At 37.4% G+C, this 72,089-nt stretch overlaps 5 protein-coding genes and 1 non-coding gene across 7 annotated transcripts in view; 1 reads left to right on the forward strand and 5 right to left on the reverse strand.

The window, feature by feature from the left end:
- Positions 1-11,232: 11,232 nt before the first annotated feature.
- On the reverse strand, positions 11,233-16,466 carry si:ch211-153b23.3. Its single transcript, XM_046848859.1, has 11 exons — positions 16,449-16,466; positions 15,403-15,571; positions 13,574-15,037; positions 13,366-13,458; positions 13,174-13,278; positions 12,966-13,075; positions 12,687-12,878; positions 12,389-12,551; positions 12,141-12,306; positions 11,746-11,840; positions 11,233-11,658 (listed from the first exon to the last, which is right to left on the reverse strand). The coding sequence occupies exons 2-11, from the start codon at positions 15,557-15,559 to the stop codon at positions 11,573-11,575; spliced, it is 2,631 nt and encodes an 876-aa protein (XP_046704815.1). The 5' UTR covers positions 15,560-15,571; positions 16,449-16,466; the 3' UTR covers positions 11,233-11,572.
- A 240-nt stretch (positions 16,467-16,706) lies between these two features.
- On the forward strand, positions 16,707-20,703 carry irg1l (immunoresponsive gene 1, like). The gene is made up of 6 exons (XM_046848860.1): positions 16,707-16,857; positions 17,288-17,351; positions 17,522-17,709; positions 18,179-18,271; positions 18,718-18,923; positions 19,511-20,703. The coding sequence occupies exons 1-6, from the start codon at positions 16,840-16,842 to the stop codon at positions 20,436-20,438; spliced, it is 1,497 nt and encodes a 498-aa protein (XP_046704816.1). The 5' UTR covers positions 16,707-16,839; the 3' UTR covers positions 20,439-20,703.
- An 8,915-nt stretch (positions 20,704-29,618) lies between these two features.
- Positions 29,619-32,090, reverse strand: glod5 (glyoxalase domain containing 5). Its single transcript, XM_046849862.1, has 4 exons — positions 31,936-32,090; positions 31,370-31,525; positions 30,019-30,174; positions 29,619-29,916 (listed from the first exon to the last, which is right to left on the reverse strand). Exons 1-4 carry the CDS (start codon positions 31,981-31,983, stop codon positions 29,794-29,796), a joined length of 483 nt encoding a protein of 160 aa, XP_046705818.1. The 5' UTR covers positions 31,984-32,090; the 3' UTR covers positions 29,619-29,793.
- A 14,066-nt stretch (positions 32,091-46,156) lies between these two features.
- Positions 46,157-52,792, reverse strand: rlim (ring finger protein, LIM domain interacting). 2 transcript variants are annotated; one of them, XM_046850149.1, is made up of 5 exons: positions 52,299-52,792; positions 51,092-51,291; positions 48,651-48,776; positions 47,712-48,524; positions 46,157-47,627 (listed from the first exon to the last, which is right to left on the reverse strand). In XM_046850149.1, exons 2-5 carry the CDS (start codon positions 51,258-51,260, stop codon positions 46,900-46,902), a joined length of 1,836 nt encoding a protein of 611 aa, XP_046706105.1. In that variant the 5' UTR covers positions 51,261-51,291; positions 52,299-52,792; the 3' UTR covers positions 46,157-46,899. The 2 variants fall into 2 exon arrangements, with proteins under 2 accessions (XP_046706105.1, XP_046706104.1); XM_046850148.1 differs by having other exon boundaries at positions 46,157-48,524; positions 52,299-52,791.
- On the reverse strand, positions 50,121-50,192 carry trnae-uuc. The gene has a single exon. It is a non-coding gene; the product is annotated as a tRNA-Glu (tRNA).
- Positions 52,793-68,419: 15,627 nt separating the features above from the next.
- The window catches only part of nexmifb (neurite extension and migration factor b), a 56,456-nt gene continuing 52,786 nt past the window's right edge, over positions 68,420-72,089 (reverse strand). The window contains exon 4 of the mRNA XM_046850105.1: positions 68,420-72,089. This exon is cut by the window's right edge and continues 569 nt beyond it. The gene's annotated coding sequence lies outside the window, so the exon portion shown is untranslated.

A 72,089-nucleotide genomic window follows, 5' to 3' on the forward strand; every position in this document is an offset into this window, starting at 1 on the left:
TGATTCACATTCAGGCCTTAGTGGCTGTGTGTAGCCTTCCTGCAAATATACTATTCACTAAAAAGCATTGGAAAGGCAGCATAGTGAAAACCAGTATTACATAATGTAAACTTTCTGATTAGCTGCTGCTTTTAAAATAAATGCAAATTCCCACATCGAGAATTTAGTTTTCCGTTTTAGGTAACAGAATCTACAGCATGTGTTGTTTTCTGGCCTTTTTTTAGAATTTAGGTCTTTGCTTCTAGAAGACTATGCAGCAGTTTCAGGGTGTGTCAGTGCAATAAGTTTTACTTAGCTGGAAACTCCAGGCTGTTATACAATAATAGGAACAGACTGCATGCTTTTGGAATTATAAAATAATATTACCAATAGCTCAAGTATCATGGGAGTGGCATATATAAATATACAGTATGAGGCTACAAAATGGTTCTGTTAACACCCTATTGTCATTGAGCACTGTTTGTTCATTATAAGTAAATTTGTGGGAATAAAAGGATAAATAAAAAAAATATATACTGAATTTATAGGTTTATATGCTTCCTGACAATATCTATAGTTAAAAACGACATGCAAATAAAAGTTTAATTAAATAGTGAACTAATAGTTGAAACTATCTCATACTTTAATAAATTACTTTAATGTGTGTGTGTGTGTGTGTGTGTGTGTGTGTGTGTGTGTGTGTGTGTGTGTGTGTTTGTGCATATGTGTGTGTGTGTGTGTCTCCACAGACAATCTCTAAAATGTCTTATATTTTCATAAAAATTGAAAATATTGAAAAGAGTAAGCCAACTTATTGCCCATGGTTTTGGAAGGTTAATTCAACAAGCACATATGTGTGATGGACAAGTATTGGGGCACCTGAGCATTGCACCAACAGGGACTGTAATGATTTTAAAATACATGGACAGAAATATGGAGTTGATCCCCACTTTGCATTTATAACATCCAATCTTCCGGGAAGACTTTCTGCAATATTTTAAATTTTTACCAGCACACTCCGTCTCCATTCCTCAGGCATCCTCTTACCTTCCAGAATCTTGTTAAACAATCTTGTTAAAAACTCCACTGCCATCTCTCCTAAACCTCGCCATGCTTCTACCGGTATGTCATCGGGTCCTACCGACTTTCCACTCTTCATCCTCTTAATCGGTGCTCTCACTTCCTCCTTAATAATCCTATTCACTTCCTGCTTCACAATCTCCACACCATCCAACCTTCTCTCTTGCTCTTACTCCCTCCATCTTCTCAACACACTCTCCTCACTAGTCAACACATTTCCATCTCCATCCTTTATTGCTCTAACTTGCAGCACATCCATCCCAGCTGGGTCCCTCTGCCTGGCCAATCGGTATAAATCATTTTCTTCTTCCTTAGTATCCAACTTCACATAAAGCTCCTCATATGCCTTTTCCTTTGTTTTTGCTACATCCCTCTTCACTTGCTCCCGCAAATTCTTGTACTCCTGCCTACTTTTCTCATCACTCTGTGGATCCCAATTCTGTTTTACCAAACTCTTTCTCCTTATGCTCTCCTGCACTTCCTAATTCCACCACCACGTCTCTTTGTCTCCCTTTCTATTTCCAGATGTCACACCAAGTACCTTTCTAGCTGTCTCCCTTATCACTTCTGCAGTAGTTGCCCAATCATTCCGCACCTCCTCAGCACCACAAGCACCTGTCTTCTTCCTTCAGTTTCCACCATCTTATTCTTTTTTCAGTCCTCACTCTCCTCCTCTTCTTCTTCACCTCCAAAACCATCCTACAGACCACCATCCGATGCTGTCTAGCTACACTGTCCCCTGCCAACACATTATAGTCTTCAATCTCCTTCAGGTTGCATCTCCTAGATAGAACATAGTCCACCTATGTGCACCTTCCTTCACTCTTTTACGTCACCCTATGCTCCTCCTTCTTTCACTGCCATTTCCATACTTTTAGCAAAGTCTACCACCATCTGCCCTTCTGCATTCCTCTCCTTAAGGCCATACCTACCCATCACCTCCTTATCACCTTTTTCCCTTCACCAACATGCCCATTGAAGTCTGTCCCAATCACCAATCGTTCTTTCCTAGGTACACCTTCTACCACTCCATGTAACTCACAACAGAATTTTTCCTTCTCCTTCATCACACAACCTGCTTGTGGAGCATAGGCACTGATGATATTTATCATCACCCCTTCAACTTCCAGCTTCATGCTCATCACCCTATCAGAAACTCTCTTCACCTCCACTACACTCTTACTAATCTCTTCCTTCAGAATCACCCCTACACCATTTCTCTTTCGATCTACACTGTGATTTAAAAGTTTAAACCCACCTCTAATGTTCCTGGTCTTACTCCCTTTCCACTTGGTCTCCTGAACACACAACATTTCTACCTTTCTCTGCCACATCATATCAGCTAACTCTTTCCCTTTACCAGGCATAGTACCAACATTAAAGTACCAACCCGAACCTCCACTCTCCTACACTTCTCCTTTTCCTGCATGTGGTCCTAGTAAAAGTACTTCCGTCTTATCTGAGTTGAGCAGAAGAACAAACCTGAGCGTATGTGTGAGGGGACGACAGCATACAAATATCCCAATTCACCAAACACTCTATATCCATATTCCCTCCAGATCTGCGCCTTTACCTAAGAAAAAAAATCTACTGATAAAAGGCTTGACTAAATAAATAAGTTTTCAACCTCAACTTGAAGACTGTGTCTGAGTCCCGAACACTGATTGGAAGGCTGTTCCATAACTGTGGGGCTTTATAAGAGAAAGATCTGCCCCCTGTTGTAGTTTTCATTATTTGAGGTACCAACAGATAGCCTGCACCTTTTGATCTAAGTAGGCGTGGAGGATCATACTGGTACAGAAGTTCACTCAGATGCTGCGGTGCGAGACCGTTAAGTGCTTTATACGTCAGTAGTAGTATTTTATATTTAATGCGAGATTTGATTGGAAACCAGTGTAGACTGATCAAAACAAGGGTGATGTGGTCATATTTTCTAGATCTAGTGAGGACTCTTGCTGCTGCATTCTGAACTAACTAAAGCTTATTTATGCACTTACTCACACACCCAGACAGTAAAGTGTTACAGTAGTCTAATCTAGATGTAACAAAAGCATAAACTAGTTTTTCTGCATCCTGTAACGACATCATATTTCTAATTTAAACAATATTACTAAGGTGAAAGAAGGCGATCCTGGTAATATTATTCACGTGAGCCTCAAAGGAAAGACTAGGGTCAATAATAACACCAAGGTCTTTGACAGTTGTACAGAAACACCATCCAGAGATGCTACGTAATCGGAAAGGTTGCTTCTAGCTGCATGTGGTCCTAGTAAAAGTACTTCCATCTTATCTGAGTTGAGCAGAAGAAAGTTATTAAGCATCCACTGTCTAATGTCCTTTACACACTCCTAAACATTGTTAAGCTGATCTCTCTCATCTGGCTTTGCTGAAATATACAGCTATGTATCATCAGCATAGCAGTGGAAGCAAATACCATGTTTATATATAATTTCTCCCAGAGACAGCATATATAAAGAGAAAAGCAGTGGGCCTAAGACAGATCCTTGTGGAACACCAAACTTTACCTCAGAGAGTGTGGAGAACTCACCATTTACATCAACAAACTGATAGCCAGTGTTGGGCAGTAACGCGTTACTTTTGACAGTAACTAATACTGTAAGGCGTTACTTTTAAAAATAAAGTAACTTCGTTACCGTTACTGTATGGTGCGTTACCCGTTACTTTTTTAAATGAATGAATTTCGGCTGAAGTGTAGCCTACAGTCTAACCTGTTTACAGCAGCGACGCATTGTAGGATTGGTGGGTGAACCACTGTAAACACGAAGAAGACGCACTGTGGGCGTGTCTCCATTTATTCAGGTCTGTGCGGCAGTAATGGCAAGTCGAGGCGAGAGCAAGACGAGTTTCTCAAAGTGAAAATATGCTCATTATTTCACTTGAGTTGAGCATAAAGACAAAAACTTTTAAGTCAAATGTAAAATGTGTCTTTCTGGTTTGAAGGTCTTATCTACTGCGATAAACAGCAACTCCAATCTGTTTAAGCTTCTCCAGGAACTCCATGCTAGAAGCTAGAAGCTAACCCGGTGTTCTGTTGTACATTGTTGATAGTTTTCATACTTCAGCTGTGAAAGGAACATTTTTAAGAGCTCAACACAACAGCAGAAGCCACTTTAGTTTTTGATTCTGAATATATTATTCAGCTTGTTTTGTTATTTATTTCAGAAATCCTTGTAATATATTCAGTTTGTGCTAGTCTGACTTAAATAAAATAGTGTTTAAAAATTACTTTGTGTTTAAGTCAGTTTTGTGTTTGTATAGACCATAACGCATAAAAGGGCATTAATGGGAACATTAAAGAACGTTCTTTAAAAAAGTAACTAAAAAGTTACTTTTAACAGTAACGCATTACTTTTTGGTGTAAGTAATCAACAAAGTAACTAAGGTACTTTTTGAATGAAGTAACGAGTAACTGTAACTAGTTACTATTTTTTTGTAACTAGCACAACACTGCTGATAGCGATCAGTCAAATAAGACCTAAGTCAAGAGAGAGCTGTTCCCTTTATTCAAACAACGTTCTCAAGTCTAGCAAGCATTATAGTGTGATCAATGGCATCGAAAGCTGCACTAAGCAAAACAAATAAAGAGACAAAACCCTGATCAGAGGCCAATAGCAGGTCATTTACCACCTTAACTAGCGCTGTCTCTGTGCTATGATGAGGCCTAAATCCTGACTGATACAAAAATGTTATTCATAAGTAGATGTGAGCATAACTGCTGTGCTGCAACCTTTTCTAAAATTTTGGATATAAAGGGGAGATTTGATATTGGCCTGCAGTTGGACAGCTGACATGGGTCAAGGTCAGGTTTCTTAATTAGGGGGTTGATAACTGCCAGTTTGAAGGATTTAGGTACGTAACCAGTGCTAATGGAAGGGTTTATTATTTTTAAAACAGGTTCACTTACATCTGGAATTATCTGTTTGAGGAAGCTTGTAGGCAAGGGATTGAGAACGCAGGTTGATGGTTTTGATGAGGAAATTAATGAAATTAAGTCATTCTCATGAATTGGAGTAAAGCTTTGTAATTGATTGTCTGTTATAATTACACTGCTGTCTACAGGGTTACTTGAAAAATAATTTGGATTTTATTAATCGTTTGGATTTCTTGCCTGATGTTTTAAACTTTTTTATTAAAAAAGTTCATGAAATCATTACTACCTAATGATGGTGTGCATGTTAGTGCAGAGCTTTTATTTGCTGTTAATTTTGCTACTGTGCTAAATAAAAATCTAGGATTATGCTTGTTATTTTCTATGAGGGTGGAGAAATATGCTGATCTAGCAGCACTAAGAGATTTTCTATAATTTAGGAGGCTCTCCTTCCATGCTATTTGAAATACTGTTAATTTTGTTTGACGCCATTTACGTTCTAATTTCCGAGTGGTCTGTTTTAAGGTGTGCGTATGTTCATTATACCACTGTGCTAATTTTTTTTCCCTGATCATTTTGGTCTTAAGGGGAGCTACATCATCTAGAGTATAACGTAACGTTGATTCTAGGTATTCAGTGGCCCAGTCGAGCTCTGCGGGGTCAGACGGAGATCTATTAAATATCGTAATTTCTGGAAGATTATTAATAAAATGTGCTGCTGTAGCTGACGTGAATGTACGCTTAACACGGTAATGTGGTGAGGTACCAATGCAATGACTGAGGCAGATTTTAAAAGAGATGAGATAATGGTCTAAAATAGCTTCAGACTGTGGAATTATGACAAAAAATTTTAATTCAAATGTTAACAACAAATCAAGAGTGTCCACCACGATGAGTGGGTTCTATAACATTCTGATTAATTACAACTAAATTTAGAATGGACACAACTGCTGCTCTTAAGAAGTCTTCCGGATTATCAAAATGAATATTAAAGTCACCAATTAACAATTAACTATTAATACTTTGTCTAAAGAAGTAGCTAAATTTGTGATGAAATCTGCAAATTCTATGAGAAAATCAGAGTAGGGCCCTGGGGATCTATAAATAATAATTAATGAAATTGACTGACTGGAGCTGCTTTTGGACACTGAATATTTTATGTTGGTGTAAAGAACTTCAAATGTTTTACATTTGTGTTTATTTTTTGTGTGACGCTTAGATTATTATTATAAATAGCTGCGACTTCGCCTCCTCTGCCATTTAGACAGGGTTGGTGTATGTAACAACACCCAGGAGGACTCGCTTCATTTAACGCTACAAATTATACGGTTTAATCCACATTTCTGTTAAACACATTATTTTAAACTCCTGATCGGTAATAATTTAGTTTATAGTAAGCGCTTTTGACGTGAGAGATCTAATATTCAACAATTCTATCTTTAGATCAGAGGTGTTGGCTGTGCGTTCAGTCCTATTTAATTTAATGTTAATCAGGTTACTTAAACAGACTTTCTGAGAATTCCTACATTTTGGTTTCACTTGGGGGACAGACACAGTCTCAATTTGGTGGATCCTGAGTGACGACGCTGTGCATCTAGCAGACGGTCTGTTTAGCCTGTCTGTCTGCTCCCTGGCCTTGGTTCTGGACAGTCACTTGTTAACTAGTGCTGTTATGAGACTACAAGAAATGAGAGCAGCACCTTCCCAAATGGGCCACCCTTGCCTTTAAAATTGCTCCAATTATTTATGAAGCCCACATTGTTTTTGGAGCACCACTTGGACATCCAGCAGTTTAGTGACCATAACCTGCTTTAGGCTACATCGCCACGTCGCATTGGGATGGCTGAGGTCCTTCATAATCTTCCTGGCTCTGGTCTGGCATCGCATGCTGTAGATGTCCTTCAGGTTGGGGAGTTCGTTGTGGATGATACGTGTGGATATGGTGCTGTTCCCGAACCAGAAATTGATGCTACCCATCAGAACGCTCTCAATGGTACAAATGTAAAAAGTCTTTAGCACCTGAGAGGGTAGTTTAAAGTCCCTTAAGCATCTTAGATGGTACAAATGCTGCCAGGCCTTCTTCACCAGGGTGTTGGTGTGACAGGACGAAGACAGGTCCTGTGTGATTTGAACACCTAGGTACCAGAAACTGTCCCCTCTCTCTCCTGGGGTCCCGTTGATGTTTAGCAGTTGGTATGACTGCTCCTGCTTCATGCTGAAATCCACTATCAACTCCTTAGTCTTGCTGACATTCAGGAGAAGGTTGTTCTCCTGGCACCATCTCTCCAGGTTTTTAACCTCCTGTAGGTAGGTCTTTGTTGAAGATCAGGCTCACCACAACAGTGTCATCAGCAAACTTGATGATGGTGGTGGAGTTGGAAGTGGCCACACAGTCGTATGTGTACAGTAAATACAGCAGGGAGTTAAGAACACAACCCAGTGCTGAGGGTGAGAGTGGATGAGGTGTGTTTTCCCACCTGTAGGGCTTGTGGTCTGTCTGTCAGAAAGTTAGAGATCTATTGGCACAGCAGCAGGCTGAGTCCCAGGACCTCCAACTTAGAGGTGAGTGTGGAGGGAATGATGATGTTAAATGCTGAACTGTAGTCCACAAACAGCATCTTTGTATAATTTCCTTTTCTGCAGTCCAGGTGACTCATTGTAGTGTGGAGGAGATGAGCAATGGCATCCTCAGTAGAATGGTTCTGTCAGTATGCGAACTTTAGAGAATCCAGTGTGTCTGGTAGTAAGGCAGCGATGAAGTCTCTGACCAGTCTCTCAAGCACTTCATCACTACTGAGGTCAAGGCTACAGGGCAATAGTCGTTAAATATCTCAGTGAACAATAAATCAGTAAATATCAGAACAGAATCTCAGAACAGAACAGTATCTTAGTAAATATCTAAATAGCTCAGTGAACACCGGTGTTAGCTGGTCAGCGCAGGCTTTCAGAACCCGACCTCTGATGCCATCTGGTCCTGCTGCCTTTCTAGTATTCACTCTCTTAAATGCCCTCCTCACGTCATGCTCCGAGATAATGAACGTGTTCACCTTTCTGGCTCTCTTGGCGTGCATGCTGGTTGTGCCGCTAGCACCACTAGCGTGGTTTGCTGCAGCGTCGAAACAAGCGTAAAAGATGTTTGGCTTGTCTGCCAGAGAAGCATCCGCATTCACCATTCTAGATGATGGTGTTCTGTAGTCCGTGATTGTTTTTAGTCCACCATGTTGGAACTGTGACTCTAGTTTCCTCCCATAGCGCCGCTTTGCATCCTTCACCGCTCTGAGAACACTGTAGGACACAGGCTTGTAATCGTCCATGTCCCCGGTGGCGAGCCCTGTGTTGTAGGCAGCGGAGTGGGATCTCAGAGCATCGCGAATGGTTTTATCCACCCACGGCTTCTGGTTGGGAAACGTTCTGATTGTGTTTTTTTGCACCATATCATCCGCAAGTTTGCCGATAAATCCCACAACCGCTTCCGTAAACATGTTGACGTCATCAGACCTGAACATGTCCCAGTCTGCATCATCCAAAGCGGCCTGCAGAGCAGCCACTGATTGATCCGTCCAGTGCGCAACCTCCCTCTGAACCGGAGCTTCCTGTTTCAGCCTTTGTTTGTAAACAGGTACGAGGAAGATGGTGGCATGGTCCGATTTCCCAAACGGTGGACGTGATTGTGCCTTGTAGCCGTTCTTGAATGGTGTGTAACAGTGGTCCAGGTCCTTTCACACCTGGTGGGGCAGGTGATGGGCTGCTGAAAGTCCGGTAGTGCGCGCTTGAGATTGCCACTGTTGAAATCTCCTACCACAAAAAGCGTAGCGTGGTGTGCAGGAGCGTGAAAGGGGGAACAATGGTGTAGCACCAGTAATTGTTTACCATCAGACACACTTCACCTTCTCTTGACTTCCCTGACTCCAGTGTTCTGTCCATGCGGTAAACCGAGAAAAAGTCGGCCGGCTGGATGGCATGGTCAGGTACCACTGGGTTCAGCCATGTCTCGGTGAAGCAGAGAAGGTTGCAGTCCCTAATGTCCCTATGGAACTTGACCCTTGCCCTGAGGTCGTCAAGCTTGTTTTCCAGAGACTGGACGTTGGCTAACAGGATACTAGGTAAGGTAGTCAGGAACAGGCCCTAAGCCTGTTCCTGACGCCGGTACGGGTCGCGTCCTTTGTTCTCCCTCAGAATCTTGCTCGGGCAGCATAGGTCTTAGTGTAAAAACGTAAAGGTGAGTGCATTGTACACCAATAGATATAAGAGTGTCTCTGTCATATCTAGTGATGTTCATCTTGTGTAGATGGAACGGTAAAGGAAGAGAAAACGTGGCCGGAGCAGTCGTGACGGCAGCCGACCTCACAGGCGCCATTTAGACGCCATCCGGTATGAATTTCTGATTCGTGGTCCGCTTATTTGATTTAGCACGTTTTACGCTGGATGCCCTTCCTAACGCAACCGTCCACATTTATCCAGACTTGGGACCGGCACTAAGAGTGCACTTGCTTGTGCAACCCTAATGGCTGGGTTCTGTTAAGTACTTAGTGTATGGTCCCTTATTTTAATAACTCATCTTGTGCAAAAAAACAGACGAAAAGACAGCCATGTCTTTATAGGACTTGCTTTGCGCATTCGCACACAGTCATGCTCGATTAAAAAAGGGCCTTCCCCTAGCTGTTTACCAAAATTGCAAGCAATGCATTTGGCAAAATGTCTTAGTATTCTGAAGCATTAAGTTTTCACTTCACTGGAAGTAAAAGGGTTAGTGGAATCCTTAGAAAAAGACCCATACCATTATCTCTCACTCCAACAAACTTCACACTTTGCACAAGGCAGGACTCTCCAAGCATCTAGCAAACCCAGATTCACCTATCAAGTTTGAATTGAATTGAATTTATACATCTGAGGCAATGAGTCTGATTGTTACACCTAATTCAAATAGGTTCATCCAATTACATTTAGCCATGTAGTGTATTAGAAAGTTGATCTTATTGTTGGATAAGACAACATATGCAAACTGTTTTTAATTGTTAATTATTTAAAATTATATATATATTTTTTTTTTTGCTAGTGTTTGAAGCAGCAGGTCATAATGTATTATGTGTATTATGATATTCTTTGGTCAGTGGTGGGCGGTCAGGGCCAGCAAAGCTTTCTCTGCTGGCCTAAACACTATCAGAAGCACTAACCTAAATTCTAATATTTGTTCCATAAAATTGTATTAATTTATTTCCAACAGTTTATTCTTTTCATTTCGTAGCGTGTCATTTTGGCTGCACTGCTTCTAGTATGTGTATGTAGATGTTAGATCAGATTTCAGCCTCTATGTGCTGCCATGTCAATCTAATCTGCCCAGGGCCTTCAAAGTCTGTCCTGCTAGCATTTTACTATTGAGAATATTACCAACAGGTCTGTTTCTTTAACCAGTCAGATTTCATATTCGCCTCGCAGGGCCAGCTAGCTGGCCCAGAATAGTGTTGGCATTTCTCCGTCCTCTGATTGGTTGGTCAGAGGGAAACGGTTACAACAAGTTCGACTAGCAAAAAACTTGTGTACCGTGCTGCACACATTAATACATTTGAGTTAGACTTTTTTATGCCTACAGAGGAAGAGAAATTGATTTGGTCTTAGACATACTTAAAAATACATTTTCAAGAAAAGCGTTGTGAGGAGAGACCGGCCAACCCCAAAGCTAGCTAGCTTGTCTCAGCCCGGGAAAGGGTTTGTTCACCACTTCCAGACTAGTGAATACGAGCGGTACCACTGGCTTACAGCCTCTGAGGAGCAGTGCAAATTATGAATATGCATCTCTGGTGAGTAGGTTGTATTTTATTTACATTTTAAAGTTTTTGTTATGTTATTTAACAAATATTGATTCTCAACTGCTCCAGATGATGTAGGTGCACAGTTGCGGTTGTAGTGTAGAGGTTTGGAGTTGTCTTAACTGGGTTTCTTGCTTAAGTAAAATGGTATTCACCCTTCATGTGAGATGTGAAATGCCTTTGTGAAATGCCTCTCTCTTTCTGTAATGCCATGCATTGTTATATTGCATTTTTGTATAGTATTCATGGTTTCTATAATTGCAACATGATATTGGTGGTATTAAGAGGAGTATTAAGTCGGGTAAGTACCCACTGAAGGCCCAGGTACCAAATGCATGGCCTGCCACTGTCTTTGATTTTAATTTTAAAAAATTTAGCTAAAAGAAAATTGGTGAAATAATACACAATACTATAATAATAATAATAATAATAATAATAATAATAATAATACCAACTAAAATAATCATGATGCTTTATTTTATGTCCATTAATCACTCAAAAACAAGACTGACTATTAATATACATGCCTGCATATAATTTATGTCAGTTATTAATTTTCCTTCACTTATAAATACAATGAGAAAAAACCCCACAAAGAACAATTGTGTTACAGCATATTTTTTTAAATAAAAAAAATACAAAATATTTTAACAAAAATTAAAATAAAAACTTTAAAAGATATACACACATATATAATTCTTCAGAGATTCTTGGCCATGTCTGACCCACAATGTAACAGTTCATATGGTTTTTACATCATATACAAACAGATGTTTTTATTTAATTAACTTTTTTTGTTTAATGACATTGCTGTTTATTATAGCATGCTGTTCTTCACCCTCTCAAAAATCTGCTCCACCTTTGTTGCAGGGACACAACCTTCACGTAGAATATTAATTTTACCTGCAATCCAAACAGAACTAGTAAGCACATTGAAAAAGTAAAACTTGGGCATATGAATATCTTGGGAGTATGATAGTTTCAGATTACCTTCATCAATTTTTAGACAGCTGACCACTGTTGACGCCACTAGCTCATTGGAATGCCCATCACACAGTACTCCTTGAATCTTATGTCCAAGGCGGCTGTCACAAAAACAAAAAGTGGTTCTGTCATGCCTTGATATCAGTCCCATCAATTACTGCCCAATAAAGCAAACATTGGCAACCATTGTACAATTGTTTACATTTTACAAAAAAACAGTAAAGGTAACTTTAGCGTTACAGTCTTAAACAATATGAGGGAACTGAAATTTCCAAATAATTGCAAAATTAGCAAGGGAAAATTAGCAAGACATTAGCATGTTCACACTATGTATTAAATAAATCAATAAGTATAAAAAAATATCAGATTTGGTTACAAACAGCTGTGTATTTTGAACTTACTTAATAACCATATCATGATGAGTGCTGTCAGGTTCACCACTAGGGTTTGCAGATGTGATAGCCAAAGGCCCAGTAATGTCACAGAGGTGGGCAGTAACCGTGTGGTCAGGGACACGAATCATTATGCTATCCTTGGTACCCACACGTTCATATGCAGCCCCCACACCTAGAGAAAACAATAATTACTTGTAGCATACTCAAAAGAAAAACAAGTAAGTTTGATAATATATTGCATGCTTCTCTCTTACCAAGTTTGAGAAGCCAGTCTCCTTTTGGTACAATACAACTGATGCCTCCTGGATAGACATTTCTCATAAACTCCCATAACAAAGGACTAAATGGTGGTTTGGTTGCAGCAAGCTGTTCCAGACTAGAGATGCAGATACAGATAGGCTTCTCTGCAGGACGATCCTGTGGAGTGCAGTTTCAGGCAATGATGTGCAATACTCATTTATTTATTTATTTATTTATTTATTTATTTATTCATTTATTCATTTATTTATTTATTTCAGCACATATATAAATTAAGAATCAGTCAGTACTTACTTTGATATTGTAGATTTTTTCAATCGCACTTGGATTCTTGCAAGAAGCAGCCAGAGCATAGACAGTATCTGTTGGAATGCCACATACTCCACTGCATTCCAGCAATTTGGCAATCTGTAGGAGGCCACTGGTCCCACGAGAGAATGGTGTTGGACATGGAGCTGTAGCAAGATTTTTTTTCTTGTTATTATTCTAGAAAGAAAGAACAAGATGTAATTGTCAAACATTTGATTACTCATAATAACTTTCTTGTTCCATACTGATCAAAGTGTAAAGTACCTTTATGAGTGCAGGCCCAACTGGTATTAGAGTCTTGGAGAATAAGCAGTTAACAAGTGATGACAGAGTCCCATATAAGCAAATGATGGCAAATATTGAAAGCATAGCAACTGCAAAATAATATGTATAAAATTATATTGGTTATTTAGTCATATTTAAAAGTTCATGAATATTAAAGATGCATTGTCAGCTATGGAAAAAACTGTACCTTCCAGCTGGTATGGTAGTCTGTCAAGAGTGGAAAGAAGAAGGCACACCACTATGACCTCCATGATAGTGGTTAATGCTAACAAAACTAGATTGCCATAAGCAGCTGGAAATTACAAAAGTAGCATACTCATGTAAATACTCAATAGTAATGCCCTGCATTGTACATATTAAAACCAGTACTAATACTTACCAACTAGTATAAGGAAAGCATTAATCACCAAGAATGCTATTGCTCCTGCTGTTACCGCATTAGCTGATTCGGTTGAAAATTGCAGACGATGTCCTGTAAAGAATCAATTGATTTTATTAAAAACAATTTAAACATATGTAAATCATATCAAATGTTCAGAAATTTAGTATACTTAATCTAGAAATATTTTCATATAATCTTAAAATACCTGCAAATCTGAACCAGGTCCAGGTAGCCCAAATGGCTAAATAGAAGGATGGGATAATGGATCCAAACCTCTGCCCTCCTTGAACCTGTAGTCGGCTTACATAACCTTGAATGATAGCCCCTGGAATGAACACCCAGGGTACAGTCAGGTCAAGAAAACTCTGCTGGGATTGACTGTTTTGAATAGCTGAGAGAGCTGCCACTCCATTGGTGAGGTAAAACAGAGCATCAGGTAGTTGGGTACCCTTTGCATAGTGCTGCTCCTTTTCAAATTTCCTATGACAACCAAGGCAACTCTGTAGTCTGTCAGTTGAGACAGGCTGTGGTCCAACTGGAATTAGTGATTTCTCAGCAATGGTGTTAATTAGGCGTGCAAAGGTGCCATATAGTGAAACAGCTGTGAAGATGGAGCAAGCCACACCATAAAAGATGTAGTATCCATTAAGAGGAATCTGTGAGATTGTTGAGATAGTCAGCAAAAAGAAGAAGCTATTGTGGACCAACTCCAGCATGTCCATGTTCAGACTGGCAACACAAAGGATTACAGCTGCAGCTAGGAAAAACCAGTTACCCACCATAGCTTGTCTTGCTGTAGCTGCTTCACTCCTTCCAGTTAACACAGATATCACATACTCTTCCCAGGTCTTCACAAGCCAGAAAGTGCAGTGCATGCCAAATTTGGTTGCATGATAGCAATCTTGTCGCAAATAAGCATAATAACTAGAGAGGAGCTGAGCAGCAGAGTTGATGGATATCCAAATTGCAGATACTTTGATTGATGGAAAGTACCCAAAGGCATAAAAGGCAAATATGAATGGTGATATTGTATCACAGAAGAACCCTAAGGCCATGGGTTCAGCATATTTGGTGTTCTTCTTTTTTTCCTGACCTAAACTCTTGGAGTTGCTGGCATTGGTTGTTCCAAGAAGCAACACATTAAAGAGAGGGTTACCAAAACCCTTGAGTACATAGCGCTGAGCCACTCCTTTGATGAGTAGTGCTGCTGAGCCATATATGGCGAAGAGCAGGATGAGAAGTTCTAGCACTCCTGATACCACAAGAGCCCAGTCAGCCACTAGTCCCACAGCTTCAAAAACCAGTGTGAGGGTAATTGACCCAAACACAAATGGCATAATGTAGTTAACTGTGGCTGAGCAAAATGCCAACAGTAAAGAGAGCAAGATGTATGGCACTAGTCCAGCTATTGCTGACTCCCTAATGTATGTAGAAATTAGGGTTTCATCATCAGAAGAAGCATTTAAGTGAAGGTTCCCCAATGTACTATTTAGCATAGTGCTGTTAATATTGTGCTGATTTGCTCCTAGGAATATTCTTGTTGCACCGTAACTTCCCCAAAGTGCTGCATAGCCAATGAACGAAGTGCCACTGAGATGATCATATTTACGGAAGGACAACAAACCAGCAATCAGTTGGCACACTCCACCAATTAGAACCAGATGAACACCTAAGCAAACATGCACAAAAAAAAGGCCATCAGCTATTTTGGTGTATAGACAGGTTTTATGATCAAATTTGTATATTGGCATGTTCAGATATGCGATACCTAATATGTATATATATCATAACTATTTATATTTCTCATAACATAACAAAATAATATAATTTCACAATTAAAATAATTAATTGTGGAGACAATTACTGTAGTAATTATTTACATTAGAGCAAATAGTTTATACAAAACTATTTATACTAAAATAGAATAACAGTGTTAAGTCTTTAAACTGCTGAATAGCAGGTCTTTAACTGGGGGTGGGGGGGGTTATTAGGGTTTGAGTGGATATATGAATAAAACCTAGAAAACAACAATACCTGCAAGGATGTTTTCTACCCCAAATGCTGGAATGCCAGTTCTGGCACCATGAAAGTTCTGCAGAAGAACTAAGAATGCACTTATGCCATTAGCCAAGAAGCCAAGCACACCAGGCTCACTGTAGAAGCTGGCAGGAAAGCCACTTGCTGACGCCATTTGATCTGTTCACTTTAGATGATAAGAGTATGGTCAGATTTCAAGTCTTTTGGTAAGACACTGAATATCCCTATCAATCATTTAATTTAATTCAGGTAATATTCAGGTAATTTAAAATTTTCATCAGCTGGTTATTTGTTTAAGAAATGTATTTACAACAATGTATTCTGTGAATTGATGTATAGTAAAAACGTAAAATACAGGTTTTGGAAAAATCAAATAGTTTAATAGTAAAAAATTTATATTTTTATAATGTACATGTATATATATTTATAAATTATGTACATATACACATACTGTAATGAAGTGGAATGTAGCTAATAGATCATTTAAACAAGATAGGTTTGCTTTCCTCTAAAATGCACGTCTCATTTAAAGGTTACATTTATTTTCTATTGGTTCTGTCTTTTTCTTCATGTCCCTACTCCGCCTTATACATGTAAAAGTTAGTCATAGGCACTCTGCAGAGCTATTTAATTTCATGTCCTGCCTCTGCTTTGAGTTTACACAGGTGCTCTGATGTGCTACCAGTCAAGAGAAACCTGTGGCAGCTCTTAGGTGGCGTAGAGATAATGATATGGCTATTGACCCTGTAGCTCCACACAGAGGCAGAGTATAACACTACTTGTTTAAAAAATCAAAAAAAACTCTGCTTTCTTCTCTGTGGACTGACAATGTTACAAGTCTTGTAAAGAACAGGGTTTGAAGAAAAAGCTTTGGCTCAATACTAGTTCAAGATGGAGATCAATGCAGGACCTAAATGGGTAAGATTTATTACATTTTCTTAGAAGTTAAGAGGCAATATTGATGATCAGTTATTAAGACATGCTCTACTACGCTGTTGTATAATGAGATACATTACAAACAAAGCAGATACAATTTCACTTACCTGGTGCAAGTATCGTCCCTATTCGGTGATAGTGGAACGACTCTTTTTGTTTATAAGAAACATCCTTTAAGGGGAGTAGGAGGGGCTTCAAGGCTCTTGACCAATCTCTTGCCTTACCCTGAAGGATTACATCATTGGAAAATGGTAAGAAAATATGGTTCCTGGTCAGATCCTGTAAAATCCCACCCATGTTGCTAAAAAAAGATTTTGGAAGTTCCAGTCTTGCTTTGGTTGTGGACATCATTGTATATAAAGAGACCATTAAGACTCACCTGAACAGCAAGAGCATCACAGATGAACACTGCATCGTTAAATCCAACACAGGACAGAGGAAGACCTAGGTTTCAATTTGTCATCCACAGAAATCATCTCAACCACACAGAGTCACAATATGCTTTCCACAATTCAGGTAATTTGACTTTGCATTTTTTCATGTAAGTGTTAATGGGTGACAAAGTGGCAGTGTATACTGTATGTATATTTCAAATGGTCTTTTTGGTCAAAATAAATATTGTTTAGTGGCCTAATTGCTAATTTCTTGGCTTATTTATTTTACTCATAATGTTCTGAGCCACAATTGTTTATAATAGTAGAACTTCAACATCTTTTGCCAAACAAATGTACACATTCTTTTGAAGAATACTGTACAGGCCATTTATTATAACTGGTAAAATGCAATTATTCAGATATATGGTAATCTAACTAGATTAAATATAATCTATTAAAAACGAATTATCGGGATTATGTATAATAAGAAAATTATTTTAAGGTGAGTCAGCTTTACATCAGAACATGGAACACTTTTGTTAATCTTAACAAATGTATTTTGCAATATCTAGAAAGCAACCAGACAAGTGTCAGCCCTGTCTGCAATTAGAAGTTTCCATAAATCTGCACTAGATGGTAAGTCAGCTCTACTACTCAATGCATACATTTTATATTGATTAGGTTAGACTAAGTTTTAAGATAACATGTTATCAGATAAAACATATTTATCACACTTTTGGTTTCTAGGACAGCGATGAAGGCAGAAATGTCTCATCCATTCCATTCTTCTTCTTTTTTTTTTTCAGTCATGGAGCGCCCCGCCCCTGAGGAGACTGTAACAAGTAGCTTTGGCCGATTTATTCAGGGTGTGCAGCCAAGGCATCTCTCAGCAGTCGTACTCCATAGAAGCAAACGTATGGTGCTGGACAGCATTGGTGTAGGGCTGCTGGGTAGCACCACTGAAGTGTTTGAACTGGCACTCCAGCACTGCCAGGTATTGGCAAATAAAAAAACAGCTGCATGTTGAGCATAAAAGTATACATAAGTAATAAACATATTCACTATTTGTATATATATTATAGTTTGAAATAGCAAAACATACATGCACATACACAGTATCACAAAAGTAGGTTTGATTAAATGATCAGGTACACTTATAAGAATTAAAAGATACAGAACATTTCTGAAGAGTGCAATATTATACATAATAATCATTAAATGTTGAAACTTAAATAGTGGCCTGACCTTTACACTCTTCTTCACACCTCTCACTTCATTTGACTTTAATATGTATGTGCTTCGTCTAGACTCTCAAGCTATTCCAATCCCCAAACCCACATTTGTACAGAACCAGTGCTGTATTCAATGCTTACACAAAGTCTGTCCACAGACTATTTTGGGCCAGTAAAGTGTATGTAGCAGCAATCAGTCAAGTGATCCTTCTTTTCCCTTTTCTTCCAAAGCACATGTATGCTCCCGATGACATCAGCTTTGTCTATGGGCGCAGTGGGACCAAACTTTCCCCAACCCTGGCTGCATTAGTCAATGGAGTAGCAGTAAGAAAACTTTTTTATTAATTTCTATCCTTTATGTTCTATAGAAATACTAATTCTTTTTCATAGTGTGTGGCATGGATTGGATTTAAAATCTTTTAAAAAAATATGGACTTTTTCAATAACTTTGTTTCCTTTTCTTAGAAATAAAATAGTTATGATGTTAATCGACAGGGTGTGAGAAGAGTGAATCGCAGTGTTTTATTTACTTTCATTTTCACTATTTCCTATTATAAGCCTTACTCATATTTTCCTGTGATCAAGTGTTAATCCACTCTTGTTTTTTTTAAACATGGGTGAACAACTACATCTTTATAATAGAGTTGACATATATTTGAACTATGTCTAGCAGACAACTTGCATTGCCAAGGATAAAACAAAACACACAGTCACTAGGCACTATATAATTAAAGCAATGTGCCAGTCATTGATAAGTTGGTCTTCCTCAGGTTCATTCCATGGACTTTGACGATACCTGGCACCCTGCAACTCATCCATCTGGGGCAGTGCTTCCTCCTCTCCTTGCCATTTGTGACATGTTGCCTCAAAACAGCAAGCCAAGTGGTTTCGACCTCCTGATGGCATTCAACATTGGAATTGAGGTCCAGGGTCGCCTTATGAGATTCTCCAATGAGGCTCACAACATTCCCAAGAGGTGAGAAATGTCATACACACAGTTCTCTAAAAAACAGCATTAAAAAAACGTGAGCAGCCATCATAACAGGATACCTCAGTGCTCTCGAAATGAGTAATAATAATATTAAATGCAGTTTCATTTTGAGGCAGCCTCAACAGAAGTGCCACTGTGGCAAATAACATGGGTATTCTACAAGCTATTAAAGAGATGGGAGAGGTTGCACCAGCTGGATTTACACAAAGTTTCTATGAACTTATTGAGACAGGTGTTCATACAAACAACTTCTGTTTATGTTGTGCTTATTGCCCTATTACTGATGTTTTTACTCCCAGAGTGGAATAAAATGACTAATAATGTGTTATTTCCCTTAAATGTTCTTTAAACAGAAACATTTTTCCATTTCAATTATGTTTGTGGACATCTGAAATACTTTTTATAAAATGCTGACTTTGTTTTCAAAATGGCTTTAGAGAATCTTATGATATTTAATGATATTACTTATACAGTTTCTTATACAGTTGCATGTATTCATATGACTGTGCAGGCTTTTTTTAGTAAAAGCATAACAACATAAATCTGATATCCCTATTTATTTCTACTCAAAGGTTCCACCCCCCTAGTGTCGTGGGTACACTGGGCAGTGCTGCTGCATGTGCCCGGCTTCTTTCCCTCAACCAGACTCAGTGCAGCCATGCTTTGGCCATTGCTGCATCTTTAGCAGGTGCCCCAATGGCCAATGCTGCCACTCAGTCAAAGCCACTACACATTGGCAATGCATCTCGTCTGGGCCTTGAAGCTGCCCTACTAGCCTCTCGTGGGATGGAAGCAAGTCCACTGGTTTTGGACGGAGTGCCTGGGGTAGCTGGCTTCAGTGCTTTTTATGAAGATTACACCCCAAAACCAATGGTGTCCCCTGATGATGCAGAGCACACATTTCTTCTAGAGACACAAGACATTGCTTTCAAACGGTTCCCTGCCCACTTGGGCATGCACTGGGTTTCTGATGCTGCTGCTCATGTCCACAAAGCCTTGTTGGCTCTTTCGGGAGGAATCATCTCCCCAAGCTCAGTGCAGGAAATCCTGCTACGGGTGCCACACTCTAAATATATAAATCGCCCCTTTCCAGAGTCAGAGCACCAGGCACGACACTCCTTTCAGTTTAATGCTTGCACCACACTGCTGGATGGGCAGGTAACGGTGCAATCCTTTCATCCTAAAGCACTCATGAGGCCAGAGCTTCATGCCTTGCTCTCCCGTGTTCGAGTAGAGCACCCCCAAGACAATCCAGCTAACTTTGATTGCATGTATGGTGAGGTGCAGGTCACTTTGGTAGATGGTATTGTGTTGCAAGGCCATTGTGACACTTTTTATGGCCACTGGAGAAATCCACTAAGTAAAGAGAGCCTGCACAAAAAGTTTTGCAACAACGCAAGTGTAGTGCTCCCACCTGAGAGGGTCAATGGGATCATAGAAGCTGTGGAGAAGTTGGAGTTTCTTTCTGACTGCAAACCACTGCTAGATCAGTTGCAGTAAATATCTTATTTAAGTTTTCTTTAAGCAATCTTTATACTTTCTACTGAGAGACACTTTATATAAGGAAAATGTGCGACAATTTGTGTAAATAAGGTTTACATGCAGAACTTGTTTGTTTTCTCTTTAAATTGTTTTCTTTGAAATGTACTATACTAGCCAAAACAATGTATCTGTTTGCTCTCTTTATTCTCTGTATGCATTGTTATTGTGATATTTTATTTAAGTTTTTGCAATATGACGGTACAGGAATACAATAAAATTCTTAAATCTACCCTTGTTGTTCATTGCTTTGAATTACTGAGTCATGTGATTATTATATGATTATAACATAAATAAACAAGCTAAACACAAAAAGAATCCTATGTAATGTACAAAGGAATAAAAAGAAAACTTAACATATTTAACATTACATCAACAGACAAACATTTTCATCACATAATCTGCAGTTAACTTAGCTACAATTTATCTAAATATATGAATATAATCTAAACTACAACCATGTTGATTAAGTATGTTAAATACTCTATATGGACAAATGTATTGGTACACCTAGTCTTTTAAGATATATGTGATCCACACCACAAAGACACACAATTGTATATTATGGCTTTAAATGTGGTAGCATTGAATTTCCCACTCAATTGAACTCCTCACCTACATCAGTACCTGACTTTATAAAATAGGTTAGAGCTGTGATCCAATACGAGTGAAGAATGAACATTTATTCTCTAATGGTCAATCTGTTTTAATGATTTAGCTCAACAGGTTCAGGAAGTCAACAGAGACGTGTGGCATTACTGATGACATGGGAAGAGGAGTTGTATTTTGGAAGGGAAACACTAAAATCTAAACATTCCTGATTCCATGCTTAATGTTCTTTTCAATGTTTTCTGAGGAATAGTTGTGGAAATAGAAAGAGGTGACACTCCCCCAACACACACACAACCATTTCTTTTACTTTCATTGTGAGGACTGACATAATTCCACTGACATATTTATTAATGTAAATTAACACTGTACTAATCCTAAATTTCTGAACTCTGAGTTTTTCTTTTCGATTATAAAAATGGGCAAAAAAATATTTTTCTCTTGTTTTGGACCAGCCAAATGTCCGCAGAAGGTCAAAACTTTCAAATATTTCTTATTTGGAAATGTAGTCCCCAAAAAGATGTAAAAGCATGACTACACACACACACACACACACACACATTAACTAACATTCTTGACTCACCAAACCTTTTACTGTTTAAACATTTGAAAAAACAGAGGTACTGTGAACATATTAATAAGCAATAGTTAGACATATTTTGCTATTTAGACTAAAATATTGTAGTTAGACGATTCAAACATGGTATTACATTTTATTTTTAAATTACTGTTTCGTGATGTGGTCGTAATTAAGTGATTAGTAACCAAAGAGCTCCCCTGCAAGTTATACAACAGACAGCCACTTTGAAATATTGTACTAGATATATACTAGAGATGCAGAGTGGCAAACAATACAAGGCTACTGTGTCTCCTTGCCAACTTGTAGCTAGCTTGCTCATGGTAGGCAGTTAGAGAAACATCAGCTAAAGGTGTGTGTTTGGGTTTTTTTCCATAGTGAACACATCTAAAGCAAGTCATACCTATCAAGTTAACCAAGAAATAAGCTTTATTATAATACCACACCTCTAATAATGAGAAAAGTATAATGATGCAAGGAAATTATTTCCTCCTCTGATTTCAACCGGGATTCTACAGGTTTTTTACTTTTGTGACCATAAAGTGCAGATGCAAGTTTTAAAAGTTCTATGTATACAGTTCTTTTCCAAATGAAAATAAATAAATAAATAAATAAATAAATAAGACTTGTATCTGACTTTTTTCTGTATTCTGATATTTATTTGTGTATGAAGCAAAGGTGTTGAACAATAATGATAAAATAACCTGGTGACTAATAAAAAAAAGTGATACAGAATAACATTGTCCAATGAAATGTAATGTCTCACCATAAAGAGCTGGTGTTATGTTACTTTTGAGTTTTTTCTTTGGGTCTTTATGTCTCCATGTTTTTTTAATAGAACAAAGGTACCATGTTTTTTTTTTAATAAATACAATATAGTATGTATCATATTCAGTGAAGCCAAAAGCCTAAAAGGAGCAGTGGGAATGCACGTTTTTCTCGAGTTCCGTTTTTTACGCCTGACCCAAATTTTCCATTGTAACACCCACTCAGGCCTGCTATTACCTTTAATTATATAACTATTAAATACCTACATATCTTCTGACATGTCAGAAACTTTTCTCATTTATCATGTAATGAGCTATGTTAACTGATAAATCACTAACGTATCTGAAGAAATCAGTAACAAAAAAAAACCCTTGTATTTGTATTTTCCTGCTTCTGTATGATACGTCACATCAGTATGGTGCAAATGATCTACCCAAAGATCATATCTCACACAAAGGGCCATACTATCTCTGTCTTACGCAAAAAAGCAAACTATATATATCTTTCAGAGCAGAATGTTTCCCCATGCTTTTGCCTTGAGTGAATTGGTTTCTTTCCATGCGCATTTATGTCATCACGTAACTGTTTGTTGAACACATCCAGACTGAAAAATTGCATCACTTTAAATACAGAGTTTTGACACTAACATTCTGTTTGTTTTATTTTGGCATGTGAGTAAAACTGATGAATAGTACCTTCCTTAATATAAAATATGATAAAACACAAATGTTGCTTTATATAATGCTTTCTGAAAATATGGGTAGATCATTTATTTTAGGAAAAAATTACTTTAACTAACAAGCTGCTGTTTAATTTCTTATTTGCATTCAAATCTATCAGAGCAAGGGACACTAGACCATGTTTTTTACAGTTCATTATAATTATTTTTGACAGGCCATGGTGCAATTAATTAACATCTTTACTTAAATCAAAAATAAAATTTCATTATGAATTAAAATAAAGGAATAAAGGAAATGCTTGGTTGAGTAGTTCTGTGTAAAAGCTCATATCAGATCATTTCATATGATGAAGCCTTTTTATCATACTACAACATTTACTGATACATTAGATCCTTGTTCCAACATTTACTGATACATTAGATCCTTGTTCCAACATTTACTGATACATTAGATCCTTGTTCCTTATAATAATCCAATGAAGTATTTTTTAAACAACATCCAGGTTTGATAAAATAATTAAAACATGACTATGCAAAGGAAAAATCATATCTTAACAAAACACTTAATAAAGAAATGATTTTACAATCAATAGAAGAAACTGTGCCAACCCTTATTCATCCTATTGCCTATTGCTGATAGGTATTGTGAGTAGTTGCAAATAGAAAAAAAATGCATATAATATTATATAAATGTAATAAAAGTTAATAATTTTTTATTATTTCACTTTTTTATCTGCTAGAATCAACACAATAATCTAAGAAGCCAATTTTATAAAAACAATATAAAGAAGTCAATAAAACCGTGACGTGCAAATAGTTACAAACAGCAAAGTACAAGATACTCACTGTGTGGATTAAGGAATTTTTATTACTGTTGATAAGAAACTGGACTGAGGTGTGGATGAAAGCCAACGGACTTCAATTTCAGGATGAAAGCTAACTCAGAACTGGAACAGAACTGGATAGGCAGCACAATAAATATAATTATGAAGGTTTATTATTGAAAGCATTATTTTCTTCAGATTGATTCATTATCAAACTACGCAGATTGTGCCTGACAAGCTCATGTACAACAGCCGTTGCAGCAAAAATACAGAGATCAAATGATGTTTTCCGTCAAAATGGCATATTTGAAAAAATTGTTTAACAGTTTTGGGAACAAAAGTGACAATTCACATGAAAAGAACATTGTCTTAATGTCCTCAGTAAAACAATGCTTTTTATGTTTTAATATACTATATATACTATATTATAATAATATACTATATTAGGTTCCCTGGCGGCTTCCCTGGCGGCTTCGATCCCCGGTCAGGAAACCAACCCGAGCCACTCTTAGTGCCGGTCCCAAGCCCGGATAAATTGGGGAGGGTTGCGTTAGGAAGAGCATCCAGCATAAAAACATGTGCCAAATCAAACATGCGGAGGATCCGCTGTGGCGACCCCAAAAACGGGAGAAGCCGAAAGAAATATAATAATATACTATATTATGTATTTAGCCACCTTTTGCTCTCATAATAACCTTCACATTTCTGGAAAGGCTTTTGTAGCATGGTTGTGAAGATTTCAGATTTTTCAGCCACAAGTGCACTAACAGGGTCAGCTGCAAATATCAGTACCTGAACTCACTGATCCAGTTCGTTCTAAAGGTGTTCAATGGGGTTGAATTCAGGGTACTCCTGTTCTTCCACTCCAACCTTAACAAAGGTTTTCATTCAACTTGCTTTGTGCACAGGGGCATGTGATGATGGAACATGTTTGGCTTTTTAAGTTAATGCATATAACATCATGAAAAGATTCTAAACAATTGTAGTGTATTTGATATTGTTTTATTTGATCATTTTAGACAAAATGAATAATGTTATAAAATATATATAATGAGCTCATTGTTTAGCAACACAACATCTCATCTAAAGTAAATTATAAATAAAGCAAAAAAATAACAATTTACGTGAAGAAAATGTTTTATTCCTTATTAAAAAAAAACATTTGCACTTAAAACGAATTTGCACTTAAGAGCAAGGGACATTAGACCATGTTTTTACAGTTCATAGTAATTATTTGTTGAAAGCTCAGAAAGGTGCAATCAATACACATCTTTCGTTAATTCTAAAAGAGAATTTCATTATGAATTCTAATAACCACCCAACACTTGAATGCATTTGAAATAAAAAGAATGTCCTCAAAAAACATCTTATTAGCACCTTTGATATAAGTTAAAAGACAAATAAGATGTTACTTGAGGTCATTGCTTCCCATTTAATATTCAAAGGTTCACTAAAAATGGTTTGCTTAAGTGCTAAGGAACCTTTGCTAAAAATAAATGCAGTTCTGTAGTAGTTCTGTGGGAAAGACCCATTGAAACATTTACTTTGTAGAAACCTATTTATAGAACTACAACCTGTACTAATAAAAACACTTCAGATCCTTGTTCCTTATGATAGCCTAATGGAGTCTCTCTGTAAAATAAAACCCAGGTTTGATAACTTGGAAACACACAGCACCTTTTTTCACATGAATGATTCTATATAAATACCTGACTATGCGGAGGACCAATTCACTCTAAGCAACACTTCCTCAATGCACCTTATCACTTCCTTAATGCAATAAAAAGGTAATAAAGAACATCCAAATGAACAGATAAATATATTAAGAAATAATATAACTCCAAAATGATAGATATTGGGAGTAGTTGCAAAAAGCAAAAAATATGTTAAATTGTTTATTATCTAATTCAATAAAATGTTTAGTATGCATAAATAATCAAGGATCATATAAAGTAAATTATCCCCTCTGCCTCCCTTACACCCAAAATACGTTACAGTAATTAAGCTAATTATTTTTTCTTAATTAAAATGTGTTCTTTGTTAATTTAAGATAAGATTTGATTCCATTAGCTAACACAACTGGATAAGCAGCTAATTAAGTATCATTATGGAGGTGTATTAATAATTATAAAAGTATAATGTTCATCAGATTGATTCATTATCTAACTATGTAACATTAGTATTAGTATTAGCTCACGTATAACAGTAGCAAATGTGCAGCAATGGTCAGCAGCAAACATGCAGAGATCAGATTATGTTTTCGGGGGAAAATGATAATTCTATAATAGAATGTTTTCAAATAAAAATCATCTAACAGTTTTAGTAATAAAAGTTACAGTTCACATGACAACATGAAATGTAAATTTCCTTAGTAAAACAATGCTTTTTATGTTTTAATACTAGGTTAAAATGAGCAGTTTCTTTATTGTAGCTGGTATAATATAATAACAAAAAATCTCATTGTAAAAGAACCATACAGAAAGTCTCGACAATGAGCAGTAAGAAGGTAGATGACATTTCACAATAGCAAAGGTAAACTTGATATACCACCCTGTATAAAGAACTCTAATGCTCCGAGAAGCAGTCTGTGCAGTTCGTCCACTTCAACCTTAACAAAAACTTGCTTTTTGCACAGAGGCACTTTTTTTTATCCATTTTGTTTTGTGCAAATGTGTAGAATTTTGTCGGCAACAGACATGAGAAGAACCATATATGCTTGTGATGGTCAAATATAAACTTTTTTTATCTTTGTCATATAGTATATGTGAGTATTTATCACTTACTCAGGTAGCAATCTGGCTGTATAATCAGAAATAATAATGTGTCATTATACAAATGTAATAAATGAGCTCATGACCCACACCTTTTGTCTGCATTTTATTTTTATTGTATTTATCCCTGGTACTACATCAGTTGAATTCATATAAAGCATCTTTTCTGCCTCCCTTAATACAAAAAAAACATGTTGATGTAATTAAGCATGTATTGTGATAAATACAAAAAAGGCGTATTATGAAAAAAAAACACAAAGAAAATTCCCACAATGAGCAATAAAAAGATAGGTGAAAATGAACAATAGCAAAGATAAATTTTGTTCTGTTTAATAACCTTTAACACCCTGCGACAAGTGAGGTCTAAGATTTGGAAATTTCTCTCATGTTCACCTGAACATCACTTCTGAATACACTTTGTTGGTAATATACAATATTATGGATTTAGTCTCTATTTGCTGTTATAATAACCTCCACACTTTTGGGAAGGCTTTCCTTTGATTTTGTAGCATGGCTGTGATGATTTATTATTATTCAGTCACAAGTGCCTTAGTAGGATCAAATGGGGATGTAAGTGCCTGAAAACACTGTTCCAGTTTTTCCTGAAGGGGTTCTGAAGTAAGGTTCAGGACATTCCAGTTCTTTAACTCCAAATTTGTACTATCATACTATTTATACCATTTACACAATTAATACTATTCTTGCCTGTTATGGTGCCTGGTTTTAGTGTTCTAATTTCCCTAACCTATGTTTTAACATTAAAAACACCTGAGAAAAAGACAGAATTTTTTTTTAATATGTTAATTAAAATGTGTAATGCTAGACCTGTGGATCAATAGAAAGGAAAATATATGATTAATGGTTTAACATCATGTGCCTGGTACATAGAAAATTGACGAACTAAGATGATGTCTAACATAAAAATATTCACTTTTTTGAAAGACATCAGCAAAGTTCTAAATACACAAAATACAAAAAGTAAGCTATTAAAAGAACCAGGAAGCACATTGTTCTGCATATGCAAAATAGTTTCCAAACATCCTTAGAAGAAATTCTACTGTTTTATAAACTTTATTGGTGTCTTGGACTTTTACATCATTTGTTTATTCTAGGGCAATTAAAAGCCAATTTATTAAAGTGTAGGCAAAAAATCTACAATCGCAGCCAATTTAGTTATTACAGTTTATTTAACAAGTGCCAGATTGTACATTATGTTGATTTTCATTTTTTTTTTTTTTTCCATTTTCTGATTTTCTATGGGCTAGTACCATTTTAAGGCCTGAAACTCATAGTTGCCTCTCAAGGGCCAAACAAGATGTGAATGCATGTCTTGTCCACATCTTCTGCCCTTGCACAAGAAAAACAAACATTCCAGACTTGAGCACATGAGCATAGGACAGGATGTAGCTGTGGGCACAGGGGTGTGTATTGGGGGAGACATAACAGCATAACAATTTGAGGCATGAGACTACTCTGTGGCACTTACCATTCTGGACAAATTTCCTGCACTCTCAATCTTTGTTTGAGTGCATACCACAGAGTGAGGTCACAAAACCTACAGCTTCTTCCACACACAGGTACACGTGCACACAACCACACGTGGCTATAATAAAGATAGTATTCATCCCATTTAAAGTTTCCATTGCTTGATGGTGACAATGATTATGATTATGATAATTTTGAAAGGAAATAGTGCAAAAGAGTTTCTGTTGCAACACACTTCCTGAGAAAGTATTTACTGTGAAATAAATCAATATGGGTGTTGTTCATTTACAGTCTTAATGACTCAAACGTCAAAAGTTAAACCAAATTTGCAGGGTAAACTAGAGAATTTAGATTTCTTGGGTCATGTGCTTTTTTCAGTCTAAATGTAAACAAAACAATAATAATTGCACCTAAACCTTTACCTAAACCTAAACCTTTATAATTAAAAGTGTATTATGTGTAACATAATATAGTAAAGCTTTAGAAACACTAAATAAGTAAACGGCTCCTCTATCAGGTTGAAATAGATGTTCAACCATTGTGTGTTTTCTGTATTCTCCTGATCTGTCCTGTATTGGGGAAAAAAAGAAAAGAAAGTCTGGCTTTCCCAAAACTCAAATAGAATGGTAGTCAAAGTGCAATTGTTAGTCTGCTCTGATGTGAATTTAACCATTACACTCTAACAATAGTTAGAGTACTTAAATCTGCTTTTTGTTATCACATATATGTAAGCTATAGGATTTGATTAACAAACACTGAAAAAATTAATTTAAAGTAATGTATTATTATTATTATTATTATGATTATTATTATCAAAGCACTGTTACACTACCAGATCTGATTGATCAACAATAGCTTTAATTCAAATTACTAGTTTATATTAATGTGCCTATTCTAATGAGTTATTATTTAGTAACAATACCATGTATATACCAGGCACTAAATATAAGACTAATTATAAGTAAATATAAAAAAAAATTATAGAATTATATAATTCATATTAATATTTTACAAGGAGTTTCCAGTGTTTGTGATTTTTAGTGTTTCTGTCACTTTATCATAAAAAAAATGCAGATGTTCTACAAATATTACATGTCCAGTTCTTTACATTTATTAAAAAAATAAAAACTTTTAATGAATTATGAGCTATCAAATATTTTAGTGTGTAAATGTTGCTGAATCAGTATAAACTAGCTGAGGTAATTGATGACTACAAAATAGAAAGTTCAAAAGGGTCATATAAGATTGTCGGGAAGAAAAGCACAACAGAGAACTCAACTGAGTCATCCAGATTGCCAAAATGTAGACCTTTGAGATACAAAGATAGAGTTTAAAGGTCAGTTGCAGATGAAGACCTCTATGTCACTTTGGAAGTTTGCTGTATAATTCTCAAAATATATATATTTTTTTCAATTACCAGAACATACATTTTCAAAATAGAATTTATTACATTACATGTGCTGTTAGAATGATTTACATTACTTTTCACATTACATTTTACAAGTTTTATAAGATTCTTCTGGGTGATTTTGGTCCTGTTCTTAAAGTTAAGATAGCAACAGCTAAATGTTCCCTTCACAGTTAGACTGCACTGGACCAGGTCTTAGTTGCTGTAGTTGGAAACTTCTATCAGGTTGTGGTCAGGGTCTCGGAAGTACAGAGAATTGATGGGGCCTACCGCTCCTGTCCTCTCGACTGGCCCTTCCTCTATCTTCACACCACATTCCTGTCAATAGATAAGATGAAAACAACACAATAAAAATTATAAAAGCAGAAATCAATTATGCATGTTCTTCTGCAGTTTAAAAAAGAGTTTTCTGAAGTAGACCTTCAGATGGGCAGCGACTGTTTCCAACGGGGTCTTTGTGATGAGACAAAGATCTGCTGAGCCTGGCAAAGGATTATTGGCTTTTGGCTCAAACTCTTTTCCAGCTTCATGTAGGTTGAATTTCTGCTCTCCAAAGCTTAAAGCCTTACGGTTTCCCTAAGATGTATAGCAGAGTAAAAATGGAATGTAGGGTAAAGCTTATCAATGCAGAAAAGCAGCAATAACAAGTAAAATTTTGTTTCAATTTCATTGGACTAAAAGACGAAAGAAAGAAAGAAAGAAAGAAAGAAAGAAAGAAAGAAAGAAAGAAAGAAAGAAAGAAAGAAAGAAAGAATTATTATTTTATTTCTTTTATTAATTTTCTTTTTTTTTAGCTATATTTTAAGAAGCGATTGTTTAACGTTAAAGCCCTGTGCTATGAAATGGAAAAGTTATGAGCTGACATCCCAGGACTAGTAAAGAATATTAGACCTTTGATGAAAATTCAACTCAGCTGTTTGATTCATATTAATCAATAACTAAAATCAACCAACCAACTGCAGTATTAGAAAGGAAGAAAGGAAGAAAGAAAGAAAGAAAGAAAGAAAGAAAGAAAGAAAGAAAGAAAGAAAGAAAGAAAGAAAGAAAGAAATTTAAAAGTTCCATTTTGAGCATGGATCCTCTTAAAATTTCTTCCTCATACCCTCTCATTTCTCATTTTCCCTGCCACTGTTACCATTGGTTTTCTCATTAGGGATAAGCTTATAAAAAATTTTCTAGACTATGTAAAATTGATTATAAATAAAAAAAAAATGCTATACAAACAAAAGTTAATTGAATTGAATGAATAACTGCAACTTTTCACCTGGTAGTGCACAATAACAGTAATAACCGAATGCTTTATCATATATACAAAATACTATAGTAAGCTAGAGACATCCTCTAAATTGTTTAAAACTAGTTATTTATCCATTCCTAAATTCTAAATTTTACATTTTACAACTGCACAAGCCTATAACCATTGGTTTGAAAGAGGCAGATGTAGAGGAAAGATATGGAGACGGATGATACGCTGTGGCGACCCCTATTGGGAGAAGCCGAAAGAAGAAGAAGAAAATCCTATAAACAATACAGATTGGTGTAAAGTGCATAAGTTATTTTCATGAAGTAAACATTTAAATGTAATCTTGTCCTCTCGAAAACACATCCACTGCTTAATTTTAAGAAACATCACTACATCATATTATTGAAAAATTGTTTGTGGGGCTAATTTCGGTACAACGTCGCCACCGTGTGGTTATTGTCATATTGCAACGATTACACTCATCAGTAATAAAGGACTGGAGAAGCCACTGATGCTGCAAGATCTAACCTTAAATGTAACTACACCCATTCCCAAGACTGAGGAGTAGAAATCTGTGCTTCTCTTTACATCCCGGACCGTCAGCACGAGATGATCCAGATGGCTGATCTGAACCGGACACGAGCTTTTCAGGCGAGCTCGGACTGCTCCAGTCAACACAGCCGACTTTATAAAATATGAGTAAAAAAAAAAAAACATTAAACAAAGCGCAAAATAAACACACGCATACTATACAGACGTTATGTCAGTGATCTGAAGAGAAGAGTGTGTATTACATTTCTTGGTCATTTTTTCCACTTTATTCGAGTATTTACGGTAAAAGGAAATTCGCCAACTGAGTCAGTACGTCAGACTTGTTAAAATAATAACATTGTTTCCGTGTTAAGCTTTGAATTGTTCATTAAATATATAATTAATAACGATATTTCTAACGCGTAACACATCCAACAATCTTATGCCGTCTTTAAAAAACTTAATTCAAAGGCTTTTTTTACATTAGGGAAGTGTTTATTCATTCACAAGCACAGTAAAGAGATCAGGAACATTGGCGCATCGATCGCGGTGTTTGATTTTACCGTAGTGTTGATTCCCTGACGGAAAAACGAGCAGAGTCGTAAAGCCATGAAACCGCTGAATAAACCCGGTATGGTGTGGACCTGAAGCTGCCTGGTGATTGTGTAGCTGCTGTTGCGTTCAACAACCGGAGTTTAGTTTCAAAGGATATTACCGTAATAACTGTTCTTGTGGGAAAAAATAACTGTTACATCGGAAGTGCTAGAACAGTGGATAAAATGTTGGACTTTTGATCAGAGGGTTATGGGTTCAAATCCCAGCACCACCAACCTGCCACTGCTGCGCGCGTGAGCAAGGCCCCTAACCCTCAATAGTTAAACTGGGATAACTGTAAATCTCTCTGGATAAGGGCGTCTACCCAGTGCTATAAATGTAAATGTACTGTAACTTACTAAGCACCTTTAGAACCATGAGAATTGATTTGGACTATAATTAATATAAACAGTGTAGGACTGCAATTTGCATGAGTAGTTCTGTATTTAAAGACTGAACAGCTCACTTCAATGATGAAACTATATTTAATGGACATTCAGTGTTGCCCAGATGAGGATGAAGTTCCCATTCTGGTTCCTGTCAAGGTTTCTTCTTGATATCGTTTCAGGAAGTTTTTCCTTGCCACTGTCACCACTGGCTTGCACATTAGCGATAAACTTATATGCACTAAATTAACGTTATCTTTGCAAAGCTCCTTTTGGTGGCAGTGTCCTATGTTAAAAGCGCTTTAGAAATAACAATGAATTGAAATAAATTAATAACTGCAACTGCTCACCTGGTAGTGCACCAGACGCTATTATTAATGGTTGATTAGTGGTTAATTTCTGTACAATGCTGCCACCGTGTGGTTGTTCTTACAATTAATAGAAGACACTGGAGAGGCCACTGATGCTGCAAGTGGTTTAAATCTACCTTAAATGTAACTACACTCATTCCCAAGACTGAGAATTTCTCTACACATTCCAGCACGAGATGATACAATATTATTTAAGGTTCATATTATTATTAACAGACTGTAGACAGCATTGTAGACTGTATTAAGTTACACTAGAGCGGTTGTCCAAATGTTAGCTAGATGACAACCATTTTAATGTGCAATAAAGAGATTACCTGTATAAATGATTGGAAATGTAGAAAAGGATAATAAGAAATTATTAAGTCATGGCATAAACAAAAGTTTAATAAGAATACCATTTGGATAAAATATCTCTTCTCCAGAATACTTGTTACATGTATTCTGGACCAGAGATGTTTGGTTGCTGTCATCTTATAGACAGTTTGGGGGCAGGGCTTTGTGGACACGGGTGGGTATCACTTTTATGGACTCTTAATCTTTAAAATATATTTAAAAGAGTAATTATACAGTTGAAACCAGGTATTTACATACACTTCAGGAAAAAACACAAAAACCTTTATTTCTTTACTGTCAAACATTAAATCAGAGTAAACTTTTTCTGTTTTAAATCACTAAATATTAACATATTTTTTGCATTTGTTAAATGTCAGAATCGAGCGAGGGATAATTTTTTATGTATATTTATTATAACTTTCATCAAAGTTTATCGTGCCTTTAAACAAAAAAAAAACTCCAGATGATTCCATTCTGAGCTTAAGATGCCTCTGATAGGTTAATTGATTCCATTTGATTTAATTGGTGGCACAGCTGTGTGATGCATATAAAGGCACACCTCAAACACAGAGCCTCTTTCTTTGACATCATGGGAAAATCAAGAGAAATCCACCAACACATCAGAAACAGAATTGTTGACCTCCACAAGTATGGCTCATCCTTAGGTGCAATTTTCAGATGCCTGAATGTCCCACATTCATCCGTTCAGACAATAATACGCAAGTATAAAAAACATGGGAATGTACAACCATCATACCGCTCAGGAAGGAGACGGATTCTAAATCCCAGAGAGGAACGTTTTTTGTTGCGAATTGTGCAAATCAACCCCAGGACAACAGCAAAAGATCTTGTGAAGATGCTGGCTGAAACTGGTAAGACAGTGTCATTATCCACAGTAAAACGAATACTGTACCGCCATGAGCTGAAAGGTTACTCTGGGAGGAGAAAGCCATTACTTCAAAACCAGACTACAGTTTGCAACTGCACATGAGGGAAAAAATCTTAATTTCTGAAGACATGTCCTGTGGTCTGACGAAACAAAAATTGAACTGTTCGGCCATAATGATAAACGGTATATTTGGAGGAAAAAGGGCGAAGCTTTGAAGCCTCAGGACACCGTCCCAACTGCCATGTATGGGGGTGGTAGTATAATGTTGTGGGGCTGCTTTGCTGCAGAAGGGACTGGTGCACTTTACAAAATAGATGGCATCATGAGAAAAGAAAATTATGTGGATATATTAATGCAATATCTGAAGACATCAGCCAGGAAGTTAAAGCTTGGGTGGCAGAGGTGGCAAAAGTACACACATCCTTTACAGATACTCATGTTTTAATATACTTGGGTAAAAGTTGAAGTACTGATTAAACTTTTTTACTTAAGTGAAAGTAAAGAAGTCTTGGCTCTGACATGTACTTAAGTAAAAAGTAGTTATTACTGCTACCTGTGTTAGCTGTTAACTGGACCTCACATCATAGATAGATAGATGGATGGATGGATGGATGGCTGGATGGATGGATGGATGGATGGATGGATGGATGGATGGATGGATGGATGGATGGATAGATAGATAGATAGATAGATAGATAGATAGATAGATAGATAGATAGATAGATAGATAGATAGATAGATAGATGGATGGATGGATGGATGGATGGATGGATGGATGGATGTGATAGCCTAGTGGGTTATTGTCAGTATCCCCACAAGGATGAGTTTGAGAGTTTGATTCCTGTTCGAGCTGGTTGCTGTGTTGGTAAATAAAAGGCACTTCTGTGGTAGCTCAGTGGGTTAAGGCTTGTGCCTGAACATGGTCCTTAATATAGTCCACGCTGGTGATAAGGTTTCAAAGCCAGTCCTACATGCCTTCTTTCTTACTGCGCTGGCATGAAACAAAGTACGAACCCTCCAAAAAGCACACATGCTTTTCAGCAGTGGTCGCTCAGTGGTTTAAGGCCTCATCTAAAGATGCTTCCAAGTCTGATCTCTTCCATGGTTGAGTGGGTTAAGGCTGGTGCATCGCTGATGGTAAGGATCAGGGTTTGAATCCTGCTTTCTGCCTGCTAGTTGCGATGTAGGTTATGTTCCTGCTTCCTAAATCTTTCTTTAGCTTTATATTCTTGTGTTGATGGTTTAAAGGTAGATAGACCTGCTCTAAACAACCTTCCTGGCCTGTCTTCCCTGATGGTTCAGTGGGTTGAATCAGGTTTCTTGCTTTTGGTGGGGTTCAGGGTTCGAATCCTGCTTTCTGTCTGCCAGTCACGATCAGGATTCACTTCCTACATCTTTCTTTAGCGATATATTTTTGTTTTTAATGGGTTGAAAAGAAAGATAGACCTGCTCTAAATAAGCTTCCTAGCCTGTCCTCACCAATGGTTCAACGGGTTAAGGTTGGTATCTTGCTGGTGGTGGGAATCATGGTTCGAATCCTGCTTTCTTTCTGTTATTTACAATGTGGGTTCAACTTGTACTACTTACATCTGTATTCGCTTCCTACATCTTTCTTTACAGTAAAATTCTTGTGTTGATGGTTTGAAAAGAATGATAGACCTACTCTAATCAAGCTTCCCATCCTGTTTTTTTTCTGATGGCTTAGTGGGTTAAGGCTGGTACTTTGCTAATGTTGCTGGTCAGGGTTCAAACCTGGATTTCTGTCTGCTAGTCATGAGGTAGGTTAAATTCCTGATTCCTACATCTTCATATTCTTGTTTTGATGGATTAAAAAGAAAGATAGACCTGCTGTAAACAAGCTTCCCAGCTTGTCCTTCCTGATAGTTCAGTGGGTTAATGCTCGTGCCTTGCTAATGGTGTGAACCAGGGTTCGAATCCTGCTTTGTCCCTGCAAGTCACGTCATGGGTTTCCTTCCTATGTCTGTCTTTAGCATTATATTCTTGTGTTGATGGTTTGAAAGAAAAGATAGACCTGCTCTAAACAATTGTTGCAGCCAGTCCTTCCCGATGGTTCAGTGGGTTAAGACTGGTATTTTGCTGTTGGTGGGGTTCATGGCTCGAATCCTGCTTTCTGTGTTTCTGTCTGGTCTGAATTTCTTGCTTTGAAGCCTGAAACAAACGATAAACCCCCCAAAAAAAAAGAAGGTGTGTTGTGGGACTTGATGGCTTTGTGATAAAAGCCTTGCCTCTGAGCTCAGAGGTTGCTGGTTTGAATCTGGCTTGTCCCCACACTGGGTAAGTTGTGTGGAAAGTAGTGTCTGGTGAGCAGTGAGGTAGTTGACTGTAAACAAAGGCTGTGAAGACCTGCTGCGTTACAGCCTCAGAAAAAGTGAGGGTGATTGTCAAAAACCTGACTTTTTCCCTATATATGCAAAACTAAGTCGATACTTTTTTGAACGTTTTTGCGTCATAACCCACTGTTTTCAGCTACTCAGACACCGGGGGGGCAGATGCCCGGATATTGCCCCCCTGCTTCAGGATATGCCCTCCGAAACCACATCCAACCTTCCACGCAGCCATTTCTGACACCTTCCTTACTACGGCCACCGGAACCTTCCACACTCTTAACTTTGAGCCCTGGCCGGGGTTTGAACCAGCAACCTCTCAACCTAGAGGTAAAGCTCTTCCAATTGAGCCACAGGATCTCCTGCAAGAACCTGATTTTTAGGACCTTTTTTGGTTCTTTTTAAAAACTTTTAAAGCAATTTAAAGGAAAGCTAAGGGGTAGGAATCGAACCGGGTACATCAGATAGCAGCGACCACTTCACTGACCATTACACCAACACAGGAGCAGCAAACAAGTCTTTGCTTATTGGACTCTTGGCTTTTCTATAGTTAGGAGACCAGTGTTTCCTCTTAGATCATGATGGTAGAGGGTCAAAACTTCTCCTTCCTGTACATTCTCTCAGTAACTCAAAGTCTATGAGAAGTGACTCAGGTACAAGAACCTCATCTCCAACACCTGCACCACTGATATACCATGATTTGCCAGCAACCAATTTTAATGATCTTTCATTGTTCTGTTTTTAAACATTTCTTATAATGTTCAATATGAAATTAGAGGTAAGAATCAAACATGGGAAGTCTTTCATCATAGATCACTAACGGCATTACTTCAAAACTCAAAACTTTGTTAGACATGTAAAGACGCAGGAAAGACAGAGACAAAGACAAAGAGACACAGACACAGCTTTATAAAGAGTGAGAAACAAATAGAGAGACAGCAAGAGAGAGAGACATTTACTAAAAGAGACACAGAGACAATTAGATAGAGAAAATAGAGAGACAAAGATAGCGAGATATAGGCACCTTCTGTTGGAATTGTAAAATCCCAAGCAACTCTTAATGATCTCATTTACTAAATGAGCAGTAGTGAGTTAAGGGCTTGCTCAGGTGCCCAAAACTGGCAGCTTGGAGGTGTTAAACATGTATTATATGTACAGCATGTGATATATATATATATATATATATATAAGCATATGTACAGTGATTCAATATAAAGGCTATATCAGTGCAGAGACGTGTGGACATCATTTAGAGCCTTTGCTGTTTCCACACGGACAGTTAATGAGGTGATACCAGAGAAAATGCACCTCTTCAAGTCAAGTCAGGAAGCTTATATATATATATATATATATATATATATATATATATATATATATATATATATATATATATATATATAATTATAGACATTTTACAGATTTAAATGATGTATTGTTTTTATCTGTACGATCAATAAAGACAATAATTTAAGTTTGTGTCGCCATTATGAGGGAAAAACCCACAAAACGCCACCCAGAGGGTAAATTGTGAGAATCATGGTGGATTTTAGTGTTTGATTTGAGACTCAGAAATAAAACAAAAGTTTACTGATTAAAAATATTTTTATCTGGAGTTAATTTATTTAATTTATACCTAAGTAAAGAAAGGAAAAACTTTGTGCCGTTTAAAATAATTTTAATTTTGGCAGCCATATATATATATATATATATATATATATATATATATATATATATATATATATATATATATAAAATACAAAACAAATTAAAAATGTTGTTACCTAATGAATGTGTGCAGGCTGAAGATCCACATATAGAACACAAGCAGAGAAAAGATGATGATGATGATCAGGAATGTGTCTGTTCTCAGTCATGTTTACATCACTGACTCCCTCTGTCTCATCCACGTTAACCCCAAACTTCTTACTGCCTTCTGTGGGGAGTGAGAGTCAGGACTTTATACACCAGCGGATTGAAAAAGACGCGCAGTAACAGGAAATCGGTTGTTCGGCTGAAATCGGCGCGCAGTGAAAAAAATAATAATATTTCACCAAATCAATGGATTAAAACTAAAGTAACGAGTCTGGTTTGATGTAAGATGTAAAAAGTACAGATATTTGTGTAAAAATGTAATGAGTAAAAGTAAAAAGTCTGAAAAATAAATAGTGGAGTAAAGTACTGATAGCGAAATAATCTACTTAAGTAGGAAATATTTGTACTTCGTTACTTCCCACCTCTGTTGGGTGCAAATGAGTCTTCCAAATAAACAATGACCCCAAGCATACCTCCAAATTAGTTACAAAGTGGCTTAAGAACAACAAAGTCAAGTTATTGGAGGGGCCATCACAAAGCCCTGATCTCAATCCCATAGAAAATTTGTGGGCGGCACTAAAAAGGCGAGTGCGAGCAAAAAGACCTACAAACCTGACCCAGTTACACCAGTTCTGTCAAGAGGAGTGGGCCAAAATTCCAGCAAACTATTGTAGAAAGCTTGTGGAAGGATACCCAAAACGTTTGGCCCAAGTGAAACAGTTTTTGGGCAATTCCACCAAATACTAAGGAAGTGTATGTATACTTCTGACTTTGATGACAGTAATAATAAGAATCGATAAAAATTCTCCCTCGCTCGATTCTTACATTTAACAAATGAAAAAAATATGTTAATATTTATTGATTTAAAATAGAAAAAGTTTACTCTGATTTAATGTATGACTAAAGAAAAAAAAATATTTTTTTATTTTGTGTTTTTTTCTGAAGTGTATGTAAATGTCTGGTTTCAACTCTATGTCCTGGGAGGCCGGTAAAAGTAGACTGGGACTATGTGAAATATTCATATATGTATGCAAAATTTAAATAAAATAATGTAGAGAATTCAGCCTTTTGAATGGAAATCATTTCCTTCACCACTACTAAATGCTAGAATCTTACTTTAAAGGTGAAATAATGCAAAATTGGAAATTATACCAGTTGCAAGACAGCACTTGCTCCATTCCACAGTTTCTCCAGTCCCAATTCACACAGGGCCTTGTATGGCACAGATTTTCCAACCTTAATTCCAAAAAAGTTGTGACATTGTGTAAAACTTTCAGTGAAACCCAGATGAGGATGGGTTCCCTCTTGAGTCTGGTTCCTCTCAAGGTTTCTTCCTTATGCCATCTCGGGGAGTTTTTCTTTGCCACAGTTGCCACCGGCTCGATCATCAGGAACAACTACACTTATAAAGAACAGCTTTATTTTTTTTCACCACATTACCTGTGTAAAGCTGCTTTAAAACAATGTTCATTGTTAAATCAATTGAATTGCATTAAAATGTAAATAAAAAACATAATGCAATGATTCACAATAAAACAAAATGCATATCAAATATTTAAATTGAGAATATATACCATTGTAAGGAAAAAATAAGGTAATTTTGAATTTGACGGCTGCAACACGTTTTAAAAAGGCTGGGACGGGACCATGTTTACCACTGTGTAGCATCATGTCTTCTGTACGTGCACATCTGAAAGACGTTTTCTGGATGGAAGCATTGGTTGCTCTAAAAAACTGTGTATATGATTCAGACATGATGGAAAAGCAAAGGTGTAAGCTGCCCATTTCAGAGGCATTAATGCACTCTCATACCATCAGAGATTTGGCTTTTTGAACTGAGTGCCGATAACGGGCCAGATGGCCCCTCTCCTCCTTAGTCTGGAGGACGCGTTTCCAAAATAAATTTACATTTTCAATTGTCTGACCATAGAACAGTTTTCCACTTTGCCTCAGTGCATTTTAAATTAGCTTTAGTCCAGAGAGGACTAACAAGTCTCACATTGTCTGTATTGTCTTGTCTTTTCTGTTTTGTCTTGTAGAGGCCAAGCTGAATGTATAGTGTTATAGCTGTACTTTGATTCACTAACAGCTGGAACCAAATTCCTTGTGTGTATCAACACACGACCAATAAACCTGATTCTGATTCTGATGAAGGTATTTCTGGATCATGTTCACACGTCTTCTTCTCTGCATGATACAAATTTAACTTGCATTTGTAGATGACATGGCAAACAGTTTTCACATTGATTTCTGGAGGTGTTAATGAGCCCATGCAATGATTCTTATTACAAAATCATAATAAAGCCCAAAGAGGACAGGCATCCAATATTGATTTTTCCAATTGTCCCTTGCGCACAGGTATTTCCTTGAAAAGTTTGATGACATTATGTACTGTAAATGATGAGAAATTCAACTGTTTTGCAATTTCATGTGGAACATTATTCTGAAATTGTTCCACAATTTGTACAGTCTTTCAGATTGGTGAAGCTCTGCCCATCTTTACTTCTGAGAGTCTCTTCCTCTCTAAGATACACTATTTATACCCAATCATCTTACTGAGCTGTTGTCAATTAACCTAATTAGTTCTTTAGGCGGTCTAGTGGTTAGGATGCGGCGCTCTCACCTCTGCGGCCCAGGTTCGATCCCCGGTCAGGGAACCAACCCCAGCCATTATTGTTGCACAAGCCTTAGTGCCGGTCCCAAACCTGGATAAATGGGGAGGGTTGCGTTAGGAAGGGCATCCAGCATAAAAACGTGCCAAATCAAACATGAAAAAGTAATTACAGTGGCACCTGTAAAGGAGTGGGAGAACTGGTCAACCAGTGCCCGGGTCATGTCTTGTCCTTTATCTTACAGAAGACCAGACTGTGTCCATACTGAACATCAAAAGCACCTACAATGAGCATGTGAACATCTGAACTGGACCATGGAAAAATTTAAGTAGGTGGACTGGTCATCTGATGAGTCACATTTTCTTTTCTACCATGTGAAATGTCGATAAATTATCTCTGGAAAACTGGGTCCTGGCATTCAGGTGGATGTTAGTTTGACACGTACCACCTACATAAACAGTTAAAGACCAAGTTCAGGATCATTTTTGCTACACTTGAACATGACACAGAATTTTAAGTGAGCTCTTGGCCTCCACATTTTCACATCTCAATCTTATAAGGCATTTGTGAGATGTGCTGCATAAACACCTCTGTGCCACAGAGGCCCCACCTCACAACTTACAGGACTAAAAGTATCTGCTGCTAATGTCTCGGTGCCAGACATCACAACACATAGAGGACTTGTGGAGTTCATGCTTCAAAGCTGTTTTTGGCAGCACAAATGAGACCTACATGATATTATACAGGTGTTTTTAATTCCTTTTCTTAAATAAGTTTGTTATGGCTGATTGGTGTGTTCATTTACTTTAATGCAAATATTTCTGCAAATGTTTGCAATCATATTTATCATGACAAAGGAAGAACTGGTCTAAAAAAAAAAAAAAAAAAAAACTTGTTTAAAGCCAGTTATAGTACTGTTAATACTGGACACCTTCATAATCTTCATTTCAATTTTATACACCAAAAAAAACAAGAGATGAGAATTACATTTTCAAGAATTAAAAAGAACCTTAAGTGTTCAACTTTTGAGTCATATCTCATTAAAGTTTGAATTAGGGCTGCAACAAAAAAATAAATAAATAAATAAAAAATAATCGATAAAATCAATAATAATCAATAATGAAATTCGTTGTCAATGAATGCCGTTATCGATTAGTTGGGCTGCTCAAGATACAGGTTAGCATGATGGCAAGATGACACAGCCACTTGTGAAAATGGCAGACAGTACAGCAGTACTGTATGTGGAAGTTATACAAAGCAGAGATTGAATGGGATGGAAGTACCACAGTGTTGCACGAGCACGTGGTAAAAAAAAAAATTGGTGTCACAGATGAAGGCACAAAAACTGTGAGCAAAAACTGTATTTCCTCATCATGTGAAAAGGGTGTAGTTAAGTGCTGTTGTGTAAACTGTTTGTTTGTAACTTCGGGACAGTCACACTGGATATGTTCTGTCGTGACTCGCGAGCATCAGGTTGATTCAATTAAATTAAAACGATGCGAACAAACACTAAATCCAAAAGCAGCAAACGAATACATTTTTAGTCACGGTCGTGGCTTATGCATTTGTACACAATGCATTTTTTTTTAGTTTTTTTAATTAAGCCTGTTAGCTTGAAGCGTTTCTCCGTTCCATTCTCTTTTTATAGCTTTTGTTTGCTACAACAGAAAACGTAAGTCTTTAAACGTGATTTATTGCGGCTTTAATACTTTTAAATGCTTATTTTCAATGTTTGAATATTTAATTTATGCATATATCACTTATTATACAAAATTTTATCAATTTTATATTTCAGATGCTTATATCTTCAGAACTGAACAAAATTTGTATTTTTTTTTAACAGAAATTGTCAAAACAATGTATTATTTTATGTAGATTTCTTAAGCATTGTTAACTTGCTATCTGCAAAATACAATACAAATGATGATTTACACAAACTGCTTTACCTTTTATACTCAAATGCTGGTGTTTGTTTTTTTTGTTTTTATTACAGAAAGAAATAAACCCAGCATGAGGGAATTTGTTCAAAGGACAGTTTTTGTTTTTGAAATGGCTGAATTAAAGATAGTTAAACTCAATGTGTGGCTTTTGCAATTTTTTAAGTACACTTTTATATACAGTACAGACCAAAAGTTTGGACACACCTCATTCAAAGAGTTTTCTTTATTTTCATGACTATGAAAATTGTAGATTCACATTGAAGGCATCAAAACTATGAATTAACACATGTGGAATTATATACATAACAAAAAAGTGTGAAACAACTGAAAAATGTCATTCTAGGTTCTTCAAAGTAGCCACCTTTTGCTTTGATTACTGCTTTGCACACTCTTGGCATTCTCTTGATGAGCTTCAAGAGGTAGTCACCTGAAATGGTCTTCCAACAGTCTTGAGGGAGTTCCCAGAGATGCTTGGCACTTGTTGGCCCTTTTGCCTTCACTCTGCGGTCCCGCTCACCCCTAAACCATCTCGATTGGGTTCAGGTCCGGTGACTGTGGAGGCCAGGTTATCTGGCACAGCACCCCATCACTCTCCTTCTTGGTCAAATAGCCCTTACACAGCCTGGAGGTGTGTTTGGGGTCATTGTCCTGTTGAAAAATAAATGATGGTCCAACTAAACGCAAACCGGATGGAATAGCATGCCGCTGCAAGATGCTGTGGTAGCCATGCTGGTTCAGTATGCCTTCAATTTTGAATAAATCCCCAACAGTGTCACCAGCAAAGCACCCCCACACCATCACACCTCCTCCTCCATGCTTCACGGTGGGAACCAGGCATGTAGAGTCCATCCGTTCACCTTTTCTGCGTCGCACAAAGACACGGTGGTTGGAACCAAAGATCTCAAATTTGGACTCATCAGACCAAAGCACAGATTTCCACTGGTCTAATGTCCATTCCTTGTGTTCTTTAGCCCAAACACGTCTCTTCTGCTTGTTGCCTTTCTTTAGCAGTGGTTTCCTAGCAGATATTCTACCATGAAGGCCTGATTCACACAGTCTCCTCTTAACAGTTGTTGTAGAGATGTGTCTGCTGCTAGAACTCTGTGTGCCATTGACCTGGTCTCTAATCTGAGCTGCTGTTAACCTGCGATTTCTGAGGCTGGTGACTCGGATGAACTTATCCTCCGCAGCAGAGGTGACGCTTGGTCTTCCTTTCCTGGGGTGGTCCGCATGTGAGCCAGTTTCTTTGTAGCGCTTGATGGTTTTTGTGACTGCACTTGGGGACACTTTCAAAGTTTTCCCAATTTTTCGGACTGACTGACCTTCACTTCTTAAATTAATAATGGCCACTCGTTTTTCTGTACTTAGCTGCTTTTTTCTTGCCATAATACAAATTCTAACAGTCTATTCCGTAGGACTATCAGCTGTGTATCCACCTGACTTCTGCACAACACAACTGATGGTCCTAACCCCATTTATAAGGCAAGAAAACACACTTAGTAAACCTGACAGGGCACACCTGTGAAGTGAAAACCATTTCAGGTGACTACCTCTTGAAGCTCATCAAGAGAATGCCAAGAGTGTGCAAAGCAGTAATCAAAGCAAAAGGTGGCCTACAATATGACATATTTTCAGTTGTTTCACACGTTTTTGTTATGTATATAATTCCACATGTGTTAATTCAGTTTTGATGCCTTCAGTGTGAATCTACAATTTTCATAGTCATGAAAATAAAGAAAACTCTTTGAATGAGAAGGTGTGTCCAAACTTTTGGTCTGTACTGTATAAATACCCTGAATTAGGGTTTGATATACTTATAATAAACTATTAAACTAATAAACTTTACAAGCAAAACTTTTATCCAATTAACCAAAGAAGAAAAATCGTTCGATTAATCGATTAACAAAACGATCGTTAGTTGCAGCCCTATTTTAAATACAATGGAAGAGACTATGTTTGCATTTCATTTGCTGTTATAAGGTCCACATGGTCAATTTTTCTTAAAAACCAAAATATCTAATTGGATAAATAAATACAAACACATGAGGTCCATTGTAATATTCACAGGTTCTGATATGGTTTACTCAAAAAGTTAAACATTAAGTGACTGACTTTAAGTCACCAAAATGCAGGTTTTACAAACACAATCCATAGCTTACATTCTCTCTAAACCAATGAATAAAAAAAGCCTTCAAGTGAAGCTCATCCTTAACTACCCAAGCTTATTTAATAATAATAAAAAATAGGATAGTGCAGTTAGTTTGTTATGATTCACATTCTATATAAATAATTAGGCTTTTGTGGTTTCACACTGTATATTTTACACACACACATACAACATGGCTTGAAGGAACCCATATATACACTAGTTGCAGCAGAATATCAGCTTCTGGGGAGAACATCCAAAGATCAACTTAATGAAAAGAAGGTCCAAAATTAAACCAAGATCCTCACAAAACAAATTTAGGAACATCTATTAAAAGTTTAAAGCCTGTGTTTTCCTTCTTGAATTCAGATGCACACCTACGCACACTTTCCTGGAGTTCAGAAGCTCATATGGTGACTCATTCAGGGTAATAATAGAGCAAACTGAACATAAGGTGAGAGAACACACAAAAATACTGACAATGTGCAGAACTAGAATTCATTTCATTAAAAAAGTCCAAGGAGTCCCACATTAAAATGTATTAAATGTCACCACCACAGTCTCGGAACGTGCCCAAAGTAGGAAGCACTATGGGTTCAATTAGCACAACACTGCTATGGGGTGATTTTTTGTTGTTTTTTTATGTAATAAGTTTGTCAGCATAATTGAATTGACTGAAACTTAGTGGGTTAGCCATACAAACGACCAACAAAATATAAAAAAAATTAATCTGAAGGCCTATACATACTTAAAAAAAAAAAAAAAAAAAAAAAAACACCCTCTTGACTAAAATGTAACTTGTATTTATAAAACATTCTGAACTATAGTTAAACTGCATTAAGGGAGGCTGCATGCCAAAAGTGCAAAAAAAAAAAAAAAAAAAGTCATAAAAAGATGAATTCCTGCTGTGACCAGTCAGAGAGAATACTTGGGATAATAAGCTCCACTTCAGAAGGATTAAGACAACTTTATGCTTGTTGTTTTTTTTATCCATCTTTACTTATTCTTCTGTACTTTTCAACCAGAACCTTTATTTACCAAATACATTAAAAACATACTATTGTATAATATGAAGAAATAACCTTCAGTGTTTCAGTTCGGCACAACAGAGTAGTGCTATTGCAATATACAGAAGACAAAGTGTTTCTATGAGATAACTCGTCAAATTAAACTCAGAGTCTGTATCATGTTTATACAGATCAAATCCTTCGTTTATAAATATTGCACTAGCAATTGTGATATGTAGGCAAGTATTTTACCTTGTTCTGAAACATGAAATGATATGAGTCAGTATCCTAAACGACCTATTTTAAGATGAAAAGCCTCGGGAGTAAATATGACATGATGACATTATTATAGGGCTTGAAACTCGCATCTAAACAATTTTTTATTTTTTTTTACATAATACCCAGGAAAACATTCTCTACAAAAACCAGTGAAAGATATTCCAGAAACAGATTAAATTAAGGCTAAAATGCTTTTTTAAGAACTCCCAGTGACAATATATTAGACTAAGCATAATTGATGCTTGAGGAAACAATCCTTAATTGAAGTAAAGGTTCTTGTTGGCCAAACTGAAAACTCACTTATAGATCATTTAATAGCATTAAATCTTTTTACACTTATATTTAATAAAAAAAAATAATTAAAAAAAAACGTATTTCGCTGCGAACCTAAAATGGTGTCCAAACTGTAATTACATTGGATCGAAACAATTCTTTAGATAATCCAAAAGCAATACATTGTACATAAATATATCTTTCGACTATCAGTTTGCCTGATTTCCATCTAATCAAATTGTACCAAGTCTAACATATAAGCACAAATGATTAGTTCTTACTTCTTAAATCACAAGGTTGCAAGGGAATCAAACATATTTTGGATAAAGAATATTTACTATTTCACTGAAACCTTCAGGCAGTAAAAGTCTGGATTCGAGCAGAAGTGAAATGTCTCTGTAAATGTATTCTACACATCTTGTCAATTTGATGCTTTAATATAGTTAGGGTTTTCGTGTCTACAAGACACCATTCGTTACAAGGTACCGAATATTATAGTAAGGCGAAAGAATAAAGAATAGTATGAAGAATGATAAGTGTCTAGACAACACTCTCTCTGTTGGCAGTAACAAGAACTGCCCTGCGGCAGATGGGGCAAGTTGAATTCTCCGAAAGCCAACGGTCTATACAATGCACGTGGTACTCGTGTGAGCAGGGAAGTTTACGAAGCTTGTTGCCTTCAGCATACTCTGTAATGCAGACACTACAGGTCTTGAGTGCATCATTCTCACCAAAATTTCGCATAGAAAGGTTATCAATTTGCTCTTTGGTGAGGCCCCTGGGCTGATCATCATCTTCATCGTTGAGCAAGAAGAAATGTGCAAGTCGCAAAAAGGGCAAAGAACCAGACTCCTCTAGGCTGATAGGAGCACGTTGCCTTGCCCTGCTCTCTCTTAGACCCGCACCAGTTTCCTCCCTTTCTTCAGTCTGTGCTTCTAAACCACTCTGATTTGAGCCTCCTGCCCCAGGTGATGGCTCAGTTACAGTAGATGGACTTCCAGCATCTGGATTTCCCAGAGCATCAGCGAGATCTGCCGCAGGATTGGAGCCACGGCTTGAGTCTGTGGAGTCTGAATCAGAGTCCATAAAGTAGCTGAGTTCACCAAAACCAGTCATTATCTGCCGGATCATGGACTGCAGAGCCATGGATGTGGCTTCACCAAGCCCGGCATCTGAGATCCTCCTGATGGGAATACGGATAGTGCTGACATACGTCCTCACACCAGCCCGCTCCGACCGTGAAAAGGTCCTTCGAAAGCCTCCACGCTCTGTTTCATACAAGAATGTGTTGTTGGAGGTCTGTGATCGTGAGCGGGTACGGTTAGCAATGCTGTCTCTCTCTCTGTACTCACCTGGTCTCACCCGACGAACCTGCAAGTCCAGCATTATTGTTGGGGGACGTCGTCCAGAAGCACCTGCTTCACCTGAAGGGGTTTCGTTTTCCTGAACGGGCTGAGGTGCTGGTTGGGGCTCTGTAGATGCTATAGTTTCCTCGCTTTCTAACTGTATATTCTGTCGAGAAAGAACATGTAGTCGTGTCCTGGAGCTGCCATCTTCATGAACTTCTGGGACAGGATCTGGACTTCGAGCGGGTAGTCCATGGCGAGACTGCGGAAGCCCATCTAACTGGTCCAGGCTGACAGCTAAATGACTCCTTGCTGTTCGCGCCCTGGTTCTGCGCTGTTCTGGGCTTGGGCTACGAGCTCTAATCTGGCCTCTACTTGGGCGCTCTACTTGAGGAGGATTTGGAGAAGGTGGGGGTTGCTGATTCTGTGGGCTTGCCGGCCGAGTTACAGCTGGGATATTAGGTGCAGGAAGCTCGGGTTCAACTATAACAGCCATCTCTTCTACCACAGGCTCTTCAACCACCTCTGCCGCCTCCATGGGTGTCTCAGGTTCATCTACAGAGTCTTCAGCACGGCTTTGGTCTGTGTCTAGCCGATCAGCTTCAGTCTGTGTCTGCTGCTCGGCTAGGTTGCGATTGATGTTAATCTCCAAGCTGAAGCGGAAGTCTCCACTGCTTGGATTGGTTCGGCTTACTGCCCGCCACGACTGGTTTCCCCGGTGCCCGCTTCTTGTGGTGTTTCCAGTTTGACGCACAGTGTTGAGCCAGTCAAGAAGTGTGTCGCCATTAGATGCATCTTCGGTACCCTCAGTCTCTGAAACTGGGAATAAATAAATAAATAAAAAAAACTGTTTAGGTACATGTTGTAATCACATTCTCTAAAATAAGCTCACACTGTGTGATATAACAATCATGTATATTTGAATCAGAGGACAAACAGCCATACCTCTGGGCTCTCCCCTACTGACTTCAGGACTGTTGGTACTGCTGCTACTACTATGTGGCTGCTGCTGTTCAGAACCATCCCTAATTTGATGAAGGCGGTTCAACAACTCTTCCTCTGTAATTTCACCTAATAATAATAAAAAAAAAAAAAAAAAAAAAAACACATTCATGGTTAAAATATTGATCAATCTTTATATCTTTTAGGTCCGTCTGTGATTTAGAACCACATGTATACGTGTATAGGTGTTGGGAGAAAGAGGGATGCCAAGGGCTTTCAGCATCACTTTATTCAAGTGACTTCAGGCAAGAACAAAGACTACTGAAAGCAAGTAGCGAAATTAATATACATTACCAGAAATATAAATTCTTTATTTAGAAATTATAGACATGTAATGACATCAATAAGTAGCTAAACGCTGTATAAGAATTTGTAAAATGCTGCATATCCGACTTTTAGTCTTCAGATTATCACTAGTCCATCAACTTGGCTATATTAAAGGGGGACAGTACATAAGAACTGTGAAATTATACAGTAAAAGAAAGTTCAAGCTAAATAATAATAATAATAATAATGAAAAAGAATAAATTAGATTGTCTGGTGGTAGACTGGCAAAATAACAGACTGCTGTACCTGCTTGTTGAGAGAAGACATTTTAGGTGCGCTTAACATGTAAAATATGGATTTCTCAAAGGAACCGCAAATATCAGTAAAAAAACACTTCACAATAGTCCATTTCAGGATGCCTCTAGCTTTAGTTTCTACTTCAGTTTTGTTCCAGCAAATTTAACAACCATAGACAATTAAAGGAGGAATTTATAACCAATTGCTTTGGTGCAAACTCCACTCAAAACCCACAATTCACTAACATGGTATTTAAATATGTCTGTTTTATAAACTTTATGTTTAGACAAATGCAAACCAGATTTCCTTGATTTGGTTTCCTCTAGGGCAGGACAATATTCATCTGTTAGTCTCTGAATGCAAAGTGCCAAAACATTTTTCATGACCAAGGACTAGTCATATTGAATGAAATCCTGCATGCACCTGAACCGCAAAGACACAGTTTACAAAAGAAAAGAAAAAATACACCAGAAAGCTAATCTGTAAGATTTAAAATTACTCAACTGTCATCTTTTACTGAGAAGGAAAAACTGCATCTAACAAATATTCAACACTATGTAATGAATGTTATATTCCTAATAACAGACAAAAATGAAGCAAGTCATGGCTGCATGAAATGCTTGGCTAAAAACTTGAGAGAAACTATGCATAAAATGGTTCCGAATCAAAATCTTGATAAAAAGGAGTGAGATCATTCCTGGCCCTTGAGATTAATTTGTATTTGGATCATCTGCATGTTTGATTTGGTACATGTTTTTACGATGGATGCCCTTCCTAACGCAACCCTCCCCATTTATCCGGGCCTGGGACCGGCACTAAGGCTTGTGCAACCCTAATGGCTGGGGTTGGTTCCCTGACCGGGGATCGAACCCGGGCCGCAGCGTTGAAAGCGCCGCATCCTAACCACAAGACCAACAGGGAACCTGTGCCAAGATTCACAATGGCTCTGTATATTGCTTTCCATTTGGACCAAGAAGCATAGGCAAAACATAAGGACCAACATGTGCAAAGCTGTTAGATCTGTCAAGACAAAGTCGAATATGCAGAATTTTGCACAAAGTGTTTCCGTGACGTAAGTGGACGATATATGTTTGGTTAAAAAAAAAAACTTGTGAACCAGGAACAGGACATTACTGAAAACCACCAGACTTACCAGGACAAGAATTGTCCATTCAATGCCATCTCCTGGGAGGGGTCATGGCTAAAGGATGCTCCAAAATAACATTCCTTTCCACTATCCTGGGACAGAAATGAATTGGACATCTTCAGAGGGTCGTAAAATTGTGTGGTTTTGTTTTAAGCAATTAAAACACACTTTTAACCTAACCACACAATTACAACTAGGTTGCTTCTGTTATGGTTTGCAATAGCTTTCCAGAACTCTAAGTACTACACATATACTACATAAATACTACACATAAACCTAATATCATCCCACCCCTGAGAAAAAAAATTAAATCTGCACACAACTGCAAATCCATAATGTGTGTGTTACCAGGATTTAGAGTGTGGGAGGTAAGTACATCCACTGTACCCAAAGTTTTTACTCTTGTACGTTGTTCTGGACAAGGGCGTCTGCTAAATGCCATTAAGTATTGATCATACCCCCACTTTAAACAATTTAAGGTAACCCCCTACTGAAGAAATGAGAAAAGTACTATATGAAAGGTCTGTAGCGATACCAAGCAACAATGGATAAAGCATGTGGAGAATCACTTGACTTTTAAGAGTCCCCACAAACAGAAACAAGCAGTAACATACAAAAAAAAAAAAAAAAAGAACAGTAATAAGCAAACAGCAAAGAAAAACAGCACAGTTACCTGGTGTGCCAAAAAGATTGTTGTCTCTCATCATCCTGTAGTCCTCCTCACTCAGATTATTAACAAACTGGTAGAAAGCCTCTTCTCGGTTGAGGCGATCCTGCTGTTGCCTGCGTTGCGAATCGGCCTGTTCGTTACTGCCTTGATCTGAATTGTCTGAACCCTCCATTGCAGACCCAGGAGGAAGAAGTCAGCACCACCTGGTGAGACAAATCAGCAAACATGTTCAACACAAAAACAAAATAAAGAGTTATAAACAAAGCATTTGAAGCTCAATATATGTTCAGCTGTAGCAAGGACACATAGGATACCGTTCTTTCATGCATGTGTTGAAATAAAATGACTGGATCTGGATAATACTGGATTTGTGATATGCTCTTAGATGAGTACAAATGACTCAACGTCAAGAAGCAGCTGGTACGATTGATCTAACAGAACAAACCTGTCTGTCTTTCAGACATTACAATCATTCTAATGACATTTTATGCATCCACTTCAGATTATGGAACTCAAATCAAAAGCAACTCTACACCTCAATAATCTTAAAAATGGTGTAATAATAATAATGATAATGATAATAAGTGTTACAATATGCTGGTCTACCAGTCTGGCCAGATCAGCCTGTGTGTTAGCAGCTTCTGGCTGTTATGAAGCCTATCCAATAATTTCTAACCGGTTAACACGTTTCTCTCGAACTGGCCTTAAAAATGGACCCTGGCAGAAAAAAATGGAAACAAAATGGCACCATGAAAGGAGACCAACACGACAACTAAACGAGACTAGATCACCCTCAACCAGGCAACACAACCTGAACTACACCGTCCACCAAAACCGATGATCCAATTAAAGCAGCAGTCTGGCTAAACGGCTAGCGATCAGTCTTTTTTTACGTCATAAACCAAAATTAAACAACTAACAGGAGGATCTTGGTATTTAACACGATCATATCCATAACTATGGTGAAAATGTTTAGTCGTTTATATCACCAGCGACAGCACGTATTCGTATTTATCGGTGGAAAAAATGTTCCATTGTTATTAGCGTCACCTAATAAGTCATGTCAATGATAACCAGTAGGCTAATAAATTAGCTAGCCTAGTTTGCACACACAAATAAAAAGTAAAAGACAAATACACAATGGTACTAATGTCAGTAAATTAAAAACTGGCTAATTGTCAATGTTGCTTGGAGACCAAATGATTCTTACCTTTGTTTGCCCGACCAAATCTCGTTTCCTTTGGAATTGGCTACCTGCTAGTTAGCTACTCAGAGGCCTTCTCACTTCCGACAGGTTTAAAGCCTGGAAAACGAAATGGATCCCCTTAAATTCCGCAAATGTTTCACTGATTAGAGTTTTAAAGACATCGTTTCAGACGCTGGCTACGTAGACCACTAACGAAGGAGAATATGGGCAGATGAGATGACCCTGGCCTCAAACTGCGTATTTAGCCAACGAGTCAGTTAGCGTAGTTAGCCGAACACGAGCTACACTTCACAGGTCAGTAGGGGAAAAAAACTAACCACTGAAATAAAACCTTTTTAAATCCGTTACTACGCTAATAACCCGTAAGCCGCTGTGTCTAAACGTGTATTTCAACAAACGGTGATATTTTCCGGCATTAGGAATCTATTTTCTCGAACATCAGACCATCCGTTATCTTCACACTTGTTTCCGTTTCCGGTTTGAGGGACTGATGGGAAATCTTATGAAAGACAGGACTCGGAAAAAGCGAATGTGACGTGATTTTTTTGCATCTAGAAGAGAGGGGTCCAAACTTTTTTTTCCCTATAAAGGGCGTAAAATCTAACTTAAATATCAGATATGGGACAAACAAATAAATGTTGAATTATATTAAATTATATGACATTATATTAAAGTTAAAGCTGCCCATAGTTTCCATCATTTCTGATTTCATAATATTTAGGAAATCATGACTCTGTAATTATCTGTAAAAAAAAAAAAAATAAAAATAAAAACCTCTATTAATTAATTCACTTTAACTATTACATTTTTCTAGTTTAATTAAACGTATAAATAGTACAACATAAACATAGAAACAATCCCATTTATAGTACAATTGAAATCGATGCCCAGTGCAGCTATCAGGCTATAAGGTAGACAGACATTTGCTTGTAATATCAGTGACCTCTAATGAGAGACATTAAGCCGCTCCTTTTAAAAAAAATATTTGTACAAATTGGACTGATTACAATTCAATAATATTCTCTACTTTTCACCTCAATTTACATTTCTGCAGCTAAAAAATAAAACAAAATATTACATTAAGTACTAAATTATAAATAAAGATTTCAATTAGTGGATTTTTATTATTATTATTATTATTATTCTCATATGAAGCATTGCAGGCCAAATCAAAAGTGGGCTCTAGTTTGGGCATTTCTGATGTAGAGGTACTCAGTGTTAACCATTTATAATGTAACCTGCCAACCAAAATAATACCAAAATGGTGACCAAAAATTGAGCTGAAATTCAGTAAATAAACCTTTTTTTCCCATTATTGTAATACTAACATTATTATTTTATTACTTAGGCTTAGGTTTATTGCCATCTCAAATTTCTTCTTTCAGCTTCTCCCAATAGGGGTCGCCACAACGGATTATCCTTCTACATACCCCCCTGTTCTGTACAGCTGCCTCTTTCACCCCAACCACCTGTATGTCTTCCCTCACCACATCCATAAACCTTCTCTTTGGCCTTCCTCTTTTCCTCCCTCTTGGTGGCTCCATCCTCAGCATTCTCCCACCGATATACCCATGTCCCTCCTCTGCACATGCTCTGCTACCTCCAGCTCCCCCTCCTGTCTTTTAGTCAAAAAGCTCTAAACCATACAACATCACAGGTCTCACCACAGTCCTATAAACCTTCCCTTTTACTCTCGCAGATACTCTTCTATCACAAATCACTTCTGCCATTCTTCTCCACCCTGCCTGCACTCTTTTCTTCACTTCTCTAACACACTCTCCATTACTTGGCACTTTTGATCCCAGGTACCTGAACTCCTCCACTTCTCCACCTCTTCTCCCTGCAACCACACCACTCCACTGCCCTCCCTCTCATTCACACACATGTACTCTGTCTTACTCCTACTAACTTTCATTCCCCCTCTCTCCAGCACGTACCTCCCTCTCTACAGGCTCTTCTCCACCTGCTCCCTACTCTCGCCAAAATCACAATATCATCCGCAAACATCACGAAGACTCCTTTCTGACCTCATCTGTCAACCTGTTCATCACCACTGCAAACAGGATGCAATCCAACCTCCACCTTAAACCAGTCTGTTGTTCCTACTGCACACTTCACTGCTGTCACATTGTCCTCATACATGTCCTGCACCACCCTCACAAACCTTTCTGACACACCTGACATCCACAAACACGCAATGCAACTCCTTCTGTCCTTCTTTATACTTCTCCATCAACATTCTCAAAATAATGCATCTGTGGTGCTCTTCCTTGGTATGAAACCATACTGCTGCTTAAAAATGATCACCTCTTCCCTCAGCCTGGCTTCCACTACTCTTTTCCATAACTTCATGGTGTGACTAATCAACTTTATTCCCCTGTAGTTACTGCAGGTCTGCACATCTCCCTTATTCTTAAAGATCGGTACCAGCACACTCCTTCTCCTTCCTCAGGCATCCGCTTACCTTCCAAAATCCTGTTAAACAATCTTGTTAAAACTCCACTGCCATTTCTCCTAAACATCTCCATGCTTCTACCGGTATGTTATCTGGTCCAACCGACTTTCCACTCTTCATCCTCTTAATCGCTGCTCTCACTTCCTCCTTACTAATCCTATCCACTTCCTGCTTCACCATCTCCACACCATCCAACATTCTCTCTCTTATTTTCCTTGTTCATCAGCTGCTCAAAATACTTCCTCTATCTTTTCAACACACTCTCCTCACTAGTCAACACATTTCCATCTCCATCCTTTATTGCTCTAACTTGCAGCACAGCCTTCCCAGCTCAGTCCATCTGCCTGGTCAATCGGTACAAATCCTTTTCTCCTTCCTTTGTGTCCAACTTCTCATACACCTCCTCATATGCCTTTTGCCACATCCCTCTTTACCAGATGCCGCATCTCCTTGTACTCCTGCCTACTTTTCTCATCACTCTGTCGATCCCAGTTCTGTTTTGCCAACCTCTTTCTCCTTATGCTCCCCTGCACTTCTTCATTCCACCACCACATCTCTTTGTCTTCCTTTCTATTTCCAGATGTCACACCAAGTACCTTGCTAGCTGTCTCCCTTATCACTTCTGCAGTAGTTGCCTATTCATCCAGCACCTCTTCACCACCACTGAACCCCTGTCTGACCTCTTCCCTGAATCTCATACTACAGTCTTCCTCCTTTAGTGTTCACCATCTTATTCTTCTTTCAGGCCTCAATTTCCTCCTCTTCTTCTTCAGCTCTAAAACCATCCTACAGACCACCATCCAATGCTGTCTAGCTACACTGTCCCCTGCCAACAGCTTACAGTCTCCAATCTCGTTTAAGTTGAAACTTCTGCATAGAACATAGTCCACCCGTGCACCTTTCTCCACTCTTATACGTCACCCTATGCTGCTCCTTCTTCTTAAAAAGTGTTCACCACTGCCATTTCTATCCTTTTAGCAAAATCTACCACCATTGTCCTTCCGCATTCCTCTCCTTAAGGCCATAACTACCCATAACCTCCTTATCACCTCTGTTCCTTCACCTACATGCCCAATGAAGTCCGCCCCAATTACCAATCGTTTATTCCTAGGTATACCTTCTACCACTTCATCTAACTCACTCCAAATTTTTTCCTTCTTCTCCATCTCACAACCCACTTGTGAAGCATAAGCACTGATGACATTTAGCATCACCCCTTCAACTTCCAGCTTCACGTTTATCACCCTATCAGAAACTCTCTTCACCTCCAGTACAGTCTTACTGTACTCTTTCTTCAGAATCACCCCTACACCATTTCTCTTTCCATCCACACCATGAAAGAACAGTTTAAACCCCCCTCCAATGCTCCTGGCCTTACTCCCTATCTCTCTCTTTACCAGTCATAGTATCAACATTTAATGTTCTCCTCCTTTGGCCAACAGTAGCGGTCGTTGCTAACCCAGGCCTCGACCGATCCGGTATAAGATTCTGATTCCTGATCCGCATATTTGATTTGGCACATGTTTTACGCTGGATGCCCTTCCTAACGCAACCCTCCCCAATTATCCAGACTTGGGACCGGCACTAAGAGTGCATTGGCTTGTGCAACCCTAATGGCTGGGTTCTCACCATACTACTAAATATTTTAATAATAAATAACTATTTGTAATACACACATAATACAACTTGTAAACAAGTCTTTTTTCATGCAACCAAACACCCTAGATGGGCATTAGTAATTAGTAATTATCAATGGTTTTAGTAAATTTATGCATAAATTATTTTGTCGGTAATTCAAATCTGGGGACTGGAAAGGCCACTAGGACGCTTGCTCATTTCTCACGTTACACTTTGTTATTGCACAATCCCATTTATAGTACAATTGAAATCGATGCCCAGTGCAGCTATCAGGCTATAAGGTAGACAGACATTTGCTTGTAATATCAGTGACCTCTAATGAGAGACATTAAGCCGCTCCTTTTAAAAAAAATATTTGTACAAATTGGACTGATTACAATTCAATAATATTCTCTACTTTTCACCTCAATTTACATTTCTGCAGCTAAAAAATAAAACAAAATATTACATTAAGTACTAAATTATAAATAAAGATTTCAATTAGTGGATTTTTATTATTATTATTATTATTATTCTCATATGAAGCATTGCAGGCCAAATCAAAAGTGGGCTCTAGTTTGGGCATTTCTGATGTAGAGGTACTCAGTGTTAACCATTTATAATGTAACCTGCCAACCAAAATAATACCAAAATGGTGACCAAAATTGAGCTGAAATTCAGTAAATAAACCTTTTTTTCCCATTATTGTAATACTAACATTATTATTTTATTACTTAGGCTTAGGTTTATTGCCATCTCAAATTTCTTCTTTCAGCTTCTCCCAATAGGGGTCGCCACAACGGATTATCCTTCTACATACCCCCCTGTTCTGTACAGCTGCCTCTTTCACCCCAACCACCTGTATGTCTTCCCTCACCACATCCATAAACCTTCTCTTTGGCCTTCCTCTTTTCCTCCCTCTTGGTGGCTCCATCCTCAGCATTCTCCCACCGATATACCCATGTCCCTCCTCTGCACATGCTCTGCTACCTCCAGCTCCCCCTCCTGTCTTTTAGTCAAAAAGCTCTAAACCATACAACATCACAGGTCTCACCACAGTCCTATAAACCTTCCCTTTTACTCTCGCAGATACTCTTCTATCACAAATCACTTCTGCCATTCTTCTCCACCCTGCCTGCACTCTTTTCTTCACTTCTCTAACACACTCTCCATTACTTGGCACTTTTGATCCCAGGTACCTGAACTCCTCCACTTCTCCACCTCTTCTCCCTGCAACCACACCACTCCACTGCCCTCCCTCTCATTCACACACATGTACACTGTCTTACTCCTACTGACTTTCATTCCCCCTCTCTCCAGCACGTACCTCCCTCTCTACAGGCTCTTCTCCACCTGCTCCCTACTCTCGCCAAAAATCACAATATCATCCGCAAACATCACGAAGACTCCTTTCTGACCTCATCTGTCAACCTGTTCATCACCACTGCAAACAGGATGCAATCCAACCTCCACCTTAAACCAGTCTGTTGTTCCTACTGCACACTTCACTGCTGTCACATTGTCCTCATACATGTCCTGCACCACCCTCACAAACCTTTCTGACACACCTGACATCCACAAACACGCAATGCAACTCCTTCTGTCCTTCTTTATACTTCTCCATCAACATTCTCAAAATAATGCATCTGTGGTGCTCTTCCTTGGTATGAAACCATACTGCTGCTTAAAAATGATCACCTCTTCCCTCAGCCTGGCTTCCACTACTCTTTTCCATAACTTCATGGTGTGACTAATCAACTTTATTCCCCTGTAGTTACTGCAGGTCTGCACATCTCCTTATTCTTAAAGATCGGTACCAGCACACTCCTTCTCCTTCCTCAGGCATCCGCTTACCTTCCAAAATCCTGTTAAACAATCTTGTTAAAAACTCCACTGCCATTTCTCCTAAACATCTCCATGCTTCTACCGGTATGTTATCTGGTCCAACCGACTTTCCACTCTTCATCCTCTTAATCGCTGCTCTCACTTCCTCCTTACTAATCCTATCCACTTCCTGCTTCACCATCTCCACACCATCCAACATTCTCTCTCTCTTATTTTCCTTGTTCATCAGCTGCTCAAAATACTTCCTCTATCTTTTCAACACACTCTCCTCACTAGTCAACACATTTCCATCTCCATCCTTTATTGCTCTAACTTGCAGCACAGCCTTCCCAGCTCAGTCCATCTGCCTGGTCAATCGGTACAAATCCTTTTCTCCTTCCTTTGTGTCCAACTTCTCATACACCTCCTCATATGCCTTTTGCCACATCCTCTTTACCAGATGCCGCATCTCCTTGTACTCCTGCCTACTTTTCTCATCACTCTGTCGATCCCAGTTCTGTTTTGCCAACCTCTTTCTCCTTATGCTCCCTGCACTTCTTCATTCCACCACCACATCTCTTTGTCTTCCTTTCTATTTCCAGATGTCACACCAAGTACCTTGCTAGCTGTCTCCCTTATCACTTCTGCAGTAGTTGCCTATTCATCCAGCACCTCTTCACCACCACTGAACCCCTGTCTGACCTCTTCCCTGAATCTCATACTACAGTCTTCCTCCTTTAGTGTTCACCATCTTATTCTTCTTTCAGGCCTCAATTTCCTCCTCTTCTTCTTCAGCTCTAAAACCATCCTACAGACCACCATCCAATGCTGTCTAGCTACACTGTCCCCTGCCAACAGCTTACAGTCTCCAATCTCGTTTAAGTTGAAACTTCTGCATAGAACATAGTCCACCCGTGTGCACCTTTCTCCACTCTTATACGTCACCCTATGCTGCTCCTTCTTCTTAAAAAGTGTTCACCACTGCCATTTCTATCCTTTTAGCAAAATCTACCACCATTGTCCTTCCGCATTCCTCTCCTTAAGGCATAACTACCCATAACCTCCTTATCACCTCTGTTCCTTCACCTACATGCCCAATGAAGTCCGCCCCAATTACCAATCGTTTATTCCTAGGTATACCTTCTACCACTTCATCTAACTCACTCCAAATTTTTTCCTTCTTCTCCATCTCACAACCCACTTGTGAAGCATAAGCACTGATGACATTTAGCATCACCCCTTCAACTTCCAGCTTCACGTTTATCACCCTATCAGAAACTCTCTTCACCTCCAGTACAGTCTTACTGTACTCTTTCTTCAGAATCACCCCTACACCATTTCTCTTTCCATCCACACCATGAAAGAACAGTTTAAACCCCCCTCCAATGCTCCTGGCCTTACTCCTATCTCTCTCTTTACCAGTCATAGTATCAACATTTAATGTTCTCCTCCTTTGGCCAACAGTAGCGGTCGTTGCTAACCCAGGCCTCGACCGATCCGGTATAAGATTCTGATTCCTGATCCGCATATTTGATTTGGCACATGTTTTACGCTGGATGCCCTTCCTAACGCAACCCTCCCCAATTATCCAGACTTGGGACCGGCACTAAGAGTGCATTGGCTTGTGCAACCCTAATGGCTGGGTTCTCACCATACTACTAAATATTTTAATAATAAATAACTATTTGTAATACACACATAATACAACTTGTAAACAAGTCTTTTTTCATGCAACCAAACACCCTAGATGGGCATTAGTAATTAGTAATTATCAATGGTTTTAGTAAATTTATGCATAAATTATTTTGTCGGTAATTCAAATCTGGGGACTGGAAAGGCCACTAGGACGCTTGCTCATTTCTCACCTTACACTTTGTTATTGCACTAATGGACTGTTTACACAAAACTATGCTCATTTGCACACTGCTTTTCTTTGTATTGCTGCTCACCATTACCTAATTACCATTGTATATATACAGTTAAACCCGGTTATGTCGCCGGCCTAGGGGTTTGCCAAAAAGCGTTGAGATAACCGATGATCGAGATAAACGAAAACCAATATGGCCCTACAGTTATATAAATAAGTAGGTTCAAATGTGTTTCTCATAAAGTGCTTTAGATTGTGTGTACACATGAAGTAGTTTGTTTATAGTAGATTAAGCCATACCAGATCAGACACTTACAGTATCAGTCATGAATAGTTTTGCACTCAAGTATCCATAAGTAAACAGTTGATAACCTAAACAACTATTAAAATATAATTAATGGCTACTGGGAGTGTTTCCTTCCCGGTATCGCTGCTGGCTCGCTCATTGGGAATAAAACTTATAGGGAATAATTTCTTCTTCTTTTTCTTTTTCTTTCGTTTTCTCCCATTAGCGGATCATCCGTCTCCATACCCCCTGTCCTCTACATCTGCCTCTTTTAACCCAACTACCTGCATGTTTTCCCTCACCACATCCATAAACCTCTTTCTTGGCCTTTCTCTTTTCCTCTTACCTGGCGGCTCCATCTTCAGCATTCTCCTACTGATATAACCCATGTCCCTCCCCTGCACATGGAATAATTTATGAAGTAAAATTTATATTCTTAATCTGTTTACGTCTGTAAAGCTGCTTTGTAAAACTGCCAATTGTTGAAGTGATATTCAAGCATTGGCAAAATTCATTTAGACATTTAAATTAGCCAACTGAATGAAGTGTTACATTGCATTAAAAGAAATTGAAAGTGGAAGATGAAGTAGAGCCAATTCATGAGGCAACTTTGGCTCTTAGAAGAAAAAAATTAATCATACTGGACTCAAAATTCCTTCCTTCTTCCTGGCAGCTCCATCCTCAGCATTCTCCTACCGATATATCCCATGTTCCTCCTCTGCACATGTCCAATCCATCTCAATCGCGCCTCCCTCACCTTGTCTCAAAAAAATGCCCTACATACGCTGTCCCTCTAATAAACTCATTTCTAAGCCTGTCCATCCTCATCATTTCCAACGAAAACCTCAACATCTTCAGCTCTGCTACCTCCAGCTCCGCCTCCTGTTGTTTAGTCAATGCCACTGTCTCTTATCTACTTTGAATTGTTTGGTGAAAAGCCTGAATGCTGGGATAAGCAATAAAAAATGTGATCATTGTGAGGGTGGTGCTCCACCTGAGGATATTTGTATAAACAAGACATTAATTAAGTTAATGTACCAGGCTGTACATTCTCCAGTTTACTAATAGCCTTCAACAGTTCACAGAGCACCTCTTTAACATAATGTTGAAGGAAATTTAAACTCAAATTATATTGATTACTACATTTTTTACAGCAGCATGGTCCCTAACATCTGTTTGAACATCTTTTAACTTACAGCAGCAGCATAGCAGAATTGGTCCACCAAGACTAAACCTATCTACACTCCTTTCTAATAAAAAAATAAAAATCTTACTATCTTCATATTACAAGTTGTCATGGCTAAATATATTTGGATATTAAATGGTTTGGATAAAATTGCCCAAGCCACTTTATAATTGAAATAAAAAATGTGAATATCCTATTCATTTAGATAATATAGCCATTGTTTCACCACCAACAAAGTAAGACGAGCATAGGAGAGCAGTGTAGAGTAGTAATTTATTCCTTTTAAATATTGTATGTAAATTCTGTCTGCTCTTTACCAACACATTTTCAGTTGATATACTACATTAGCTTATTGCATTAGCTTATAGCTTTTACTTACATTTCTTTAAATAAAATTATTGATTAGCTAATGTTTGCTAGCTAGAAAATAGTAACTTATTTGGTTAGTTCTAGAAACTTTTCCTGACAAATGTAAGGTTGTATTTATGCAAATCATACAACTATAATTTTGCAACATTTTGTCATGCAGTGTTTGCTGCATAGGGAAAATGATTAATAAGTGCTGGACAAGCTGTCTGACCAGTTTTATCTCTTGATTGATTTCATATGGTAAACTCTCAAGTATAAAATTTATTGGAAATTTACACAGTTAGTTATTTTAACTGTTTCACAGAATATTGGAGTAAAATTAAATAATGAATATGAGCTTTAACTACTGACTTTAATGATCCGCTTCTGACAGGTCTTTAGTTCTTCTGTTAGTTCTTTTATGATGTTAAACAAATGCTCGGTCGTATTCAGTTCAGGTGATTGTCATAACCATTGCAGAACATTCTCTGTGTTCTCTCTCTGTCTGAATTGGTATAGGAGTATTCTTTGGGTCTTTTATCTACATTATTAAGTACCATCCAATAAGCTTTTACACATATGCTGATAATAACAGATAATATAGCTCTACTGTACACTCAAAATTCTTTTTTTTCCATTTTTATACAAATTCTAATGTTTTGTTAGTTTCCTTCTGCATTTTGAGTTCCCCTTTCATCATTGTGGTACAATCTGGGCTTTCTTTCATCTTTGTCAACATTCACAGTATGTTGTTTCAGGACATTTTTCAGACCCTTTGTCAAATTCTAATCATGTCTTCTGTTTTTTAAAGCTTAGACATGGAGTCACTCTTATGGTAAACTGTAATGAAGTCTTTTCTTAAATGTTGACTTTGACACAGAGTTACCTATCTCCTGCTGGATGTACTTGATCTGGTCAACTGTTGTATAGGGTTTTTCTTTAACAGACAATAAATTCTTCTGTTATCTACTGCAGTTGCTCTGTGGGTTTCCAGGCCTTTAATTGTTCTTAAGTTCACTGATGACTTCTTTCCTTTCAAAATGTATAAATAGTTAATTTGACCATGCCTAATGTATTTGCTATCTCTTAAACTGCTTATACAAACCCGATTCCAAAAAAGTTGGGACACTGTACAAATTGTGAATAAAAAAGTAATGCAATAATTTACAAATCTCATAAACATATTTTATTCACAATAGAATATAGATAACATATCAAATGTTGAAAGTGAGACATTTTGAAATGTCATGCCAAATATTGGCTCATTTTGGATTTTATGAGAGCTACACATTTAAAAAAGTTGGGACAGGTAGCAATAAGAGGCTGGAAAAGTTAAATGTACATATAAGGAACAGCTGGAGGACCAATTTGCAACTTATTAGGTCAATTGGCAACATGATTGGGTATAAAAAGAGCCTCTCAGCGCAGCAGTGTCTCTCAGAAGTCAAGATGGGCAGAGGATCACCAATTCCCCCAATGCTGTGGTGAAAAATAGTGGAGCAATATCAGAAATGAGTTTCTCAGAGAAAAATTGCAAGGAGATTGAAGTTATCATCATCTACAGTGCATAATATCATCCAAAGATTCAGAGAATCTGGAACAATCTCTGTGCGTAAGGATCAAGGCTGGAAAACCATACTGGATGCCCGTGATCTTCGGGCCCTTAGACGGCACTGCATCACATACAGGAATGCTACTGTAATGGAAATCACAACATGGGCTCAGGAATACTTCCAGAAAACGTTGTCGGTGAACACAATCCACCGTGCCATTCACTGTTGCTGGTTAAAACTCTTTAGGTCAAAAAAGAAGCCATATCTTAACATGATCCAGTAGCGCAAGCGTTTTCTCTGGGCCAAGGCTCATTTAAAATGGACTGTGGCAAAGTGGAAAACTGTTCTGTGGTCAGACATATCAATGTTTGAAGTTCTTTTTGGAAAACTGGGACGCCATGTCATCCATGACATGGGGTTGCATGAGTGCATGTGGAATGGGCAACTTATACATCTGGAAAGGCACCATCAATGCTGAAAGGTATACCCAAGTTCTAGAACAACATATGCTCCCATCCAGACGTCGTCTCTTTCAGGAAAGACCTTGCATTTTCCAAAATCACAATGCCAGACCACATACTATTTATTTTATTTGTATAGCGCTTTTAACAATAAACATTGTCTCCAAACATACTACATCAATTACAACATCATGGCTGCGTAGAAGAAGGATCCTGGGGTACTGAAATGGCCAGCCTGCAGTCCAGATCTTTCACCCATAGAAAACATTTGACGCATCATAAAGAGGAAGATGCGACAAAGAAGACCTAATACAGTTGAGCAACTAGAAGCCTGTATTAGACAAGAATGGGACAACATTCCTATTCCTAAACTTGAGCAACTTGTCTCCTCAGTCCCCAGACGTTTGCAGACTGTTATAAATAGAAGAGGGGATGCCACACAGTGGTAAACATGGCCTTGTCCCAACTTTTTTGAGATGTGTTGATGCCATGAAATTTTAAATCAATTTATTTTTCCCTTAAAATTATACATTTTCTCAGTTTAAACATTTGAAATGTCATCTATGTTGTATTCTGAATAAAATATTTAAATTTGAAACTTCCACATCATTGCATTCAGTTTTTATTCACAATTTGTTCAGTGTCCCAACTTTTTTGGAATCGGGTTTGTAAATCGATTTTTTATGCAATGGCATATGTTAAAGTTTTCCAACATGTCCAGTGAATTGGCTGACACATAAAACAATTATATATTATCAGTTCCATGTGAGATATACTTTTACATAATCACCTAAGTACAATTGAAATATTTTTTTGTTCTCTGTGTACCTGTCACACAATTTTCTTAATTAACACCTCATTTTTCAGCTGTTGGTACACGGCTAAATATTTATCTTGCTGTAGAAGTGAGGCAAACATTCACGTCTACCTGTATGCGCTCACATTTACCCATTAGTTGTAATTTTATGGTTTTTAAATGAGCTGTGTTGGCAACACACTTTATATTATGAGTGATTAATATAGTTAAGCAACATACTTTGAGTTTGCTTTAGCTTACACACACATTATACATAACTTTAATAAAAGACTGATAAATGAGGTCCATTCAGATTACATGAAACCATTTTATGCACTTTTATACAGACATTGTTTACACCTAATTGTTTATGTAAAAGATACTATATTTATATCAAATATTGTTTAGTACACTGTTTTGCTGCTGTTGATTATCTACTGCAACTGATTTCAATGTAAAATATATAGAGTACTTCTTGTATAATATCTTTAGCAAAATGAACTGCTCTCAGAAGGTATTTTTTTATGCTAACACATCTTTTACCAGGCAGTGAGCCGTAAATATGCTCTTGTTGCTAGTGGCAAAGTATTGATATTGGTTTTTCTAGCTACATAAAACCTTTTTCTTAACAGAAACATTGAGTTAATGTGTTCTCTGATGTCTTTTTCATCCTAAAAGCTTTCACTGTTAGAATGTCACCTGTACCTTTGAACCTCTTTTATACAGTCACAGACATTTGAACATTTATTTAATTCAACAACTGTGAGTTTGCAGGTACACAGGTTTTCTGTTATTTTCCTTAGTAAAAGAAACATAAAAATTCTCCTATACTGCCTGGCAAAAGTCACACACACTAATATTTCTTTGGACAGCATTTTGCTTGGATTACACCATGCATTTACCATGCCATTGTTTTGATAAGCTTATGCAATGTCATAAAATGTTATCTTTCAAGAACGGCATTATTTTTTTTATTATCTTGTACTGATGATGGGAAAGTCAGACCACTGAATAAAGCAAATATTCTAAGTAAAGTTAAGGTCTGTATTCTGTGGTGACTAATCCATGTGTGAAAATAATGTCTCATGGTCTCATGCTTTTACAAATGAAGCTTGATGAATCCTGGCACAGTCATCATGGATAATGCCTGTGCATATTTTATGCACTTTTGCTGAAACCAGACCTGACCAACTAAAGCAACCCCAGATCATAACACTGCCCCACAGTCCTGTACACTGATTGTATAGTAAGCATTAGACATGATGGGTTTATCCGCCTCTCATCTTACCCTGTTGCGTCCATCACTCTTGAACACATAAATTTAGACTCATAAACCCACATGACCTTTTACCTTTGCCCCAGAGTCAATTTTTTATGCTCTCTAGCAAATTAAAGCATTTTTTTCAATTAGCCTTACTGATAAGTAGTTTTCTTAAGGCTACACAGCTGTTTAGTGCCATTGCCTCGAGTTCTCTTTTCAATGCGCATGTGGAAATGCTCTTAATGTAACTATTAAACATAGCAGTAAGTTCTAATATTGTTTTTGTATGATTTGTTTTCACCAAATGTTTTAGTGATCTCTGATCACAATAATAGATTTTTTTCCTTGAAGATGATGGTTTACATACACCGTAGTATTCAATCCAGCTGTTTAGTTTTTTTTGGCCAGGCATGGTAGGTAGTAATTGCCCATTAAATGTGGTAGACCAAAACTAGTTTGAAGAATACTGGGAAAGAAAGTGAAATTTCAAGTTTGGATTAGTGGATAAGAGGTCAGATTATTTAGGTTATTAAGCAAACATAGGCAAAGGGTAAATCTTAAGCTGTTTAAAGATCAGGCTTTTAGGATGTGTTTAGGCCAAACTGAATCATGTTGAAAGTAGCATCTTGTTGTGAGGTGATTTTCTTCAGCATTGTCCGGAGAAATAGTCAGTGCTTTTTTTTGCCAATTGGGCAGCATCACCCCCTCTGTAGTGCCAGAAAGCTTTACACATTGAAAATAAAAGTCTACAATTAATAGAATCGCATGGTATCAAACTACACCTCCGATCCCTGGAAAGAACTCTGACTAACACTCAGCTCTAAAGAATTCGAAACAAGACAGATGAAGCAGAGAAGCCTCAATCATACACCAACAGCTTTAAACTTCAGGCCAACAACATGGTGGATGGACCTGAAATGTTGGATGTTTACGAGAAAAAAGTCAGAATTAGTCAAACTTTTTTTACGTGGCGGAAATGGGCTTCGATAGATTCAAGCCAAATAAAAAGACAGAAAGTTTCCAAAGTTTGGGATCATTTCAAACTAAAACATAAAGAAACAGTGTGTTTACTTTTTTATGAGGAATCTAATTTCTTTTTAGATTTTTATTTATGATTTTTTTTAATTTATATATTTGTATTTGCATTTTGATGTAATATGGCAATTAAATACACTAAATGGGTTTAGTATTCACAGATATTCGTTTATGCAGTTTTAGCAACAATGTCAATTTTTCTGTAACAAATGACTTATTGTTTATTTTAAGAGATCTGTCTTGTATATTTAGTATTGCTCTTTAATTAAAATGTATTAGAATTACAATTCCATTTACTCGATTAAACGATGGAATAATCGGCAGAATACTCGAGTACTAATATAATCGATAGCTACAGCTCTAGTACTTACTGTAGGATAAGATTGTGGTTCCAAACAGATAGCAATTCTAGACGTAAGCCTTTTTAGACTTGCAAAATAATTGAAGCTTGAGGAGACGGTTAATTTTCCAAGAGAACGACCTTACACGTACTGCTACAGTTACACTGGAGTGGTTCAAACCTATAATGTCTTACATTTCCCCAATTCAAGCCCAGATCTTAATCTGATTGCAGCAAGGCCAAAAATTGCTGTTAAGCAATGGCCAAACTGACAGACCTTGAGCAAAATTGTAAAAAAAGTGTGACCAACCTCCAACATGTCTGCTTGTATTAGTTTTTGTGTCACAGTAAAAAATAATTTGCACGTTCAGTTGTTAAATATGATTTAAATCAAACAGTAAAATCTTAATTGTGTCAATTGTATTTCTGGTGAAATGCAATGTATCTAAGCAAGGAACTGGACATGGTTAGTCTGCTTACACTATATTATGTAGTTGATATGAACTAACTTGAGTTCCATTAGTGGAACTTAAGTTCATTCACAAATACACCCAGTTTGCACCATACCAGTTGTAATTTGAATCATTGTCTGTAAAACTACAGATGCCATAAAAAAAAAAAAAAGTAAATCATGTAAATAAAAGAAACCCAATTCATATTAATTACCATTTATCAGTTCTTCATTTTTTTAATTTATTTTATTAATCAAGAAGGTAAATCTTTTCAGCGTTTTTTAGAAATTGAAAGTAATTTGTGACCACAGTAGGCACAAGCCTTCACAATGATTTTAAAATACAAAAGTTGTTTTCAACTTTTTATTTTAAAGACAGATGTTGACCTGAGAAGTTACAAATTGTGTTAAATGACCAGAGTGGAAGCGTTCTGAAGAACTAGAACTGCCTAGTTAATTCTAAATGCTGCAAACAAGGAAAATAGAAAAAAGTAATACACTGCACCCACGTAACAAATGTTCAGTATGCCTATGATTAAGAACAGCATGTGAACCGCCATGGTTCACATCTACAAGTCAAGCAACCCAGAAGATTCGGGCAGCTAAAAAACAGCGACAGGACAAAGTTTGACAATTTCCAAAAGCAGCATTCAAAATCTCATTTTAATTTGTATATTTACTCCATAAACATTATTACAAAACTCAGCAAGTTACCAATATTACATTGTCACCATACAGGCGGGTTCACAAATATTTAAAACTTTTGCAACAGTTACAACATAAACCAAAAAATACTAGAATAATTTACATGAAAAAATCTATAAAACAGCAAGTAGTTCACAAATTAGATTTCGTCTTCATTTTTCTTCAGTTATGTATTTGTGTTTTTCACAATAACACAATACTCCCACAACAAGTTCAATTTTGTTGTACAAAACTCCCAACAAAAATGTCGATTTTTTATTTTTTTTAGGTTACTTGACATTTTGGTTTTTAAAACCAGAAAATTTTGTATTATTCATCCTTTTCACTGCCTGCATAGGCACAAAAAAGGTTACTCACACATACTAATACTTCACAGCACTTTCTAAGAAAAATATACACTTACAAAATATGTTACAAATTGGCACAGAGAAAAATATACAGTGTTTTTTGTTGTGTCAAGAGTTTGTTAAGAATCCCTCTGATATCAGCTCTAGACAATATTTATAAAGCTCAATAATTTTTTTCAAAAGTAATCCAATTAACGTCAAATAATTAATGGTGTGGATACATCAAACATAACCATATATTATACATTCATAAAGAGAGGATTAGGGTTTTCATTTGTTTATAACTATATATATTACGATATAGTCATATTAGGGAGGAGAACTTTTGCTTTCTTAGCACCAGTAAGAAGAGGCAGCTTAACAGTGGCACACTGTAAATCTCAAAGAAGTACATTCAATTGAAAATAGGCAGAAATGAAAGAAGGCAGGCAAGAGGGCATGACAGCCCATGTGCAGTTTTTTTTCTACCACCAGCATGTCCTGGTCCCTAATTATGGCATGCTTAACAGAATGAAGAGAGGCTAAAGGACACAGAGCAAAACTGAGCAAAAAAACTGTTATGTTGAAATGTTGCAGTAATGAGTGAACATACTTTTAACCATTAAGGCATTTTCCATGTCAATTGTCCTTCTTAATATTTTCTATAATATTCATTTTTTCAATCAAATGAGAATAAATACAACATGCACATATATTTACCAGCAACTTTAATAACATTCATGTCATTGTCCAATCATGTGATAGCAGTGCAATGCATTCAAATATGAAGAAGTCAAAAGCTTCAAAAACATCAGAATGGTTAAAAATGTGATCTTAGTGACTTTGTGGCTTTTTGGTGCCTGATATTTCAGATACTGCAGAATCCCCTGGGATTTTGTATTATGTGAACAGTAAATGAAGCTCTTGAGCTGTATGATTTTATGCATTGTGCTGCTGCAACAACTGACTGCATAACTGCATGGACGTGCAAGAATACATGCATTCCTATTAAAGTGGCTGGTGAATGGTAAACAGAAAATTCAAGGTCAGTGTTTGATTCCATACTTTCCCCAATTTACAAATGACTGAATAGGTCTGTACATATGTAGAGCTAAACTAAATTACCAAATGCAGCATTTCCTATGCAGAGTAAATTTCTTGACCTTCATAGATGTTAACAAGTGTGACCTGTTTTCAGCATTTATGATCAGAACCTTCACAGCTGAATTTCCAGACCAAGCCACATGATATACGAACTGAACAATTTTCCCATTCACATATACAACATGCAGGTAGTAAATGCACTGTACTTCAGTAATCACCAGAAAAAAACTGTAATGGCTAAATATATTAGGTACAAGTGCATGTGTATCTGTTTATGTACAATATATATGGATGATCATGACCAAGTTAATTACTGAATGTTGACATTATTTCACCGGTTAATGTGTTCGATATGTTAAACGCAATGTGGGGAGAAATCTCATACACTCACAATCATAGAAGTATTTGGACACCATTGTATTCCACTACCAGGTGCATTTGAGGTTTGTAAGACATTTAAGATCCACAAATTTTAAATGTACAGAGGGTTTCACTTGGACTTTCAGTTCATGCAAACTTTCAGCTTGCATTCAAGGCATTTCACAAAATATTGCATTATATATTCAATATTGTAACCAGTTAGGAATTACAGCAATTTTATTTCACAGTCCCTCCAATTATTTACTTAAGAGTAATTGGACACTTGATGATATGAAGTTTGTTATTTCATTCCAAGTAAGTTCATTCCAATTTTCTTTATATGGTCCAAAGTAGTGTTGCTGCAACACTCATGAACAGAAAGTTCAGATTAGTCTTTGCTATAAAACATCTATTAAAAGAAACCTGTTCAGTTCTTAAATAATTCTTTGGACAGATATAATCAAGATTATTAGAATTATGTAAAGAGAGAACATTGAAGAAAGGAAATGAAGGGCTCAAGGGCACTATTTTTATCTGTCAAACACGGAGGCAGTGTTATGGCATGGGCTTGTATTGCTGCCCATGGAACTGGGTCACTGGTGTTTTTGATGATGAAGTCTGAAGCGTATAGAGCTATAATTTCTGCTTAGATTCAGTAAAGATAAATAAAGACCCAAAGCATACTGTGAACCCAAGAGTTTCTTAAGGTGAACAAAAGGAATGCTCTCAAATGGCTGACACAGACATCTGACCTCAACCCAATTGGACATGCTTTCTGTTTACTGAAAACACAGCTGAAGGCAGAAAGAGACACAAACAAGCAGCAACTAAAGGCAACTGCAGTAAAGACATGCCAAAGCAATTCAATTTGGTGATGTCCATGGTTTCCAAACTTCAGTTTGTCAAAGAATGCAAATGATTTGGTCTCACGTATTTAAAATTGTTACTTTGTCCAATTGCTTTTGAGTCTGTAAAAATGGAAAGAGTATAAAAAAAACACTGTAATTCCTAGATGTTTGCAATATGTTTTGTTAAACATCTTGATTTCCTAATTTCAAATACATGGTTGCGGTGACCTTAAAAGTCTTACAAACAAATCCAACTTGTGGTAGAAGTTAATAATCTTCAAATACCACCAACTATCAACAAATTAGGGCAAAAAACATGTCCTCACACATTTCAACTAATACTGTCTTCTAAATAATACTCTTTCACTTTATTACCTGAAATAAAATAAGTATGCATTTTAAAATAAAGATCAAATTGTATTTTCAACCAGTCACTGCTAGCTTTCAGTTTTGTAGGTTAACTGGATATAAAACAGCTTGTTTTGTTCAACAATATAATAAAAAGATACAGGGACCCATGCATGCACATTCACACCTTGGAGCAATTTAGTATCACCAATCTGCCTACCTGCATGTTATTGAAAATCAGTAAACCCACACAGACAGTAACTCATGCACAGACATAACCCCAGGACCTTTGGGTTGTGTAGCAGCAAAGCTAGCCACTATGCTATTGTACCACCATTTGAGCTAAAGATTTTTAAGAAAGTCTGACTGATAAGTTTATTGTCTCGACAGAACAATTTTCTACCACATGATTATGTGAAAATTAAGTTTTTATCTGAAGATAACTGGAATGTAATAAATGGATGGCTGCAGAATCTTCATTAATCAATGCTTATAAGCTTTCATATTAAGTTTGTTAGCTAGGTAGTTTCTGAAACAGAATCTAAATACCAAATATTTTAATCATTCAGTTAGATTTTCATAGAGATTTCTTAACCTGCATTAAAGGCATGAAGAAACTTGAA

The sequence above is a fragment of the Silurus meridionalis genome, chromosome 5 (genome assembly GCF_014805685.1).
Source record: "Silurus meridionalis isolate SWU-2019-XX chromosome 5, ASM1480568v1, whole genome shotgun sequence".
NCBI lineage: Eukaryota > Metazoa > Chordata > Actinopteri > Siluriformes > Siluridae > Silurus > Silurus meridionalis.

Coding starts and splice junctions, on each gene's coding strand:
- si:ch211-153b23.3 (XM_046848859.1), bottom strand. CDS start 15,559: ATGGCGTCAGCAAGTGGCTTTCCTGCCAGCTTCTACAGTGAGCCTGGT. Junction 13,459..13,573: donor GACCTGGTTCAGATTTGCAG/GTATTTTAAGAT, acceptor GATTCTTTACAG/GACATCGTCTGCAATTTTCA. Junction 11,841..12,140: donor CATCATGATATGGTTATTAA/GTAAGTTCAAAA, acceptor TTTTTGTGACAG/CCGCCTTGGACATAAGATTC.
- irg1l (XM_046848860.1), top strand. Junction 17,710..18,178: donor TGGCACTCCAGCACTGCCAG/GTATTGGCAAAT, acceptor TTTCTTCCAAAG/CACATGTATGCTCCCGATGA. Junction 18,272..18,717: donor CATTAGTCAATGGAGTAGCA/GTAAGAAAACTT, acceptor GGTCTTCCTCAG/GTTCATTCCATGGACTTTGA.
- glod5 (XM_046849862.1), bottom strand. CDS start 31,983: ATGGCTTTACGACTCTGCTCGTTTTTCCGTCAGGGAATCAACACTACG. Junction 31,526..31,935: donor GTCAGGGAATCAACACTACG/GTAAAATCAAAC, acceptor TATTTTATAAAG/TCGGCTGTGTTGACTGGAGC. Junction 29,917..30,018: donor CAGTCGCTGCCCATCTGAAG/GTCTACTTCAGA, acceptor ATCTATTGACAG/GAATGTGGTGTGAAGATAGA.
- rlim (XM_046850148.1), bottom strand. CDS start 51,260: ATGGAGGGTTCAGACAATTCAGATCAAGGCAGTAACGAACAGGCCGAT. Junction 48,777..51,091: donor CAATCTTTTTGGCACACCAG/GTAACTGTGCTG, acceptor TATTATTATTAG/GTGAAATTACAGAGGAAGAG. Junction 48,525..48,650: donor CAGTAGGGGAGAGCCCAGAG/GTATGGCTGTTT, acceptor ATTTATTCCCAG/TTTCAGAGACTGAGGGTACC.